This window comes from Crinia signifera, chromosome 3 (assembly GCF_055691185.1).
Source record: "Crinia signifera chromosome 3, ASM5569118v1, whole genome shotgun sequence".
NCBI lineage: Eukaryota > Metazoa > Chordata > Amphibia > Anura > Myobatrachidae > Crinia > Crinia signifera.
This window is the reverse complement of record NC_139219.1, coordinates 14972757-15030435: the sequence shown is the minus strand read 5'-3', so window position 1 is coordinate 15030435 and position 57679 is coordinate 14972757. Positions and strand designations below refer to the sequence as shown.

Sequence of the window (57679 nt, the reverse complement as noted above, 5' to 3'; positions counted from 1 at the left end):
TTCCAAGGGGACATCAAGGAGTAGAAAGTATGTCAAAGCGAACTAAACATATAGGCCCTTTTTCTGATTGAGTGGGACGGGTGAGTGTTCGGTCGGATGGCCGATGTTTTGTGTTTGCGCATGTGCAGAGGCGTTTCTGCACATGTGCGAATGCCACGCACGTCCGAATATGGCGTGAATTCCGTTAAGAAAATGATCGGTCGGAAAAATCTGAGCAGGGGGTGGAGAGGGGCGTGAAGGGTTCATTACCATATGAGTATGCCCCACGTTTCATGGGTGTTCCCATGAAACCATTGGGCGTATGTATGGTAATCCGGCCGAGACGCAAGTGTGGGGGGCGGACAGCTGACATAGCCGGATGCCAGCTCTCCGCCCATATTCCTGCTTTTGCAAGGAGAAATGTCCGAGTGGTCTGGAGCACTTAGAGCTGTCTGACCGCTCTGTCCATCATTCGATGGTCGGCGACCATCAGAGAATGGGGGAGGTTCTCACAGATGGGGGAGTTGTTCACATGAAACATCCACTTGCAGTCCGTTCGCTCGGCGTCTTACCGCATTCGGACGGTGTGAGTGATCCGTATGGTAGGCGGGGCTAAGAAAACTTGGTGGCCGTCCGATAATACGCATCCATCTGAGTCAACTAGAATAAGGGCCATAGTCCCATATAAAAATGCTGATTAAACAAGTGCATAAACATCACATAATTAAAAGGTAACATGCTTTGTTGTAAAAGTAATACTCAAAAATATAAGTACAGTAGTAACAGTATAACGTACAAAAGAAAGGAAAGGAATAGGAATGAATTCAGATAGAAGAAAGAGAAGGGTAGGGAGCATTCAAGCAGTGTCTTTTTCGGGTTATGGAACAGTCGTGGGTATGGGCGTATTGACATATGAAGCATAGTCCGAACGCTCTTTGAAATTCAACCATGGGGACCAGGTAGTGGTAAAGGCAGTGGAAGGTAATTTGGACGAAGACGTAAGATCTTCCATGAGCATGTAGCGGTCAAGTCTTAGAAACCACTGGAAGATTGGGGGGCATGTTTGGGATCTCCAAAAACAGGGTATAGTTGCTCTTGCGGCATTAGTGTCTAAGTAGGGATTTCTTGAACTTGGAGATAGGGATATCCATGTAATTGAGCAATGGCCACTTGATTTACATTTTTTTCTTTGCACGGTGTCAAGAAGCTACAAGTGGTGCACCCTAGGCATCTAAAGCAACCTTTTTTAGAAGGCCTCATCTTTCTGCTATCTGCATGCATGTTGGTAATCTCTGTCTTGACTAATTTGTCTTTTATGTTAGGACTTTTCTTGTAACTCGGCATGAGCCTCACGTCTTTGAATACTGTAAGATCTGGATCTGTAAGAAATAAAAACAATGGTGGTGGAGCGCTCACATATAATGTTTACAGAAAAATGACTGAAATGCTGATCAATTGGGTATCACATATAAAAAGTTAATTTAATTTGAAATAAAACATAATAAACATCTAATACTTGGCATATTTCAAAGCATGATATATGACAGAATTAATCAAAATCAATAATAAAAAAGATAAAAATGCACTTGATTATGGAATGATGTTGGATGAACAATATACTTAATGTGTGTCCCGCTTGTTCCTATTGTGCTCTCCTCCAATTGCTATGCCTGGTCTCCCAGATGGTAATTCATATAATAACTGGTATGGTGGGTGTCCATAAACCTGGCAGGGTGCCTTGTACCTTGATCGTAATGGTGTGAGAATGGTCCTGACTGGCAGTCAGAATTGGCAAGGGATCCAAGAAGAAAACTGATGGTGGAGAGCTGGTCCAAGTGGGGTGACAATTGAGTCCAAGACCCAACAACAGAGTGTGGTCTGACACGTTTCGTTGTCCTTGGACAACTTTTTCAAAGGTGTGGATCCATTACTGTTTATGCTCCTAACTGGAAATTCATCCATGGGACACCACCACCTGCTTACTACTTGGAGCCTATTCTGACTGCCAGTCGACAGGTAAACCATTACACCATTACGATCAAGGTACAAGGCATCCAGCCAGGTTTATGGACACGACCATACCAGTTGTCATGAACCCCGGTTCTCGCACTGCTCGCATGCGCCCCTTACCGGCACGCTGGGGTAGTGTCCTCCGTAGATCAGCTGCCGGCACAGTCGGCAATCCCTGGCGTGATGTCTTTTGTTTCCAAGTCGCCCCTGCATCACTGTAAGCTCCAGGTGTATTCCCTGATCAAGCTGCGGGTCACATGATCCAGGTAAGCTCCAACTTACTTCCTGGTCTGTGTGCTGCTGCTGCTGCAGCTAATTCCATCACCTGCGTCTGATTCCCTAATCACCTGGAGGGATAAAAGCCCAGCTCACAGTCTCCTCCTTGTCTTGAACAACTCTTCAGTTTACCTGTGAGTTCTCCAGCGTTAAGCTCCTGTCAAGACTCCCCACGTGCTCCAGAGGTCCGGTTTCCTGAGTCCGCTGTCACCTGTGTTACTCTCAGCGTCCTGGTCATTCCACTCCTGCCAGAAGTCTCCACGTGTTTCCATCTGCCGTGTGATCCTGTCTTCTTGTGCAGCCCAGGTTATTCACTCAGTGTCCGGTTAGCAGTGGGTTCCGTGCCCGTCTCCCCTCGGCTCCCAGGCCGCTCCAGCGATCCCCAGTGATCTTCAGTATCGGCTCCCTAGCCGCTCCAGCGATCCCCAGTGATCTCAAGTATCGGCTCCCTAGCCGCTCCAGTGATTCCCAGTGTCTCCAGCGTCTCCCTGTGTTACCTCCGTGTCATCCCCGGCTTCCAGGCCGCATCTCACATTCCTCAAGTACCCTCCGTGTTGCTGTATAGCATTCAGTGCCATCGATCACCATCGATGGTTTTAGTACCCCTCTAAAGACTCTTGTTATCCTAACCCTGCCAAAGCCATAGGGGAACCTGGGCAGAGGGCCGCGACCTGGTCGGCAGTTGCAGCGAAGTCCATATCCCCTTGCGGGGGTCCCTGGTGAATACCACTGTCGGCTTAGACCCCGCGCCTCTGCTTTAGGTCTCAGCCAATCCTCTGTGTCCCCGGCAGGTCATCTCCCTCCAGCCTCCGTGCATGAGCTCCAGCTACCTCAAGCCTCCTCGCTTCTAGTTCCCTGCGCCCTCCACTGGCGCACCCAGGTCAGTGCCGGGAACACAGACAGTCCAGGCCGTGACAGATTGTTCAAGACCGATGGACTCGGCACGCGACCATAGTGTGGGGCCAGCGGCTCTCCAAGATGTCACCTCGCGTATAGAAACACAAGAAGCGACGCAGCAGCAGGTGATTACATACCTCCAGGATGTGTCCACTCGTCTGGATTCCCTCCAGCAGTCTCTCCGGCCACCTCCGCCACCAGTATCTAATCAGCCTGCCACTCATGCCCCAGCATATATTCCTCGTCTTCAGCTGCCTACTCCTAATAAATATGATGGCAATCCCAAGGCCTGTAGAGGCTTTCTAAACCAATGTGACATCCAATTTGAACTTCTACCGCAGAACCTCCCGACTGCCAGAACCAAGATAGCATATATTGTCTCCTTGCTGACTGGTTCTGCCCTAGATTGGATATCACCCCTCTGGGAAAGATCTGATCCAATTCTCACCGATTATGACAGATTCGTCTCTACCTTCCGACGGATATTCGATGAGCCAGGAAGACCTGCATCAGCCTCTACAGAAATTCTCCGCCTTAAGCAGGGCTCTCGCTCCATGGGCCAATTCGTGGTTCAATTTCAGACTCTTGCCTCCGAGCTCAAATGGAACAATGAGGCGTTAACAGCCGCCTTCTGGTTGGGCGTCTCAGAACGCATCAAAGATGAACTTGCCACCCGAGATCTCCCTGAGCAGCTTGAAGAATTAATTTCCTTGTGTGTCAAAATAGACCTGCCCCTAAGAGAGCGAGGTTTAGAAAGATTAAAGAAAGTAGTTCCCCGAGTTCCGCCTCCGCCTCAGCACTGTCCTGCGACAACCGCTACAGAAGAACCTATACAAGTAGGTAGATCCAGGTTATCCACAGAGGAACGGTCCAGGAGGCAAAAGGAAAAATTATGTATTTACTGTGCCGCCCCCGGCCACTTCATTGGGTCCTGTCCCGAGCGTCCGGGAAACGCCAAGCCCTAACCTGCAGTGGGGGAGTCAGGTTAGGTTGTCTCAGTAAAACTCCTCCCATCACTGACTTGATTCTACCTGTTGCCCTTGTGTCCCCTGTGGGTACCCTGCAAGTCTCAGCCCTGGCAGACTCCGGGGCTGCAGGGAACTTTATCTCAGCCGAGCTGGTAAAAAAGTGCAAAATTCCGATTCTGCCTCTTTCCCAGCCTCACTACCTAACAGCGGTGGATGGAAGCAGGATTCCCGGAAGTGATATTGTGCATCAGACAGTTCCTGTCTCATTCCACGTAGGGGTACTTCATCAAGAATGTATGGATTTCCTAGTCATTCCTAAATCCTCCTATGACCTTGTGTTAGGGTTGCCGTGGCTACAACTCCACAACCCCCGTATCGATTGGAGATCTCTCCAAATTGTGGAATGGAGCGAATATTGCCAAAAACATTGCTTGACTGAAGTAACTCCGGTTCGATCTTCTGCAGTTAAAAGCCTTCCGGGTCTTCCCTCTGTGTATCATGAATTCAGCGATGTATTCAGTGAACAAGCCGCTGATGTGCTGCCTCCACACCGCCGATGGGATTGTCCCATCGATCTCCTCCCTGGGAAGTCCCCTCCTAAGGGGCGTACCTATCCGCTGTCAATCCCTGAGACCAAAGCGATGTCCGAGTATATTCAAGAAAATCTCCAGAAAGGTTTTATCCGACCCTCTACCTCCCCTGCTGGGGCAGGATTCTTTTTTGTAAAAAAAAAAAGATGGAGGGTTACGCCCATGCATAGACTATAGAGGTCTCAATGAGATAACCATCAAGAACAGTTATCCTCTTCCCTTGATCACTGAGTTATTTGACCGTATCAAAGGTGCAAATTTTTTTACCAAGCTTGACCTCAGGGGGGCGTACAACCTAATCAGAATTCGCAAAGGCGACGAATGGAAGACTGCCTTCAACACTAGAGATGGGCATTACGAGTATCTAGTGATGCCCTTCGGTCTCAGTAATGCACCTGCCGTCTTTCAAGAATTCGTCAATGAAATTTTCAGAGATGTCTTATATAAATATCTTGTTGTGTACCTCGACGATATTTTGATTTTTTCTTCAGATCTCCAGTCCCATCGTTCTCAAGTCAAAGAAGTGCTATCCCGTTTACGTGCTAATAAATTGTACGGTAAACTCTCTAAGTGCACATTCGAAGTTCCCCAGATACCCTTCCTAGGGTATATCGTGTCTGGCTCAGAGTTGCGAATGGATCCCGCAAAACTTGAAGCCATCAATAGTTGGTCCCAACCAACCACTCTCAAAGCAGTCCAACGTTTTATTGGCTTTGCCAACTATTACAGAAAATTTGTCAAAGGATTCTCTACCCTCATCTCTCCCATCACAGCTCTCACCCAAAAAGGTGCCAACCCAGCTGTCTGGTCCGAAGAAGCCTTGTCCGCATTCCACCTGCTAAAGCAAGCCTTCATATCTGCCCCTATCCTCCGGCAGCCAGATACAGATAAACCCTTCCTCTTGGAAGTCGATGCCTCGAATGTGGGTGTTGAAGCTGTGCTCTCTCAAGTTACAGACGATGGCAAACAGCACCCCTGTGGGTTTTTCTCTCGAAAATTTCTCCCTGCCGAGAAAAACTACTCCATTGGCGATCAAGAGTTGTTGGCAATTAAACTTGCACTGGAAGAATGGCGATATCTGTTAGAAGGGGCCAAGTTTCCCGTGTCCATCTTCACAGATCACAAGAACTTACTGTACGTCCAGACTGCCCAGTGTTTAAATTCCCGTCAAGCTCGTTGGTCCTTATTTTTCTCACGATTCAGTTTTAAAATTTTCTACCGTCCTGGGTCCCAGAATGCAAAAGCCTATGCACTATCCCGTTCTATGGAAGATGACACAGTGCTGCAAGAACAGCGTCCCATCATCAGTCCTACGGCTTTTGCCGCCACCCATGTGTCACCTATGCCACCTCGAGGAAAGATGCTGGTTCTACCAGAGCTCCAGCCCAAAATCTTATCCTGGGCTCATGCCTCGTCCTTCTCCGGTCACCCAGGCGTTCACAAAACCCTGGAGATTCTTCGCCGGTCATATTGGTGGCCTCACATGAAAAAGGATGTCCAGGATTTCGTGGCCTCATGTCCTACTTGTGCCCAGCATAAAGTCCATCGTCAATCCCCTGCCGGTGCTTTCCTTCCGTTGCCCACTCCCATGCGTCCCTGGACGCACATTTCCATGGACTTTATTTCCGAGCTCCCAAAGTCTCAAGAATGTAATACCATCTGGGTGGTGGTAGACCGGTTCTCCAAAATGGCACATTTCATCCCGTTGACTGGTCTGCCCTCTGCTCCCAAGCTCGCTCAGATCTTCATCCAACATATCTTTCGGATTCATGGACTCCCTGCAGATATTGTCTCCGATCGTGGAGTGCAATTTGTAGCCCGCTTTTGGAGAGCTCTCTGTTCTGCCCTGAAGGTGAAATTGAACTTTTCCACAGCGTACCACCCGCAGTCTAATGGGCAAACAGAGAGGGTTAACCAAGATCTGGAAGCATTTCTCCGCCTGTATGTCTCCTCGTCACAAGATAACTGGGTCAGTCTGCTGCCTTGGGCAGAATTTGCCCACAATTTCAGATACCACACAGCTACTGGCTACTCTCCTTTCTACGTAGTGTACGGTCAACACCCTCGACCACCGATCTTTGAGCCTTTACCAGCCTTGGAAGTGCCTGCTGCATCTTCCACACTCAAGCATTTCTCACAAGTTTGGAAAAATGTACATGTTTCTCTCAAGAAAGCCTCAAAAAGATATAAGTTCTTTGCTGACCGTAAAAAGAGGGCAGTTCCTCAGTTAAAACTTGGCGACAAGGTATGGCTCTCCACTCGAAATCTTCGCTTACGAGTCCTGTCCATGAAATTCGCCCCACGATTCATCGGGCAATTCCCTGTGATCCAAAGGATCAATCCTGTAGCTTATAAGCTGAAGCTACCACCATACTTGAAAATCCCAAATTCCTTCCACATATCCTTATTGCGACCTCTTGTTCTCAACCGGTTCCAAAGTGCTACTCCTGAGCTCCCCAGAGTTTATACCCATCGAGGGGTTGAATTCGAGGTTGATAAGGTGGTGGATTCTCGCAGAAGATATGGAAACATCCAATATCTCATCGATTGGAAGGGCTATGGCCCAGAAGAAAGAAGCTGGATCAATGCTGCAGATGTGCATGCTCCCCGTTTGATTGCAGCTTTTCATAAAGACAACCCGAGTAAGCCCAAAGGGTGTTCGGTGCCCACCCTAAAAGGGGGGGTACTGTCATGAACCCCGGTTCTCGCACTGCTCGCATGCGTCCCTTACCGGCACGCTGGGGTAGTGTCCTCCGTAGATCAGCTGCCGGCACAGTCGGCAATCCCTGGCGTGATGTCTTTTGTTTCCAAGTCGCCCCTGCATCACTGTAAGCTCCAGGTGTATTCCCTGATCAAGCTGCGGGTCACATGATCCAGGTAAGCTCCAACTTACTTCCTGGTCTGTGTGCTGCTGCTGCTGCAGCTAATTCCATCACCTGCGTCTGATTCCCTAATCACCTGGAGGGATAAAAGCCCAGCTCACAGTCTCCTCCTTGTCTTGAACAACTCGTCAGTTTACCTGTGAGTTCTCCAGCGTTAAGCTCCTGTCAAGACTCCCCACGTGCTCCAGAGGTCCGGTTTCCTGAGTCCGCTGTCACCTGTGTTACTCTCAGCGTCCTGGTCATTCCACTCCTGCCAGAAGTCTCCACGTGTTTCCATCTGCCGTGTGATCCTGTCTTCTTGTGCAGCCCAGGTTATTCACTCAGTGTCCGGTTAGCAGTGGGTTCCGTGCCCGTCTCCCCTCGGCTCCCAGGCTGCTCCAGCGATCCCCAGTGATCTTCAGTATCGGCTCCCTAGCCGCTCCAGCGATCCCCAGTGATCTCAAGTATCGGCTCCCTAGCCGCTCCAGTAATTCCCAGTGTCTCCAGCGTCTCCCTGTGTTACCTCCGTGTCATCCCCGGCTTCCAGGCCACATCTCACATTCCTCAAGTACCCTCCGTGTTGCTGTATAGCATTCAGTGCCATCGATCACCATCGATGGTTTTAGTACCCCTCTAAAGACTCTTGTTATCCTAACCCTGCCAAAGCCACAGGGGAACCTGGGCAGAGGGCCGCGACCTGGTCGGCAGTTGCAGCGAAGTCCATATCCCCTTGCGGGGGTCTCTGGTGAATACCACTGTCGGCTTAGACCCCACGCCTCTGCTTTAGGTCTCAGCCAATCCTCTGTGTCCCCGGCAGGTCATCTCCCTCCAGCCAACGTGCATGAGCTACAGCTACCTCAAGCCTCCTCGCTTCCAGTTCCCTGCGCCCTCCACTGGCGCACCCAGGTCAGTGCCGGGAACACAGACAGTCCAGGCCGTGACACCAGTTATTATATGAATTACCATCTGGGAGACCAGGCATAGCAATTGGAGGAGAGCACAATAGGAACAAGCGGGACACACATTAAGTATATTGTCCATCCAACATCATTCCATAATCAAGTGCATTTTTATCTTTTTTAGTATTGATTTTTATTAATTCTCTCATATATCATGCTTTGAAATATGCCAAGTATTAGATGTTTTTTATGTTTAATTTCAAATTAAATTACCTTTTATATGTGATACCCATTTGATCAGCATTTCAGTCATTTTTCTGTAACTTCATTATAGTTCAGCGCTCCACCACCATTGTTTTTATTTCTTGTATTTCCTTCTTTCTGGGGACTGACCATCCCCTGTGTGTGAGCAGCTAGCTTAACACCCCATCTCATTAGCGCCTATATCTTCACCTAGGTGAACATTCCTAAGATCTGGATCTATGTTCACGATGGTCCACCACTTTTTGGCCTTCTTAGTAGTGTAGGTACTGGAGGAAAAGAACTCATTCACCCAGGGTATGCAAGCTGTCTCCTTTTTGGGTTTGTTTTTGGTCACAAGATCTATGCAGTCTTGGGCCAATGCTTTCTCTTCAGCCCTTAGCAGGTCTTTCTTTGGGTACCCCCTCTGAATTAATTTATCAACCATGATGGATAATTGGCGTTCTGTTTCTAGGGGGCAGTCCAATATTCTACAAACCCGTAAGAACTGGGAGTATGGTAGGCCCTCCACCGTCGAACAGGGATGAAAACTGTTGTGACGTAAGACAGTGTTCCAGTCTGTTGGTTTCACAAAAAGGTTGGTATGTATTTCTTCATTGTTAAGTGATATTGAGATATCCAAAAATGGTAATTCTGACTCACTGGTGGTGAGTGTCAGCTTAATCGGATGTTCTGATTCCTTCTGATTAGTGACCAGCTCCTGTAGGGTCTGAACAGGTTCATGCCACAATATGAGGAGATCATCAATAAATCGCACATATAGATCTATGTTGGAGTTAACTGATATATTATTCAATAAAAATACTTTGTTCCACTTTCCACATGTACACGTTAGCGAAGGAGGGGGCTTCCGCTGACCCCATAACGCACCCTGTCCTCTGCAGGTAAAAGCCGCCATCAAAATAGAAAAAAATATGGGAAAGTGTGAACCCCAGTAATGAGATAAAGAAATCAATTTTGGGGGCGTGGCCTGGCAGCCATTACGAGCAGCAGCACCTTCACAGGGCTCCCACAAACCCTGACTTTATAGAGGCACTACAAGGGCCCACAAACACCAAAAAGACCCCAGAGAGACCCTTGGAGCCTCCCCACCCCTCCGGTGCTTGGTCGCGGGCGGCAGCAGAGTCAGGAAGCCTGTCTGCAGGCTTCTGCGGATTGCGGCCTACCCGCGGCTCCGGAGCCGGGGCCTCGATTTAGGGTGGCAGCCGGGAATCGAGCTCCACGGCGAGAAGACGCCGCCGGAGCCTCTGGGAACCCACCAACGACTTCCCAGCCATCCCCAGGCATCCCCCAGATGGACCCCTGAGCCGGTGGAGCTGTGGTAAGTCCTGCTTACCCACCCTGATCCCCTCTTCTGGCCCAGCTTTCACCTCAAATCTGCGGCGGCCATCTTGGTTGTGGCACTGGGGAAAAAATCGCTGCAGCCTCCAAGATCAGCCCAGCTGCTGAGACTGAGCTGCAAATAAAGGGAGCCAAAGCCCCATATTAGTGGGGCACCCTACCCCAGTACCTACTCTGCTGAAGCTGCGGTGCACTGTTACACCAGCCGAGAAAAGTGCCTCTCACTTACACCTGCCACCCTGCTCACACCACCAGCATGCCTGCAGCCAGGATGTGATTACCCCTTCCTGGTACCTCCTCAATGGGTCCCTCGGGTTCACCTACCACAAACAGCACTGATGGGAAGGAAATGTGATTATACATATTCTATCCCCCCTCTCATGCTGTCCGTATAGCATTCTACATGTCATAGAGCTATCTTCCAGCTTCCATCGCTCAAAACTCTCCTTGCTACAGTTGCCTCTGCCCTTCCTACCATGCCGTCCAAAAGAGGAGCCAAAACCCCTAAAAGGCCTGCACCTGTACGCTTCATAGAGCCTGAGGCCCAGGTCCAGAAATTTACACCCACACCTCCGAGATATGGAAATGGATCTCAACCCGCAGGCCCCGCTCACAACTCATTCTATGCTTAAAATGTTATCGGTGTTCCGTACAGACATTCTCACTGGCCTAGAGACCTCAATCCAAACACTCAGAGAGGACATGGTGGGAATAGCAGGCCGTACTGACCATTTAGAAAACAAGATGCAGGAATTGGTGACGTCCCATAACGACCTGCTGGCCTCACATTCTGAGCTACAAGATGAGGTCGCCTCAATGAGGGATAAAATGGCGGACCTGGAGGACAGGTCCAGAAGAAACAATTTAAAGATCCGCGGTGTGCCAGACTCTGTGGCCCCCTCGGAACTAAAGGAATACGCCACTTAACTGTTTCAAAAACTGCTCCCGTCAGCTACGGCACAAGATCTAGTCGTTGACCGCATCCACCGTCTGCCCAAACTCAGGGGAAAATTCACATCCACCTACCCCAGAGATGTTCTCCTTAGAATCCACTTTTACCACATTAAGGAAGAAATCCTCAAAGCAGCCAGACTGGCGGATGGGTCCGACATTCTAGGTGGCCTCCAGATATACCCCGATCTCTCGCAATTTATTTTGACAAAGAGACGCGCCTTCCACCCCATCACGTCAGCCCTCCGGGAAAATGACATCCAATACAGGTGGGGATTCCCTGTAAAACTCATCATACAATATGATTCATCCTCATTTGTGATCTCCTCCTTTGAAGCTGGAGTTAAGCTGCTGGCAGACTGGGATATTTCGATCCCCGTCCCGAAACCTGCTTCATCTGCCCAAGTGCCGGTGGACTGAAATTAATTGGAAGCCCATGATGTCCTTTATAACCAACTGAGCCGTATGGGCAGGTACTCTTGAGATAGGGATGCGAGCCCTTACTAGTCCACTCTTCCACTTCAGTGTAGTGGGCTCCATCCCCTAGAATCACTTGGACTGTTAATATTTTCCCTTATCTGTGTAGTTCCTTATACTACTTCTTAAGATCTATACTTGATAACTTGTTCATAATGTGCTACGGGAATTCACCTCCCACTATATACCAGTGATTCTCTTATCTCTGAAGTTACACACTTAATAGTTTGCATTACCTAATACCGTTGATATAGAATGCTATACATGTTTGTATCAGTTACATGTTGTTTACTGTTTAAAATGCAAGAGAGGGACCCAATTCAGGTCACTCCCCTAATGTTTTTTGATTTGTTGCCAATTTCTTTAGGCGACAAACACTCTGACCCTTGTCTTAGGGTCATTTCAGTTTTCTAGTACCCCATACCTTTCCCCTTTCCCTATGAGGTTTGTTTCTTTTTATGCCTACCCACTGTTATTTCCCCCCCTTACTTCGAGTCCGCCGGTACGCACACCACCTCACTAGATATATCTCTTCCCTTCAATCTCCCAAATGGTTACATTTTTTTCATTGAATGTGCACGGTCTGAATTCCCCGAATAAGAGGCGCCAGGCTCTGGAAACCTTCCACAAGGAAAAAGCTACAGTAGTAGGTCTGCAGGAGACACATTTCACAGCAAAGGCCCCACCTTCCCTCCATAATTCCCGCTACCCTGTAGGCTACTTTGCAAATGGCCCCTTCAAAAAGCAAGGTGTGGCTATTCTCTTCCACAATTCAGTACAGTTTGATCTGACCTCGCAAATATCTGATAAAGATGGGCGCTACTTAATCTTGGTGGGGAAACTGGAAGATAAATTAATAACCCTAGTATCACTTTATGCCCCGAATACCAATCAGATTTCCTTCTTACGCAAACTATTTACCACTATTCAAAAGGTCCAGAAAGGCCATCTGATAATTATGGGGGACTTCAATATAGTCCCAGATGAGAAACTAGACAAAGCCCCACAACCCTCAGCCACATCCAGAATGCTTCGCACACTAAGCCCCCTAGGCTGCTTGTTGATAGTGTACGATTTATATGATGTCTGGCGGACAAAATCACCATCGGTCAGAGATTATACCTTTTTCTCCCACGTACACAATTCTTACTCCCGCATAGATTTAATCCTATCAGATAAGTGGCTACTCCAACAGACCACCAAATCGTCCATAGTCCCCATAGTCTGGTCTGATCATGCGGCTGTAACTTGGTCTTGGAACATTTATGACTCCAAAATACCCCCTCGCCCCTGGAGACTCCCGGAATACCTACTACGATCCCCTGAGACACGCTCTGCAGTTTCAGAGGCTTTACACTCATACCTAGCCACAAACTCACCACTTCACACTTCCGTGCCCACCCATTGGTGTGCGCTGAAAGCTGTACTTCGAGGCACATTTATACAAATCGGAGCTAGCCTCAAAAAACGCGCTTTAAAACAACAGGAAGACTTGGAAAAACAATTGCTACAAGTAGAATCTCTAAATAGATCCCGACCATCCCGCCTCCTAAAAAAAGGAATTAGTCTCGATCCGCAATCAGCTCCAAACTTTATTTCTCGACCGCATGAAATACGCCTATACTAGACTCCAGCAGAAATACTACACGCTGGGTAATAGATCTAATGCCTTCTTGGCACATAAATTGAGAGCACGGAGAGTTCATAATAGAATAAAACTGATCCAAACCCCAGATGGGAGGAAACTCCTTAACCCATCGGATATAGCAGAGGCATTTGCCGACTATTACAAAAAACTATACAATCTACAGTCGGACTCCGATACGACTCAACCCACCCCCACGTTAATCTCTTCCTTCTTAGAGGACCTCCATTTCCAGTCTCTGTCCCCGGCTAACTTAGACTCCCTGAATTCCCATTGGACTGAAGAGGAAGTTACGACGGTTATCAAATCTGTACCCCAGGGGAAGGCTCCTGGCCCTGACGGGTATACTAATTCCTTCTACAAACAATTTGCACCAGACCTCACCCCACTTCTCACTCCATTATACCAACATGCCACAGATCACGGGTCACTGCCCGAAGAAATGCAACAAGCTCAAATCATTACTGTCCATAAACAAGGTAAAGACCCCTCCCTCTGCTCCAGTTATAGACCAATAGCCTTGCTCAACACAGACTTAAAAATTTTCTCTAAATTGATAGCGAACAGACTTGCCCCCTATATCCCCCAGATTGTTCACCCCGACCAGGCAGGATTTGTCAGGGGCAGACAATCAACAGATAACACTAGACGTGTCTTCAACCTAGCCGAATACCTTGCAAATAGCAATGAAGAGCAGAGGCGTAGGGAGGGCGGAGCCACCGGAGCTCATGCTCCAGGCGCCGATTGGTGGAATGGCGCCGCCGGCCCGCCCCCCCTACCCCCCACCGCCCACCGCAAATGATCCCTGTACACAGAGCCTAGCCAATAGCAGCGCAGCGCAGCGCAGCGCAGCGCAGCGCGACCTTATCATCCACTTAGCGCGCTGCTTACTGTGTAGAAGCGCAGGAGTAGTGAGTGTCCCACCACCACAAACTGAAAACCAGCAAGTTTCCCAGGACGGCGGTTGCGCTCCCATTAGTGAGCATATACACACAGAGCCTATTGGCTCCTTTACCTGCCCGTGTCGTGTACTGCTTCCCCAGGGCAGGTTCTACAGGCACCGGCGCTGCAGCACAGCTAGTACGCTCACTGCTGTTGATGTTGAGCCGCCAGCTCACTTGCCTCCCGCCGATGACTTCTTGCCGCCCGCACTCCGCCGCTGTCAGCCACTAGCTGGTGTTAAACAGAGGTGATCCTCCTGGCCGGGAAACGCAGCGATTAAGCGGCTAGTAGCGGCTGTATTGACCCAAGCTGACCTGCCGGGCTGTGCAAACTTCCCCCCTGTGTCTGGTGTGCATACAGGCTGGCCCTGAAGAATTATTAAGGAGATTCTCCATCCCTCAAAAGCATGGTTAGTGGCAGTCTTGCTGCATATATATATGTACATATAAAAGTTCCCTATTGCGGGCTGGGGGGGGGCGGCTAGATTTATAGTTACGCCACTGCGCAGCAGATTCCGTTAATGTCTTATATAGCGCAGCAGATTCCATTACAGCGTCCTTTATAGCGCAGCAGATTTCGTTAATGTCTTATATAACGCAGCAGATTCCATTACAGCGTCCTTTATAGCGCAGCAGATTTCGTTACAGGTTCTTATATAGCGCAGCAGATTCCGTTATAGCGTCTTATATAGCGCAGCAGATTCCGTTACAGTGTCTTATATAGAGCAGCAGATTCCGTTACAGTGTCTTATATAGCGCAGCAGATTCCGTTACAGCGTCTTATATAGCGCAGCAGGTTCCGTTACAGTGTCTTATATAGCGCAGCAGATTCCGTTACAGTGTCTTATATAGCGCAGCAGATTATGTTACAGCATCTTATATAGCGCAGCAGATTCCGTTACAGCGTCTTATATAGCGCAGCAGATTCCGTTACAGCGTCTTATATAGCGCAGCAGATTCCGTTACAGTGTCTTATATAGCGCAGCAGATTCCGTTACAGTGTCTTATATAGCGCAGCAGATTCCGTTAGTGTCTTATATAGCAGCAGATTCCGTTACAGCGTCTTATATAGCGCAGCAGATTCCGTTACAGTGTCTTATATAGTGTCTTATTTTTTAAGTTTTAGCCACGCCCCCAATTCATTAAGGGGGGGGGGGCGCGAAATTTGCCCTTGCTCCGGGCACCATAGCACCTAGCTACACCGCTGATGAAGAGGCCCTTTTTCTTTCACTTGATGCTGAGAAGGCATTCGATAGGCTGCATTGGGGCTTCCTCCGGGAAATTCTAGCGAGAAATGGATTGAAAGGCGGGATATTGTCCTCCATATTTGCCCTCTATAGCTCCCTGACTGCATTAGTATATACGAATGGCTTCTCCTCATCTCCTTTTAAAATTTCCAATGGCACGAGACAAGGATGTCCCCTCTCTCCCCTTATGTATGTATTGGCAATAGAACCCCTGGCGATAGCCTTTCGCCAATCTCTCTCCTTCCCTGGTATACAAATTGGGACGTCTCGTCATAAACTCAGTTTGTTTGCGGACGACGTCCTTCTATTTGTATCAAAACCAGTAATCTCTCTTCCCATTGCCCACAAAATCATTACACACTACACGGCGGCTTCATTCTATAAACTAAATACGTCTAAAACCGAGGCTTTACCTTTTAATTTGAAGCCACACACACTATCCCAACTTAAACAGACCTACAAATACAACTGGAAATCAGACTCTATCCTCTACCTCGGTATCCAAATATCCAACTCCCTATCCAAGACTACAGAGCTTAACTTCTCACCACTTATAACCCAAATAGAATCACTGACAAAGAGATGGGTAGACTTGGAAATATCATGGCTGGGGAGAATAGCAGCCTTTAAAATGTCAATTCTCCCAAAACTAATGTACCTGTTTCGCTCAATACCATATTTGATCCCCCAGAAAGTTATCAGCAGGATACACTCCATAATACTAAAATATATATGGAAGAAGAAGCCCCCAAGAATAGCTTATACGCGAATTACTAAATTGCGGGAAGCTGGCGGCCTGGGGGTCCCAGACCTGAAAAAATACCAACTTGCTTGCCTAGCTGCCCAAATAAGTGATTGGTCCCTGCCTCAGGGTACGAAACAATGGGTGGACTTAGAGAGACTGCTATACCCCTCTATCCCCCTAACAGACCTACTGTGGATCCCAACTCAACAGAGACCCCTCCCACGTAATACCCCTCGAGCCATCTCAGATTCACTGAAAGCATGGGATGAGCTTGTACTCTCATCTAAGTTCCTTACGCTGCCTACTCGTAAACTCTCCCTACAGGCGCTCTCACATATAATCCCAGATTTGAATTTGGCCTCCTGGCTATCCCTAGGCATTGACTCTATTACTGACATAGTAGATGGCACATCGATCACCCCTTTTACTTCACTACAATCTCAATTTAAACTCCAACCCTCTGAACTCTTTACATACACTCGAGTAGTACATTGGATAAATAGCTCCATACGGTCCGCTGGACCGATAACTCTCCCCCCTCCTAGTATTTTGGCCAAAATATCCTCTGGAAATTGCAGGGGCTCTATCAAATTCTGGTACGCTATAGTACAAACAGACCCTATGTATAGCAAATCATCCTCGCAACTGAAATGGGAAGCTGATCTGAAATGCTCTTTCACCCAGAAGCAATGGGAATCAATCTTTACCTCATCACATACCATGTCCAAATGTACTAATCACACGGAAATGCATTTCAAATTGTTACATGGTCTTTATTTCACACCGGTTAAATTGCACAAGATTTGGCCCACAATATCCAATCAATGTTGGAGGAATTGCGGCCAGCTGGGAGATATTTTCCATGTGTTTTGGTCCTGCCCGAGGATCCTTCAGCTCTGGAAAAATGTCTTCGCCCTAGCGGCGAAAGTTCTACACCACTCGATCCCACTATCCCCCGAACTAGCACTGCTCCATATATACCCGAATAATTTACCCACCGCTTCCCACTATGTCTTAGGCCATATTCTAATAGCCACCAGAGCTGCAATAGCTCAAAACTGCAAAACTCCCTCCCCTCCATCTCTCACCAAAATCATTAAGAAGATCCAGCATGCTTTTCAGATGGAAACCATAGGACTACCATACTCTCTTGGGGCCAACTCTCCCCTAACCAAATGGTCTAGCTGGCTAGACTATTCCACCTCAAGTGAGGGAGCTAACCTACTGTTAGAGATTGATTGATACTGTGCGACTTGTGTGTTAATGCTCTTATTTTAGTGTTGTTTAAGAATGTTATCTCGATGTATAATTTTTACTATAACGCTATGTACCTGGACTTTCCCTTTCCTATGCCCCCTCACCCCTCCCCATTTATCTCTGTTTTCTGTACCCCTTCCCCTTCCGTGATATCGGAACAAAATTCTTAATAAAAAACTATTGAAAGTGAAGAAATCAATTTTGGGGCCCTTATATGTAGGATTTTCTAGTAGCAGCTCCTCCACTGCCATCATCCCTTCTTGGTGGGGGATGCACGTATAGAGACTTCCCACATCTAGTGTGGCAAGAACTGTGTCATCCTTTACCATAGGTTGGGTGATAAACTTCTGTAACAGGGTGTTGGAGTCCATGAGATATGTGGGTAACTGTTGGATGCACAGTTGGTAATAATCATTCAAATATACTGCATAGGCTCACACAGCGACCCCCTGGCTGATATGATGGGCCTACCAGGGGGCCACTGTGCATCCTTGTGTATTTTGGGTATGGTGTAGAAAATGGGGGCAATGGGAAACTCTGTGGTTAATTTTTTTGTGAACCAGTTTGGAGATAATGTTATCACGTAAAGCATTGGAAAGCATGGAATCAAGTTCTTGTTCGTACATAAGCGTGGGGTCCCCTCGCAGTTTAATGTACGTATTTTGATCCTGTAACAATCTGTAGCAATCCTCTCTGTAATAGGTTAAATCCATGACAACGATGGTGCCCCCTTTGTCAGCTCCTCAAATAATTATATCAGTACTCTGACTGAGATCCTTCAGAGCTACTTGCTCTGCTTTTGTTAGGTTCGAATGTACCTGTAGAGGAGAGTGGGGGGTACTTATGTAGTATCTGGGCGCCCGATTTTCTGATTGTATGCCTTACCTTAAGGCATACAATCAGATGCGATTCAACGTGATTTTGCATAGGGTTCAATGTTAACAAGGTCCTGTTCATTTCCCCACTATCCAAGTTGGCATGGAGTTGGATATAAACCTGTGGCGAGCGTAGTGAGCCACCGAGCCCGAAGCGTGGCGAGCGAACGCTGATTTTTTAAAAAGTATTGTGTGTCCGCTCGCCAAGCTTCGGACTCGGTGGCTCGCTACGCTCGCCACAGGTTTATATCCAACTCCATGCCCACTTGGATAGTGGGGAAAGGAAAAGGACCCCTTTTTCCCATTGAATTCTATGTTAAAATGGACTCAGACCATTTTAACATTGAATCCTACGGAAAAACCGGGACCATCGCATCGCATACGATTTGGTCGCATGCGATGCGCCCGATCCTACCCGATTTCTAAATCGGGCGCCCAGATACTACATAAGTACCGAGTGGGGTAAAGCCAAGTTCAGAAGGAGATAGAAAGTCTTGATGGCTGCATTAGTCGTCGGGGGATCAAATCTGGAGCCCGGCCCCAGTTTCATTATCGTGGGTGGTAATGCTTCATTCTGTTGGGGAGTGGTTTGTTTAGAAAATAATTCTTTCAGTGAACGTTGGAACTTATATGTATCAACTTTCCATCAAAATTTGTCAGGGCCACGGGTGGGGATGAAGGAAAGTCCTTTGCTCAGGACACTCATTTCTGTTTCGGTCAACTAAGCTGAGGAAATATTGAAGATTAGGTCCTTTTTCCTTTTGGGGGCTTCTGCTTTGTTTTGGTGCCTATTTTGACCGCCTTGCCTTGTTGGTCTTTTTGTCCTTGTTTCCCCCCTGTGCGGGTGCTTATTCCTAAGGGATAGGACCGCGGCTAGTTGAAGGACCACTCCTCTGTGTGTTGTCCGTCTCATCTCCCGATGTGCTGGAGTAATTGTAGCATTGCCGGGGTAGACGTCGACCACTGGGTTTATTACGTGGTATTTGTCTCGTGGAGCTCCCCAGCCACGGGTATACCGCGTGTTGTTCGTAATCTAACTGGACTTTTTTCAACTCTTCCTTTTTAAATGATAATGATGATAGATTGGTGGTCTCGAATGCCATAATTTAGTCTCTGGTAAGTTTATGTTCTTTGGTGGACTCCTCAATAACGAGTTGTCTGAAACATCTGTTTGTCTGACAAGGTTCGACCGTGATACAAAAAGTCCAGTTCACGGGTTTTTTTTTTTCATTTATATCAGTCCCAGTAAATCTCTTCATTGGTGTTTAACACTCTCTCGTCAAATGCTGAATTTTTAAGAAGAATTTCTTCTGCCTCTGCCGCTGAATAGCTGAACAAATCAGCGTTATCACATCGTAGGAAATATGCCGCAGCTGCCGATATTTCGGGTTAAGCACAAGACATAATCTGTATTGCTCTCAGCAAGCTCTGACAGGATCAATCACTGTCAGAGAATAGCACCCCATATTTTTTTTCACACGGTGCTGAAGATAGATGGTATTGTAGATAGACAGGGCCAGTGCAAGGGGAGGGGGGGTGCGTCACCGCTCACCTGGCTCCACAGCGGAAGGGGGGGTGCGGAAGTCCCACCGCTCACCCGCCGCCGACCTGCTCCAAGTCGAGGGGGGTGCCGCTCACCAGGCTTCACTGAGGGGGGGGTGGCTGTTCCCAAGCGCGCCCTCAAGTGGCCCTGTAGGTAGAACGTTAGTGAGCCTGGTGCTGCCATGATCACTAAATGTCTCTGGTGCCACCAATCATGTATAATGGGCCTCACAATGTGTGGCATAATGTGTAATGGGCATCATGGTGTGCCGCATTTTGGGGGAGGGTTAAAAAAATCCCGCTCAGGGTGCTAGTATGAGTCTGAGTCACCTGACCACTCTGGATTCAGTGACCTCACACACTCCAGTCAGCTAAGGGTCATGGCCCAATCACCTTTCAGCCAGGAATATAAGTCTGACCCCCAGCACTAAAGAATCTATCCTGCTCCTGGATGTCCAAAGAACTCATGTGCTGACTCCACAGCTATCCTGAGTAGCTGCACTACACTGCTGTTGCTCATCGGTCAGTCCCGCTCCCTGCACCTGCTGTTATCTGCTTATCCGGTTCAATTCCAGTAACCTGCACGACTGGCTGCACTTTGGTCAATCTCAGTCCCTGTGGTGAAATTTAATAGGAGATTCAGAAAGTGAAAGGTTTGGTAAGAAATCTCCAGGTTTTTTTAAAGTGGCAATCATTTACACTGCAAAATCAAACTGGTTTTGAAGGGTAAATGATTGCCGCTTTAAAAAAAAAAAAGCTGGAGATTTCTCTCACTTTCTGTATCTCTCATCCTATTAAATTTCACCCAATGTGCCTGCTGTGATCTGCTCAGTTTAATCCCGGTTACTGCTGCGCTCTGCTCATCGGTATATCTTGGTAAACTTCACTGCAGTCGGCACTTCGGTTCAATCCCGGTACCTGCACCTGCTGCGCTCTGCTCATCGGAACATCTTGGTAACCTGCACTGCTGTCGGCACTTCGGTTCAATCCCGGTAACTGCACCTGCTGCGCTCTGCTCATCGGAACATCTTGGTAACTACCTTGCAGCAACCATCTTTGACCGCATACTCTCCTGCTGGTAAAGGCTCATCTCTATCAGCCCATGGTAGTACACTGATTTCTCCCTCGCTACTTACATCTAAGCTGCAGTGTGTATTGAACTGTGCTGCTCTTTGTTAAGGCCCCCATACACTTGTCTGACTTGCCCTAAGGACAAGTCAGACCCAATTTCCCCTGAGCTCCCCGGGAGGCTCACATACGATCTGGCAATTCATGTGCCATTTTCTTATACAATAAATCGCATGTAATTTATCGCATGTCTTCAAAATTCAAATAAACACATTGAAAAGAATGGATGGCCGCTGATCAGCAGCCACCCAGTCTTTTGAATGTTTTTTCCTTTTTAATTCTACTGCCGCCCCCCGCCAGCTACAAAGCAGGGAGAGCGCCTTATAGGCACGGTGCTTCCTCGTTCAGGGATCGTATGCGATACATTGTGGGTGCTAAAAAGCACCCGCGATGTGCCGCTGACGGCTGCACCTACAATTTATCTTATGTGCAGCCCGTCCGATCCAATGCGCACGGGACCGCGCATAAGATTGAAAGTCAGATACATCGGATTTGGGCCCAATCTCAGCTGGATTTATTTGAATCGGGTGAAATCAGGCCCACATCGGACAAGGGTATGGGCACCTTTACCTGTACTAATGTTTTTGTTATTTATTTATTGTTAAGTTCTGTCTCCCTGTAATGTTCTATTGTATGCCCTTTGTACGGCAATGCAAAACTCCTGTGGTGCTATATAAATAAAATGTAATAATCATCACAAATATCCCCACCCCTCCCCTAGTGGAGCCCAGAAACACTGCAGACATTGTTACACCCCCATGTAGCACCCACTCCTGTCCCTTTAATAGATGTCACAATCCATATAGATGGACTGCCATGAGTATGTGCAGTGTTGGGTACTCTGATCTGTGAAAGTTGTGAGACAGAAGGGGAATGGGCCCATTACTCTAGACAGGGCAACAAAGTAAGTGGTTGATAGGTGGCCTTGCAGGTGCATCGTCCTCCCTGGAATCTTTCCTGTAAGGTCTATGGCCAATTTCAGCAACCATTTTTTTTTATTGTTCACATACCCGCAGTAATCAGAGGCGGAACTATCATTGGTGCAGCAGGTGAGGACTAAGGGGCTCGCTGCTGTCACTTCCAGCCTCTTCCTGTCACCCACTGTTTTTCCCCTGTCACACTTTACCTCCCCCTGCCTCTCAATGTCACCCTACCTTGTTGCATATTGTGAACTTGGGTTAGGGTGGAGGAGGGGGCCCAAAAAATATTACCCAGATGTTCGGCCACTGATGGTAATACAAAAATGGGAGCAAGATTTTTAACCTTACTTCCATTTGAATTCCACTCATTGTGGTCCATCTTCAAGTGCAAATATTTGATGTCATCCAAAAATCCATAAATTTTTAGGATGCCACCATTTCCAATCCATCCGTTCTACTGGCACCCTTGGATCTGCACAATGGCATAACTAAAAAATGTGACACACAGAAAATGGCTGCCCCCATACTGCAGACAGTTTTTGAGGATGCTAGAGGAGGCGGAGGCTTCCTCTAGCATCCTTAAATACGGTCTGCTGTATGGGGGCAGCCATTTTCTGAGTGACACATTTTTTATGGCAGCAGGAGCCGGGAGATCCGGGAGAGCCAGAGCGCAGACTGATTTGCCGGCGGTATGTCCCAGGGCAGACGCAGCAGCACTATGTGGAGGGGTGAGGGGGTTGGGTGGTCGGGGTCGGGGTCGAGGTGGGGGGGCGCATAAGATTTGTGGCAGGGGGGAGAATTTTTCATAGTTACGCCTCTGGATCTGCAGTCTTCCCTTGCTTTTGATAAGTAGTGTAACCTATACCCTCCCCCTTACCTTCCCCTCCTGCAACCTAACCTTAACCTCCCACAGCTTAACTCTAAACATCCTCTCCCACAGCATCTCCTCAAATTTCTGTGTATTATCCATCATTGCAAGTGAGCAAAGCCACATCCACAAGGACAATTTGGAGTGAGGATTCATTTTTTTTTAGTCCTGCTGGCTTTTAATTGGGAAGAAAGACTATTGGTTCAGACCTTGACATTGTTTTTAGGGGATTCAGCACTTTAAAATACCCAACCATTTGTTTCAAACCTCTTTTCTCGCATTTATGGAGTCGCCGTCAATTTGAAACTTGATTTGTAAACGTCTTATTTCCATATAAAGAAAAGCAATGCATTGGTTAGAACAGTAGGAGGCCTTTAACCCCTTCATGACAGAGCCAGTTTGTGCCTTCATGACAGAGCCCTTTTTTTCAAATCTGACATGTCTCACTTAAGTGGGGATAACTTTTTTTTGCTTTTACTTATCCCAGTGATTTTGAGATTGTTTTCTCGTGACACATTGTACTTCAAGTTAGTGGTAAATTTGGGTCGATACAGTCTGTGTTTTTTTGTGAAAAATACCAAAATATCGTGAAAAAATGGAAAATTTAGCAATTTGCAAAATGTTAAATTTTCTGCTTGTGAGACAAATAATCATACCACTCAAAATAGTTAATAACTAACATAGACCATATGTCTACTTTATGTTTCCATCATTATTTCAACTTCCTTTTAATTTTTTTGGACACTAGGAGGCTTCAGATATGACTAGCAAATTCTCAAATTTTCAAGAAAATTTCAAACACTGATTTTTTTAGGGATCAGTTCAGTTCTGATGTGACTTTGAGGGACTTGTATGTGAGACACCCCCATAAATGATGCCATTTCAAAAACTGCACCCCTCACAGTATTCAAAACAGCATTTTGGAAGTTTGTTAACCCTTTAGGTGTTTCACAGGAATTAAAACAAAGTGTAGGTGAAATTTCAAAATTTCTTTTTTTTTGCAGAGTTTCAATTTTAATACATTTTTCTAACGAATACAGTAGATTTTACTAGAGAAATGTGACTAAAAATTGATTCCCCCAATTCTTTTGTTTTCAAAAATATCCTATATGTGGCCCTAGTGTGCACTTTGACCAAACCACAGGCTTCATAATAGAAGGAGCACCTACTTGATTTTGGAGCCTCCTTTTTATGAGATTTTTTTTTAGGCACCATGTAGGTTTCTAGGCACCATAAGTGCTAAAAGTTAGGAACCTCCCCCACAAGTCACCCCATTTTGCAATCTACACCCCTCAGGGAATTCATCTAGGGGTAGAGTGTACATTTCAAACCCCCAGGGGTTTCACCAATTTTGGTACAACTGGGATGTGAAAATGGAAAATTACATTTTTTTACACAAACATGCAGTTCTGGCTCAAAATTTTTCATTTTCACAAGGTATGAAAAAGAAAAAGCACCCCAAAATCTGTGCCCCAATTTCTCCCGAGTACGGCAATGCCTCACATGTGACCAAAAAATACCAGTTGGGTGCATGGCAGGACTCAGAAGGGAAGGAGTGTTTTTTGGATTTTGCAGCACAGATTTTGGTGGAATGAATGGTGGGTGCTATGTTGCACCAATACAGTGGAACCCCCCCACAAGTCACCCCATTTAGCAAAGTACACCCCTCAGGGAATTCATCTAGGGGTATAGTGTACATTTCAAACCCCCAGGGGTTTCACCAATTTTGGTACAACTGGGCTGTGAAAATGAAAAATTACATTTTTTTACACAAACATGCACTTCTGGCTCAAGATTTTTCATTTTCACAAGGAATGAAGGAGACAAAGCACCCCAAAGTCTGTGCCCCAATTTCTCCCGAGTATGGCAATGCCTCACATGTGACCAAAAAATACCAGTTGGGCGCATGGCAGGAGTCAGAAGGGAAGGAGTGATTTTTGGATTTTGCAGCTCAGATTCTGGTGGAATTTTGGTGGGTGCTATGTCGCATTAGCAAGACCCCCCAAGCACCAATACAGTGGAACCCCCCCACAAGTCACCCCATTTTGCAAAGTACACCCCTCAGGGAATTCATCTAGGGGTATAGTGTACATTTCAAACCCCCAGGGGTTTCACCAATTTTGGTACAACTGGGCTGTGAAAATGAAAAATTACATTTTTTTACACAAAAATGCAGTTCTGGCTCAAAATTTTTCATTTTCAGAAGGTATGAAGGAGAAAAAGCACCCCAAAATCTGTGCCCCAATTTCTCCCGAGTACGGCAATGCCTCACATGTGACCAAAAAATACCAGTTGGGTGCATGGCAGGACTCAGAAGGGAAGGAGTGTTTTTTGGATTTTGCAGCACAGATTTTGGTGGAATGAATGGTGGGTGCTATGTCGCATTAGCAAGACCCCCCAAGCACCAATACAGTGGAACCCCCCCACAAGTCACCCCATTTTGCAAAGTACACCCCTCAGGGAATTCATCTAGGGGTATAGTGTACATTTCAAACCCCCAGGGGTTTCACCAATTTTGATACAAGTGGGCAGTGAAAATGAAAAATTACATTTTTTTACACAAAAATGCAGTTCTGGCTCAAAATTTTTCATTTTCAGAAGGTATGAAGGAGAAAAAGCACCCCAAAATCTGTGCCCCAATTTCTCCCGAGTACGGCAATGCCTCACATGTGACCAAAAAATACCAGTTGGGTGCATGGCAGGACTCAGAAGGGAAGGAGTGATTTTTGGATTTTGCAGCTCAGATTCTGGTGGAATTTTGGTGGGTGCTATGTCGCATTAGCAAGACCCCCCAAGCACCAATACAGTGGAACCCCCCCACAAGTCACCCTATTTTGCAAAGTACACCCCTCAGGGAATTCATCTAGGGGTATAGTGTACATTTCAAACCCCCAGGGGTTTCACCAATTTTGATACAAGTGGGCAGTGAAAATGAAAAATTACATTTTTTTACACAAAAATGCAGTTCTGGCTCAAAATTTTTCATTTTCAGAAGGTATGAAGGAGAAAAAGCACCCCAAAATCTGTGCCCCAATTTCTCCCGAGTACGGCAATGCCTCACATGTGACCAAAAAATACCAGTTGGGTGCATGGCAGGACTCAGAAGGGAAGGAGTGTTTTTTGGATTTTGCAGCACAGATTTTGGTGGAATGAATGGTGGGTGCTATGTTGCACCAATACAGTGGAACCCCCCCACAAGTCACCCCATTTAGCAAAGTACACCCCTCAGGGAATTCATCTAGGGGTATAGTGTACATTTCAAACCCCCAGGGGTTTCACCAATTTTGGTACAACTGGGCTGTGAAAATGAAAAATTACATTTTTTTACACAAAAATGTACTTCTGGCTCAAAATTTTTCATTTTCACAAGGAATGAAGGAGACAAAGCACCCCAAAATCTGTGCCCCAATTTCTCCCGAGTACGGCAATGCCTCACATGTGACCAAAAAATACCAGTTGGGTGCATGGCAGGACTCAGAAGGGAAGGAGTGTTTTTTGGATTTTGCAGCACAGATTTTGGTGGAATGAATGGTGGGTGCTATGTCGCATTAGCAAGACCCCCCAAGCACCAATACAGTGGAACCCCCCCACAAGTCACCCCATTTTGCAAAGTACACCCCTCAGGGAATTCATCTAGGGGTATAGTGTACATTTCAAACCCCCAGGGGTTTCACCAATTTTGATACAAGTGGGCAGTGAAAATGAAAAATTACATTTTTTTACACAAAAATGCAGTTCTGGCTCAAAATTTTTCATTTTCAGAAGGTATGAAGGAGAAAAAGCACCCCAAAATCTGTGCCCCAATTTCTCCCGAGGACGGCAATGCCTCACATGTGACCAAAAAATACCAGTTGGGTGCATGGCAGGACTCAGAAGGGAAGGAGTGATTTTTGGATTTTGCAGCTCAGATTCTGGTGGAATTTTGGTGGGTGCTATGTCGCATTAGCAAGACCCCCCAAGCACCAATACAGTGGAACCCCCCCACAAGTCACCCCATTTTGCAAAGTACACCCCTCAGGGAATTCATCTAGGGGTATAGTGTACATTTCAAACCCCCAGGGGTTTCACCAATTTTGATACAAGTGGGCAGTGAAAATGAAAAATTACATTTTTTTACACAAAAATGCAGTTCTGGCTCAAAATTTTTCATTTTCACAAGGAATGAAGGAGACAAAGCACCCCAAAGTCTGTGCCCCAATTTCTCCCGAGTACGGCAATGCCTCACATGTGACCAAAAAATACCAGTTGGGCGCATGGCAGGACTCAGAAGGGAAGGAGTGATTTTTGGATTTGGCAGCACAGATTTTGGTGGAATGAATGGTGGGTGCTATGTTGCATTACCAATACAGTGGAACCCCCCCACAAGTCACCCCATTTTGCAAACTACACCCCTCAGGGAATTCATCTAGGGGTATAGTGTACATTTCAAACCCCCAGGGGTTTCACCAATTTTGATACAAGTGGGCAGTGAAAATGAAAAATTACATTTTTTTACACAAAAATGCAGTTCTGGCTCAAAATTTTTCATTTTCACAAGGAATGAAGGAGACAAAGCACCCCAAAATATGTGCCCCAATTTCTCCCGAGGACGGCAATGCCTCACATGTGACCAAAAAATACCAGTTGGGCGCATGGCAGGACTCAGAAGGGAAGGAGTGATTTTTGGATTTGGCAGCACAGATTTTGGTGGAATGAATGGTGGGTGCTATGTTGCATTACCAATACAGTGGAACCCCCCCACAAGTCACCCCATTTTGCAAACTACACCCCTCAGGGAATTCATCTAGGGGTATAGTGTACATTTCAAACCCCCAGGGGTTTCACCAATTTTGGTACAACTGGGCTGTGAAAATGAAAAATTACATTTTTTTACACAAAAATGTACTTCTGGCTCAAAATTTTTCATTTTCACAAGGAATGAAGGAGACAAAGCACCCCAAAATCTGTGCCCCCATTTCTCCAGAGTACGGCAATGCCTCACATGTGACCAAAAAATACCAGTTGGGTGCATGGCAGGACTCAGAAGGGAAGGAGTGATTTTTGGATTTTGCAGCTCAGATTCTGGTGGAATGAATGGTGGGTGCTATGTGGCATTAGCAAGACCCCCGATGCACGGTGAAATGATGAACCTAATAATCCATCGATGTGTGGTATATTTTGAAACACTCCTTTATACATAGGCCGGGTTTGTCGGGGCAAGTTTCACAGTGGAAAATAGTTTCCTTTCTTATTCCCTTTTTATAGCAAACTTTGCACCTTTTTTGTGTCCTGCCCTTTCTTGCAGTGGAGGGGATTTCGTTGGGAAAATGCTGCCCTGGTACAATACGGGGCCCAGTACTAGAAGTACTGGGGCCCTCTGCCTGCTGGTTCCCAAATATTAGGCCCTTTATGACTTCCTCTTGAAAGTGCATAAATGTCCCCCTCTGGCCGGTAGAACGGAATAGCACGTAAGCGTTATACAGTGCCATCTGGATGATATACACGGCCAGCTTCTTGTACCAGATATTTGTTTTCCGCAGGGCACTGTACGGCTTCAGTACCTGATCTGAAAGATCCACTCCGCCCATGTACTTATTGTAATCTAGGATACAATTTGGTTTTGAGGTGTGGGTACTGGTACCTCGTACAGGGATGGAGGTGGTACTGTCTCCATGAATTGTTGTCAGTATAAGGACATCCCTCTTGTCCTTATATTTGACCAACAACATATTTTCGGTGCATATTCCCCTGCTTTCACCCCTTCTCATTACTTGGGCAATGTGCGTTTTGGGGAGGCCTCTTTGGTTCTTGCGCACAGTACCGCAAGCTGCTGTACCTCTTGAACCAAGGGCCTTAAACAGGGGGATGCTGGTGTAAAAGTTATCCACATAGAGGTGATAACCCTTATCCAGGAAGGGGTGCATTAAATCCCAGACAATTTTGCCACTAACACCTACGAGGGAGGGGGGGCATTCTGGCGGTTCAATTCTTGAATCCTTCCCTTCATATACCCTAAACTTGTGGGTGTACCCTGTGGTGCTTTCACACAGCTTATACATTTTTATGCCATACCTTGCCCTCTTACTGGGAAGGTACTGGCGGAATTTAACCCTTCCTTTAAAATGTATAAGGGACTCGTCAATACAAATAAATTTTTCAGGGATGTATAGCTCTGCAAATTTGGCACTGAAATGATCAATGACCGGCCTGACTTTGAATAGCCGGTCAAAGGTGGGATCATCTCTGGGTGGGCACTGTGCATTATCGGTGTAATGTATAAATTTATGGATTGCCTCAAAACGAGTCCGAGTCATGGCCATACGGTAAAATGGGGTGCTGTACAGAACATCTGTACTCCAATATTGCCTAATTTGTGGCTTTTTTACTATGCCCATATGAAACACCAGACCCCAAAACGTCATCATCTCTACTGCATCTACAGGGGTCCACCTAGCAAATGATGACGTGGGGTTTTGAGCAATAAACTGCTGGGCATATAAATTAGTTTGGTCCACCATTAAATTTATAAAATCATCAGAGAAAAATAATTTGAAAAAGTCAATTTCTCTGAGACCTGTGGAATCAAATTGGATTCCTGGCATGGCCAAAAACTCAGGAACCTGGGGCTCAAAATTGTCTGGTGGTGGGGTCCATACGAGATCAATTATTGGGGGGGGGGTCTCAGCTGCTCTACGGGGGCGTCTTTGAGGGGGTCCCTCATCACCAGAGGAGGAAGAGGAGCTTAAGACGAATCCTTCAAATTCCCCGCTTGCCTCACTGGCTGTGTCAGAATCAGAGGCAAGCATGGCATATGCCTCCTCCACTGAATACATTCTTCTGGATGACTGGGATGACATTTGGGAGGACATTTGGGAGGACATTTGGGATGCCATTTTTATTTTTGTGTTACTGGTAGTGAAATGTTTCAACACGTGTATAGTGTAGGGGGGGGTACAAACTTTATTTCAACCCGGGGGGTATGTAGTGTGTATGTAGTGCAGAACAAAAACAATACTTTATACAAAAAAAAAAAATGAAGGGGTTAAAAAAAAAAAAAATTGAAGGGGTTAAAAAAAAAAAAAAATGAAGGGGTTAAAAAAAAAAAAAAGGTCCTGCACCAAAAATTGAGCACAGATGTTGGTCAGTAACGTCTGTCACTGAACAGCGCTCAAAGGCAACAGGAATCTGATCAAAAAAAAAAAAAAAAATTGATCAACCCTGTGCCGAAAAAGCTGATCAGTGATGTACGTCACTGATCGGCGCACAGTGGCCACAGGACACCCACAAAATCAGTGTGTGTAAAAAAAAAATTAAAAAAAGACCCCACAGCACTCACGAAAAAAAAAAAAAGGTGATCAGTGATGCGACACTGATTACCAGTGAGGGACAGCAGGTGCACAACCTTTGGTGCAACTGACAGTGCAACTGGCAGCAACTGACAGGTATATATATAAAAAAAAAACCTCTGCGCCCCCAAAAAGTTGCTGATCAGCACAGATATACTGATCAGCACAAAAGGGGGGGTAGCAGACACAAAATATACACTCTCTATCACTCTCTGTCACTATCTCTCTCTATCTATCTCTCACTATCTCTCACTATCTATCACTCTAGGACACTGCAGCAGCAGCACTGACAGTTATATGTATAAAAAAAAACTGCACCCCCAAAAAGGGGGGGTAGCAGACACAAAATATACACTCTCTATCACTCTCTGTCACTATCTCTCTCTATCTCTCTATCTCTCACTATCTATCACTATCTATCACTCTATGACACTGCAGCAGCAGCACTGACAGTTATATATATAAAATAAAACCCCTGCACCCCCAAAAAGGGGGGGTAGCAGACACAAATCTCTCTATCTCTCACTATCTATTACTATCTATCACTATCTCTCACTATCTATCACTATCTATCACTATGACACTGCAGCAGCAGCGACAGTTATTTATATATAAAAAACCCCTGCACCCCCAAAAAGGGGGGGTAGCAGACACAAAATATAGCTCTCTCTGTCACTATCTCTCTATCTCTCTCTATCTCTCTCTCTATCTCTCTATCTCTCTATCACACTGCAGCAGCAGCAGGAAGTCTCAGGAAGTCAGATCCAGGAAGCGTCCAGCACGCTACAAGCAGTGAGCAGGTGATCAGGTAAGGTATTTGCAAGGATCAGGTAAGTATTAGCAAGGATCAGGTCGGTATTCACGGCAGACAGGCACGGTGACCGTTCTGCACGCTATTCCAGACCGGAATGGCGTCTGCAGCGCAGTCACCGTTAGTTTAAATGTCGCGCCTTGGCTGTGATTGGTCCGTGGGTCCCACGGACCAATCACAGCCTTGGGGGCAGGTGGGGTGAGGGTGGGGTGAGGTGTCATCGTCACCGATGACCCCCTCATGCCCCCTGACGCCCGGCGGTGATTGACACCTGTGTTACCAAGCGTCTGATTCGCTGGTAACACAGGAAAACGCTGTGAATGGCTGTTCACACTGAACAGCCAATCACAGCGATCGCCGACGGGGGGGCGACATCGCAGCCCCCCCTGGGCATGCAGGGACATGTCTGCTGTCAGGGACAGCAGACATCGTCCCTCTGTCACTGCGTCTCGAGACGCAGTGACAGTTTAAAGTCATGACGTATATATACGTCATGTGTCGGGAAGTACTTCCCGGCCATGACGTATATATACGTCAAATGTCGTGAAGGGGTTAAAAAGAATTGCTGCTTTAAATCCTCAAGCAAAATCTCCCCAAAATCTGCACTTTTGCCAAAGCAGAACCCGTAGGAATATTTAGCAGTTCTATTTGATCTAGGCAATGTCCCAACTATTTTCCAACATATTTGGAATAACATTTTTAACGGACTATTTTTAGGTTGTAGTTTGCTTAGAAGATCTGTTGTACTCACTCATTTAATCACTCATTACTTGTCAATGCTGTGTTTTAGCATGTTCTTAAAACTGGCTTATCCTCTGTATTTAATAAGTGTGTTTTTCAAAAGTCCTGGACTTTAAGTGTAGCATGGTTCTTTTTAATACCTCCCATGCCATGCCTCTCAGGAAACTAAAGCTGGGCACACACGAGATGATATGTCGTCCGATCCTGTGCCACTGTGCCAATAATACCACTAACCATGCAAGCTCCCACGTGTCATCGCTACCGAGGGCCATGCTGAGGAATGCCGCAACATCCTTGTGGTGAGAAATCACTTCATCGGATATTTTTAGGCCTAACCCATACAAAACCGTCTGTGAGCAGAACAATTCAGTTGGTCTCTCCTCAATATGTGGGGCACCCTGAGCTCCAGTATGTCACGAGCCAAGTTATTAAAAACACATTTTACCGCCAAGATGCTTATCCAGGCTTGCTGGGTGGTCTGTCTTCAGAAGTCATCTGCGATGTTTCCAGATATCGCGTAGTCCGAGCATCCGTCTGGTGCTTCCCGCAGGAATCCATCTTCTACACACCTCTCTTTTACAACCAGCAGCCTCTAGTTACATCGCTCCACAGTACCAGGTTTCTCCCCAAGATCCAAACATGAATGTTGGATGTGATCACATGATTCTCCACAGCCAATTCTGCAATAGCAGTCTTGTCATCTGTTTGCTGCAGCCTATCAGGTCTCACTGGTTGCTATAAGTATGTGGGGAAACCACTCCCAACTGGTCAGTGCAATGATGTCCTCAGTAAAGCTGCATCCTGAGGACATCCTGTTCACAAAAACCTGGTGCTAATTTCCATCCAGCAGCATCGCCTGGCTCCCTTCAGTTCCACCTGATTCACATTCCTTTGGTTTCAGCCAAGTGTACCATCCATTACCATCGATCACCATCATTTACTATCATCACAACTGAGGTACCTACAATTTCACTGCTCATCTCCCGTGTACCATTTGCTTTAACCATCGATTCCAGCCACCAAGGGTGTCCGCATCAATAACTGCTATCATCGGTTCTCTCCATCAAGTGCTTAAGTTAGTGATATAGAGGCTGATTTAGACCCCTTTGTACGGGTCCGAATTTGGCCCTGTTATCGATGGCGGTGAGTCTGCTCATGCGCATATATGCACATGTGCATACCCCCTGTGCGAATGCCTTCGGTCAGTATCAGGCAGGGGAGGAAAGGCAGGGAGTGGCATCAGGGAACGCCCACCGTTTTATTGGCATCCCCATGAAAATGCTGGGAATGCAGGCGTGGCTTTGGCAGCCCAGGGCCGGTGGCTTATGTCACATGACGTCAGCACCCGCCACATATTCGGGTCGTCAGCGGCGGAAATAAGACAGACTGTTGACATGTGTGTATTCATGTGTTTGATGTGTTTATACAATATTTATATATGCAAAATCATTGAAATATAAAAATATTCAGAAATGCTGAATAGTCCGTTATCCAAATTGCTTCTGGTCCCGAGCATTTTGGATAAGGGCTACTCAACCTGTACTTACCCTCCAGCAGCGGTAGTGGGACTGCTGCTGAAATCCCAGTAAAAAATGTCTCAGACTGTGCTCAGGCTTCACACCCGCCACCACAGGTCCCCTACTCCCACCTCCGCCGCCAGTCTCCGACTCTCATCTCCACCACCGGTCTGATTCACCTACTACCGCTAGTTTCCTGCACCCACTGCCGCAGGTCTCCGGCTCCGCCGCTGGTCTCCTGCACCCGCCGATGCAGGTCTTCGGCTCCCATCTCCGCCGCTGGTCTCCTGCACTCGCCACCGGTCTCCTGCTACTGCTGAATTTGCAGGGGACAACAGTGCCGTGCAGCACTAGTTAAAAAAAAAATATGCTAAGAAAAATCTAAATGCTGCAACCCCATAACAGGTGCCGCCCCTAAGCCCGTGCCTCAAGGGCCTAATGACAAATCCAGCCCTGGGCGGAGCTACCTGGGTCAGGACCTTCAGTGTGTCAGGGAGAGGAGAACCGACCATCCAGCCTTTGTTGGGTGAGTGAGAGAAAGTACAGGGACAGTGAATGAGTGAAAGTGTGTGTGTGCGTGGTATTGTGTGTGTGTGCGTGGTATAAAGTGGAACTGATACTGTGGGCATTATTTATAAGGGCCCTCATTCAGGCTGGTTTGCAAAGCACATTAAGGGGGTTATTCTGATTCACTCACAATAATGCGAGTTTGGCCCTGTCCCGATGTATTGGGGACTGAGCATGCGCAGGGTCTATTAAGCGCATGTCCAGCTCCCCTTTGCTAATGGCTTTGGCAACTTAATCATTAATGGTTTATTAATGATGTAGAACACTATTGCCATTTTTTTCCCATGGTGTAGGGACACTCCCAGGTTCTGATTGGCCCATTTCCCAGTTAGTCAAAGAATATTGCTGGTCATCCATTAACAATACATAGCATGCTGCCATTGATGGCCACTTGCATTTCCATCCCTAAAGGTACCCACCCACTCGGGTAGTCGTGCGTTCGGGTATTCGCACGCTCGGGTGTTCGCACGGTTGGGTATTTAGGAGTTGGTGCTCTCAGATGTTCGGGCGCGTTTGTGCACTTGGGCGAGTTTGCCTGCTCATGGATCCGGGTGTTCAGGCACGTTTGTACGCTTGAGTGCTCAGGGATTTTGGTGTGTTCGGGCACGTTTGCACGCTTGGGTGCTCATGCACACTCTAGTGTTCGAGAGCGTTCGCCTGCTCGGTAGAGTTAGGGCGCTTAGGCGCAGTCGGATATTTTGGGACTTCGGGCGCTCAGAAGAGTTTGGTCGCGATTGCACACTCGGGTGAGTTTGGGCGCGCTTGGGTGTTCGGGCGAGTTCGAGAGCTCAAGTATACGGGTGTTTTATTGTGTTCGGGCGCGTTGGAATGCTCGGGTATTCGGATGCGTTCGTGTGCTCAGATGTTCGGGCGCGCTTTGCTGTTCGGGCATTCAGGCGTGTTCGGGAGCCGAGTGTTTTAGTGTTTGGGCTTTCAGGCGATCAACAGGGAGTTCAAGGGAAATCTCCCTCACAGACCTTTGCAGTGATTGCTAACCTTGACACTCCAGCTGTTGTTGAACTACACATCCCAGCATGCCCTGCATCAGTTTTAACATGGCCAAATAGTAAAACTGTAGCAGGGCATGCTGGAATGTGTAGTTCAACAACAACTGGAGTGTCAAGGTCAGCTATCACTGTTCTAGTGTGTGGGCACCTTAAGGTCACTGAAAGAGAACCTAATTTTTTTTTTTTTTGTAGGGGCAGTTGGAGACACGTGATCGGCCACTGGGGGACGGGTCAAATGGTGAGACACGTGACCGTCGGCCGGGGGAGGAGCTAATTTACAGCGATAATAATGATGATGATATCAAGGTGTTCGCTCATTTCACTGAGTGACGTTCCCAGCCCACATGTGTCCACCCCGCCTCCCTTCCCCAGCCGACCAATCATCCCTTTGCTTTCTTCCGAGCTCCCACCAATCAGCGCAGCGCGCGGTGACTCACCATATATGGACAGGCTTTGCCATAAAAGGAAACATTGCCTCGCTTTATATGGGAGAAAATAGTCCGCGGGTGAGTCGCAGTATTCGTGCGCGCCGGGGGCCCGTACACATCTTGCACGGGAAGTAGTCCCGCCGCTGGTGGAAGGATCTGCTGTCAGTGACGAGTGTGCGCTGTGATTGGCTGCGGCGCGGTGTGCGCGGGGAAGCCGGGAGAGCAGGGGGAGGAGGGAGCAGGAGATCCCCGCTCGGTGTGTACAGGGAGCGAAGCCCGGCGGCCGCAGCAGCAGCTCGGTGTACGGCGGCCGTGGATGGGCCTCTCCCGCTGGTAATATGCTGCCGAGCCAGGCCGGGGCTTCCCCGGGAAACGGATCGTCTCTGGGCCGGAGCTCCGGGCTATCGCTGCAGCGTAGGGCCGGCAATGGGAGCTCTCCGGGCCGGGGCAGGCCGCAGGGGGTCCCCCGATATGAGGTGATACCGGGCAGCGGCCAAGTCTACAGCGGCAGCGAGGTCACCTCGGACTCCGGAGAGGAGGACGAGTCTCCTGCCGCCTCCCGGGGGGTCAAGCGAGGGCTGACGGAGCTGGAGCTCGGCGTGCCGGAGCAGGGAGGGCCCGGTGTGGCCGGCGGCGGTTACCCGGGCACCGGGGTGTCTGTCTCCGGGGCAAAACCCGGCAAGAAGACCCGGGGCCGAGTGAAGATCAAGATGGAGTTCATCGACAACAAGCTGCGGAGGTACACCACGTTCAGCAAGAGGAAGACCGGCATTATGAAGAAGGTGAGCGCTGCCCCGGGGTGACGGGTAGGGGGTGCTGGCCCGATTGGGGGGAGGGGGTGTAGTCGGCATGGGTCGGTCATACTGTAGTTGGGATGCCTCATGTATGGGGGAGGGGTGCTAATGTGTTGGGGCACCTGATGGATGACTGGGGGGCAGGTAACAGGGTTAGGTAGGTCTATGGTGGCAAAGAGTGTTCTTGGTGGGATATTATTGGGGTCAGATTGTTGAGGACCTGTTCTTGGAGATGTATTGGATGGTCATCAAACGTGGTGGACTCGGTTTAGTGGATCATGGTGGCTGTTGGTTTAGATGATGGGTGGATATCCAGTTAGTTGGTGGTCAATGTCCGGAACTCGGTTGGTTATCTTATTGATGATGGGGTTAGGGTAGTGCCAACTGGGGTTGCAGTGGAAGTCCCAGTGCAGAGGTGTAATTCTGGAAGGCAATAGCGTCATCTGCCACTGGGCTCCTGCTCCCGAGGGGGCACCTATCCTCCCCGATCAGTTAATTGAAAGCCGTCCTATAGCTTCTGTGGCTGAATCCCTCTCCTAGCAGGACCATAGATGTCGCACGGAGAGCCTCTTGGCCAGTGCTGGGGCTCGCCAGAGCGCCCCCACTGACGAGCCGGCGCTCCATCTGACTCCAGTTTCCTGGCGGCGGGGGACGCGAACCCTACCCGTCTCAGTTTCAGGTAGACTGGCAGGGTTAGGGGGGTGGCGGGGAGCTCTGTAGGAAGGGGACGCACATGCGTCTCTTTCCTGGGGACTGGCGAATATAGCGCCAGCCCCTGCAAGAATGAAGGGCGCTCCATCTGTACATAATTTTTGCAAGTGTACCCCTGTATTAGACATACATATATTTTATATAAGGTGGTTTGGGGGCAACTGGGACAAACTTACACCACTGTCCTAGTGGCAAGGTCGGTGAATGGCAGCTTACATTCTGGTTGTGGATGGTAGCTCATGTGGTTGTCATGGTGGATGGAGGTTGGCTTGTGGTGTGGTTTCGGTTTGCTTCGGTGGATGTGCGACAAAAGGTGCAACGTATCAGAATCGCGCTAGTGCTCTTTGACAGATGGTGCAAAGTACAGTATGCAGTCATGGTGGGTGGCAGAGAGCTGCTGGTGGCTTAGGGGTGGTGTGTGTGTGGGCAGACAGTGAATAGTGGTGGTAGATTTCAGGTGGTGACTGACCGGTGTCTGGCTCAGGCACAGGGTTGTAGTGACAGACAGCTTGGCCTCAGGTTGAAGGTGTGGGTGTTGATTTCATGCAGTGATTTGTCAATCTTGGTGCCTGCAGGTTTATGAAACCTGTGACTGTGGTTTTTTTTTTTTTTTTTTTTTTTTTTTTTTTTTGTTCTAGGAAATTTAAGTTTGTAGGGAATGTAGGACATCTGGTATGTTCTGCCGGGTGTTTGCTATCAATGCCAATGTAAATATGTTACCTACTGGATAGTACCACGATTACATCTTGTTATGTGTTGTGCACTGTTCGTAACTTGCTCCCAGCTCTCTTCTGGCAGCAGTTCCATTCCAGTGCTAGATTATACCTGGTGGGGGGGTGTATGTGACAGCGGTGTAGTGCGGTCACATCCCCTAGAAGCCAGGGACACTTGTATGGCCACTTCTGTTACTGGATCTGCAGGACAGTGCCATTCCTGGCTGTCTTCCGGACATACCGGCTCATATATACATGCTGATACTGTATACCCTCTAGTAACCCAAAGTGCTAATCTGTGGGGGCTGGGGAGACCCCCTCCAACATTGAGATAAGGAACAGATGTGTTTGAGCCTTATGGTGATAACAGCTTTAGGGGGGATGGAGTCCTACAAACAGACCACCAAATGAGGTGTGACCTTTTCCCAGCTGTCTCCTCACCTTTCCCACAAGTAACCACAACAAGCTATGGTTTAGGGCAGGCATGTACAAACTACGGCCCTCCAGCTGTTGTGAAACTACAAGTCCCATCATGCCTTGCCACAGTTTTGCTATTAGGGAATGCTGAAACTATGACAAGGCATGCTGGGATATGTAGTTTCACAACAGCTGGAGGGCCACAGTTTGGACATGCCTGGTTTAGGGGGTTTCCTGTGCAAGTACATGACATTATGGTGTCCACAATCATTGTGACCATAGACTGCTCTGAGTATATGTGCCGTCCCCCAATGGTTGCCGGAGCTTGCAACCGGTTCCTGCCGCTGCCTCTTAAGAGGGAGTTTGTTTGCCTACCATGTAACTGAGCTTTGCTGTTTGTTTTTATTGGTTACTGTTTAGCTTCAGTACTTGTTTCCTAGCACGGCCACACCGATTTCCATCGGGGTGGTCGTGTTGGAAAAATCGCGTCAGTCGCATCGCATGCAATGCGATTGACGCAAATTTTTAATTGAAGCAAATGTGAATAGGGTCCCTGGGACCTGATTTTACATTTGATTCAATGTAAAATATTCCCTACACCCCCAATTTGACACCCTCAATGCCACCCCACGATTGACGCCAACCCGAAGCGTGGCGAGCGGCGGCGGTGCGCGTCCTCCGACCTTTTCATTCCCCTACTATCCACATCGGCGTGGAGTTGAGAATATAAAGTGTGGCGAGCGGACGCGTATTACTTCACAGGTATACGCGTCCCCTCGCCGGGCTCATCACGCTTAACATTCTCAACTCCACGCCGACGTGGATAGTAGGGGAGTGAAAAGGACGCGCACCACCACCCCTCGTGGGCTCGCTGCGCTCGCCACGCTTCGGGTTTGCGTCAATCGTGGGGTGACGACTGGGCCATATACAATGTGAAATGGGTCATATTGGCCCATTTCACATTGTTTCCTATGTGAGATGGAGTTAATCAAGTCCATCTCATGCCATTATAATCGCACAAGACCGACGCGATGCTCCCGATTTCAATGTTAAAAAAATATTTTAACATTGAAGCCTATGGCTAAATCGCGGGGGTCGCGTCGGGGCGAATGTTAATGGCCGCGACCGACGCGATGCCCGTGATTTTGCCTTTGCCGGCAAAATGGACCTGATTTCAAAGGAAATCGGGTCCATCGCGGTCATCGTGTACCTTAACTTTAAGGTACACGATGCCCGCGATTGTGGCCGTACTAAGAAACAAGTACCTTAGCTTCTACTACAACCTACTGTTATACTTCTCCTCTGTAATGCTCCTCGTCTGAGACCATTCTCACATAAATTCATTGTCCAAACTAACAATCTACTGTAAACTGAAAGTCTGGTAGACTCCGCTACAGTTCCAGTGTGTTTAATGCACCTCAACTGCTACAGGGATTATAGAAAATAACGTCCATTTACGTGAACTGTGACCATTGGGCACAACATAGGATGGCTGCAGGGAACGTTCTTGTGTGTACAAAACTTATATACTAATGGTTAGGACAGCGATTCTCAAACTTTTTTTTTTTTTTTTTTAATCCTGGCACCTTAGAGCAGGCAAACTATGGATCCAGCTTTTGTGAAACTACAAGTCCCATCATGCCTTGCCACAGTTTTGTTATTAGGCAATGGTAAAACTATGGCAAGGCATGCTGGGATGTGTAGTTTCACAACAGCTGGAGGGCCACAGTTTGTCCACACCTGCTCTAGAGCATCAAAATGTTTTCAAGGTACCCCTAGGCCAAATGTTTCTTATTGAGGAATTCAGAAAACAAAATTAAGTACAATACATTGGGCAGTATTCAATGCGGGTGTGAGGGGGTTAAACATCGGATCGCAGAAAACAGTGATCCTCGCGGTTTAACCCCCACACTGGCCACTCTCCATATTCAGTGTTCCAGGAGAATCCTCGCTGTCCTGTGACAGGCTCGCTGCTTCTGCGGCAAAATACGCAGAGCAAGGGGGATCGGCTTATGTGGGGGTCAGTTGAATACTGACAGGGCGAGCGGTGAAAGCGAGCAGTGAGTCGCCCCCGGCACCTAATTGTGTTTATATGTTAGTTATGTGGTGACGGACAGGATTTGCTTTTGTTTGTACCCCTAGTTTGAGTGGCAGCCACCAGCACTGATTTTGCCTATGATGGCCCATACACACTGAGCAGCTTTCATGTGGAAGCCGCTGAGTTGTCTCATCGTACTCCACCAACCCTGGGCACCCCACGGTGCTTAGGCACACAGTTAGAAAACCACTAGGTTAGGACTAGTTAACTATAACTTGCTATACTTTGTTCTTTCTCCATATAGGATTTCTGTTAATGGAACCACATTGTCTGAATTGAAATGTTTTTGTTTTACTTTAACACCTATAGTTAGCCATACACTTACACGATATGACCCTTTTTCACAATTTCATCCCATAAAGCATGTGAAAAGTGCCATTTAGTATGTTTTACTTCCGGACCCGATGCGCGGTCTTGATCGCATCGGATGCGGGTATCGCCGTGGTTGCCACAAGGATTGATGGATCCCATGGCATTGCATACAATACATTGTGCGCAAAAGGAGTGCATACGATATATATCACATGCGGTCCAGCCACTGGGACGCCAGGCAGTGTCCGAGGTATCGCATGGGGTGCGTAAGGTCTTTTTGGAGTCATTATAAAGGCGCAGGGCACTTCCCAAGCAAGATGCAAAAAAAAAATCTACTACTAGACCAAAATTACAATTTTTAAATAAATGTAGATCGGCATTAAAAACCGACGTGCTGCCTCTAAATAGGGGTCACTTTACCCCAATACTTAAAACAGAAACACCATATCTAAAAGTTTTTAAGATACACCAAATACTGCCTTAACGGGTGTTATTGCACCAATGCAGGGGTTCCAGTCCTAGACCAACATAATGGCCAAGAGACTAGTAAAGTAGATCCAATGTTTTGGTTTCTTAACCCCTTATCAGGGAGTTTTAGATCGGTTGTACATTGACGTTGCATCAATTCCGTGCACTGTGTATAGCGCTGGGGGAGTTCCCAGAGCGGTTCTAATCGGCTCCCTGCTAAGTCAGAGCAGTGGATTTCTCTTTGCGCCTCTCCTGGACGGCACTTTAGTTGAAAATGCTTTATCTCACGACTAAACACCCACACTCATGAGTACCGTCATTCCCCGCCATAACGGGGTGTTAAGTCGGATATCTCTGGAAGCTCTCACCCAGCGCTATTCACAACGTGCTTGGTAAATACAACCCCAGGGTGGCATTAGACCATGGGCTGTATTGGTCAGGATCTGTAATACTAGAGTGTTGGCCGTTATACAGGGTGACTCAGAAGTCGCGGTACAACTCTTTGTTTCAAAAACTCTGCAGGAAATGGGCAAACTGAATGCTCCAGTAGGTATCTACAGTAGATAGCCCAGCTGTGTGCGCGATTACCAACTTGTAAGACCAATTTTTGGTATGTTTGCTGGCGTCTGTCCAGTCCTAACTCCACTTCTGCATGGATCCTTGTTACAGAACCTACACAAGGTGATATTTATACACCTGTGAAAGACGAGACTGCTCCTCGTAAGGGGCTAAAAATCACAGTTCATATGTATTGACTAGCTAGTAATGTATAGGTCACATCGGCGTCTGGTGGTAATGTCTATGGCTACAAGCAATGTAGAAAACAACTAGAGGATGTGCAGGTCCGGATCTCAAAACGGGATATTATTGGCTATCGGCTGTCACATGTTTTGACTCAAACATATGACAGCCAGCTAGCCAATAAGATCCTGTTGAGATCCAGGTAAATACGGACCTGCACATCTTCTAAAAAGAAACCACCACTAGGTAAAAGAATCACAGGAATGATATCCGCAGCGTCTATGGTCTAAGCTGTAAAGTATACTGTAAAAGCATAATGTTTATGGTTATGATATAGGGAGTCGACACCTAAAAATGGTTGACATTGACAGAAGGTCAACACAAGCATAAGATGGACATGGTCGAGACACAAGGTCAACAAGTTGTTGTTTTTGTCTATTTCGTCGTGGTTATTTCTAGTCTCACACTTTGCCCACTTGAATAGTAAAGTTTTGCCCACTTGAATAGTAAAGTATAAACTATGTCAGTCTAAATGAATACAAAACAAAACAAAAAACATGAGGGATCTTATGCTTGTGTCAACCTTCTGACATTGTTGCCATAAGGTATGTCGACCTTTCTCAGGTGGAGACCCAGGGACCCGATACCAATGTTGACATGGCGTAAACAGTTGTGCCTTTATTTTTGTTTGTATGTTCCCCGTCCCATACAAGCCGAGCACTGTGGTTACTCCTGCGATGTGCCAGGCTGGTGCAGAGATACCAGTGGTGTTGCAATGTCGGGCTACAAGGAGCCTCCCATAGACATCCGTTAAATGTGGCTAAAGAATTTGTCCTTCCTCTCTTCCAGTGGTTCCCTAATTTTCTTGAATCGTGGCGCCCTAGAGTATCAAGCTTCATAGTACCTCATAGCACACCTAGGCTAAGTTTATTGATGTTTTGGGGTAAAAATATTACATTAAGTAAATTGTGACCACCTTTTATGTGGTGGTGCACTGGGGTACTTCAGATTGCCCACATGCTCTGATTCGCAGCCAGTAACACAGATTTTACGTATTACCTTGACCATCATCCCTATGTACCCATGCCAGTGTCTTATGGCACCCCAGGGTGACTAGGCACACACTTTAAGAACCACTGCTTTATTCCCATTGGCTGTTTCCAGATCACACTGGTGGTAATGTTTTGTGATTTGGAACCTGTATGGGCAGTCTAGAACCTGTTATGTAAGTCTGAGAACTGTCGCCTCACTCTTCTCTTCTCTCCCCAGGCATATGAACTGTCTACATTGACTGGGACACAGGTCCTGCTGCTGGTAGCCAGTGAAACTGGTCACGTGTACACATTTGCCACCCGAAAACTTCAACCAATGATAACCAGTGAGACGGGGAAGGCGTTAATACAGACTTGTTTAAATTCTCCTGACTCGCCTCCACGCTCTGACCCCTCCACTGACCAGCGGATGAGCGCCACCGGATTTGAGGAGACTGACCTCACCTACCAAGTGTCGGAGTCTGACAGTAGTGGGGAGACCAAGGTGAGCAGATTGTCCACACACCTCGTATACGTCTTATGTTGGGCAATCGAGTTTATCCCAGAGCCCAATACCAGAATGGAATCGGTCCCCTTCCTGCACAGCCTCAGTCATTGGGTTTTACCACGCACCTCTTCCCTCATGTGTTCTCTCCTAACGTGGTACCCATCCCATCTCTCGCTTTCCTTTTTTTTTTTTTTTTTTTGAAGTGGGTAAAATAATTACATTTTAATAAACAACACAATTACATAAAAATAATACACAAAATAAAAAAAATCTATCAGTTGATATTATTTATATTAAAAATGGTGCTTCAAATTGTCGCATACTGAGGTGCAGTAATTTAGGCAGTATAGTCACCCGTCACTGGTGGTTTGGATAAAGTCCAGTCTGTCACATGGGACCAAAGTGTCCAGATTATTATCCGGATAGATGTCTCTCTCTCTGCACTTGGAGGTTGTAAGGAGTCATTTGTGGATTTGGATGTCAAGGTGGCTTTCCTTTAGTGAGACGGCAGTGGGCTGTGTGGGGTCAGCAGGCTGGATATGCCGGTCTCCTCCAATGCCAATGTTCCATAGGTGTACTCCGATTTTTAGCAAATAAAGTGCAAGGTCCTGGGACAGGTGACGTGGTGACCAAAAACAGTGGCTGCTTGCACCCTTCCACCGATGCATTTCGCTGTGATGTACATGGCATTTTCAAAAAATAAAAAAAAGCGCAGGAAAACACTACTTTTCTCTGTTTTTATGTATTTTTGGGAGACTGACACTTTCCTTTAATTGCTGCAGCTTGCGTGAAGCACCCCATTCAATAAGCGCCCCTTAAGGATAACTTGTTATCTTTTACCCACTCCTGATCTGCGCATTAACTAATACTGTTAAAGGAGTTCTCTGTTCACCCCTATGTCCGGCATTGCAGACAGTTTGTTTTGTCTTACAAATAAAAACCTACCCATTTAGCTAGAAGCCTGGAATGTGATGGCAGATAAGAACCATCCAGTTGCCTTAACTGTTACCTCAAACCCTGTTTGATCCTTATTTCTTTGTAAGGGTATCCTTATCTGTCCCAAGCATATTTAAATTGTTCTGCATTCTCAGCCTCTACCACCTCTGATGGGCGGCTATTCCACTTGTCCCCTTTCTATGAAGTCATTTTTCTTCCAATTTCCCTGGAACCTCTTGTTGCTCTTCAGTCCATGTCCTTGCGTTCTACTACTTCCCTTTGTCTGAAGAATACTTCCCTACTGGACCTTGGTAAAACCTAGCTATATATGTAAGTTTCTATCATGTCTCCTCTTTCCCTTCTCTGCTCCAAACTACAGGTTAAGACTTTTTTTTTTTTTTTTGGTCTTTCTGGGTAAGTTTTGTGATGTCGGCCATGTACAATTTTAGTTGCCCTTGTTTTGTACATGTCCCACAGGACGACGCCAACTTGTGAATATCTTGCAGTGTAAAGTCTGTTGCTTATTTGTCCCCCTTCCCAAACAAAACCGCTTTATACGTTGTCTTTGCTATGAAATGTTAAGTAGATCCTCACAAAGACCCTGGTGCGTAACAGAAAGGACACGGTTTGTCAGTATCTAGCTGTGAAGAATACCAGTTTGTAAGACGCTGTTAGAAAACTCTGTTATGGCAAATAAGTTCTTTAAAATGCACTGATTTATCTACTGTGACTGAGCATAGACGAGAACACACAGTGATGGCTCTATGCACGTCTGAGACAAGTGGGTGACTTGTCCACCATGTGACGACGGGACAGACAAGGGACAGGTGTCCGGCAGCCCCCCTCCTCCTGTCATGACACAGCTGTGCTCGGTCTCTCTCACTTCTCATTGATAAAATTGTGATTCAGCCTCCGTGGCCTTATAAGGAGAGATTTCCCTTCAGTTCTCTGCTGGCAGGGCCTCCTGCATTCCTTATAAGCTGCAGCTGTCTCTTTCTATGGGTGGGGGGAGTGTCTGAAAATGGATCAGTAAATACACACACAGCCATATGTACAAGGTCCCTGTGCTTCCTGCGCCTCTCACCAGCCAGGTGCCCCTGTGGGCTCGGATACTCAGCTCTGAGGCTAAGCAGTCCTTTTGCTTTAGGCTACGTAGACCAGTCCATAAAGCTGCCACAGATTTGTAGTAGAAGATGTTACGTTTGTGACCTGTCCTACTTGGTACACAAACTTTATATTAAAGGGAATGTCCTTGTATTGCTTAGGGAAAAGCCAAAGCTCAATAAAACATTTCATACATCGGTAGATTACATAGTTACGTGTTACAATTACCCCCCCCCCCCTGTATTCCGGTCTGTATTCAATCCTGGTGTAATAGCCACACGTCCCTTCATTTAAATGATGAATGATGCTGCGCAGGAGCTTCGCTGTCCCTGGAAACAAAGCTCACGTTTAAACCATGCGACCGGTCATACTGGATGCATTAAATGTTCTCTATTCCTTGGGCCATGTGTGTCCATGGTGGGGTCAATTTCCGAATACCACTTTTACAGCAAAGTCGTCGGGTCGCGCCCAGGTTTTTGGACCTGGGTGCGACCCAACGGTTGACCTCCTTTTACACTGCGTCCCCACCCGGAAAAATGCCAGGCAGGTGACACCGGTGGAGGCGGGTCCTGAGTTGGCGCTTAGAGATGTCATAATCTTTAAGCGCCAGAAAAACTGCCACCAGAGACCCCCTCAACGCCATACAGTTGGGGGCAAGCCCAACTTCTGGGAAAGCTGCAGGGCTGCCCCTGTCCATGATATGAATGGATTCTGCATCCATTCACCACCTCACCGGCTCTGCTGCTGTGTGCATAGTACAGAAGACCACAGCGGTGGCTGTATGCGCCCCCTACCCAACCATCCGTACTGACCACAGGATGCTGCAGTTAGGAGCATTTGGGGGGGGGGGGGGAACCTCGCTCTCACACGTGTTCAATCCAGAAAACTCCCGTGGTTTGAATTGCTGGGTAACCAGACCCAAGACCATTTACACCAAGCAATGATCTGGTTGACTCTGCAACATCCCGGGATATAAGATGGGAGTTCTATTGAAGATGGGATGTAACCCATAGCAACTAATTAGAGACTATCTTCTAGAAGGTGCTAAATAAACAATAGGCAACATGAATACACCCAGAAGTATAACGGGCTAACGTCTACAGTCTTCCGCTATGGAAAGTCCTTTGTGGTATAGTGGAGGTAATGCCGGGGAAAGCTGCAATATTTCAGTCCATTTGAAAACCTGGATTGTTGCGGCTGCCAAGGGACCTTCAGATTTAGGAAGGGGTATTGCGACTTTGGTGCAGAATGGACCCTCTAGAAACCCCTCTGCTTGTGTACTGGGGGGGGGGGGGGGGGGGTGGTGGTGGTGGTGGTGGTGTCTCCCACATGGCATCTAGAACAATTCATATGGCATCCGCATTGTGCTGTGTGCCAGGCACCGTGCAGGGTTAATCTGCCACTTATGCAGCATGTGGTTGGCATGTGATGAATGTATTTTTAGTAACTAAAAGGGGGTCTTGTACTCTATGGAGACATGTGTTCTGTGACCGGAAATAACAGTCTCTGCCCTTCCCTTACACCTTGTGAGGTCACGTGTTGGTAACTAGCTGAGTACTTGGCAGTCTGTCTCTTCTGCATTCACTCGCTGGTATGTTAGGGTGGCATCTGCCATCTTCTGGATGAGCAGCCCATGTTAATCGCACTGCTGAGATAAATCTTTGGAGTTGATTATAATTCACTGTCATATTCCGCAGCGCTGTACAGAGTATAGTTAAACAATCACATCAGTCGTGTATATATAACAAATGGTGGGGATAGAACCCCTGACCTTAGCGCTGTGAGGCAGTAATGCTAACCATTACACCATCCGTACTGCCCCGTATATATAACACATGGTGGGGATAGAACTATCCGTACTGCCCCGTATATATAACACATGGAGGGGATAGAACCCATGACCTCAGCGCTGTGAGGCAGTAATGCTATAACCATTACACCATCCGTACTGCCCTGTATATATATAACACATGTGGGGATAGAACCCATGACCTCAGCGCTGTGAGGCAGTAATGCTATAACCATTACACCATCCGTACTGCCCCGTATATATAACACATAGTGGGAATAGAACCCATGACCTCAGCGCTGTGAGGCAGTAATGCTAACCATTACACCATCCGTACTGCCCCGTATATATAACACATGGTGGGGATAGAACCCATGACCTCAGTGCTGTGAGGCAGTAATGCTAACCATTACACCATCCGTACTGCCCCGTATATATAACACATGGTGGGGATAGAACTATCCGTACTGCCCCGTATATATAACACATGGAGGGGATAGAACCCATGACCTCAGCGCTGTGAGGCAGTAATATAACCATTACACCATCCGTACTGCCCTGTATATATAACACATGGTGGGGATAGAACCCATGACCTCAGTGCTGTGAGGCAGTAATGCTAACCATTACACCATCCGTACTGCCCCGTATATATAACACATGGTGGGGATAGAACTATCCGTACTGCCCCATATATATAACACATGGTGGGGATAGAACCCATGACCTCAGCGCTGTGAGGCAGTAATATAACCATTACACCATCCGTACTGCCCTGTATATATAACACATGGTGGGGATAGAACCCATGACCTCAGCGCTGTGAGGCAGTAATATAACCATTACACCATCCGTACTGCCCTGTATATATAACACATGGTGGGTATAGAACCCATGACCTCAGTGCTGTGAGGCAGTAATGCTAACCATTTACTGCACCAGGCACTTATGATTCTGGTGGGATCTCAACTCCAGTCTTCATGTACCTACAATATAGATTTCTTTTATTGTACACAAGCGGCTTTTTCAATAATTATCCGCTTTCACAAATCCTCAATACATGACTCGTAAGGGGGTACCTGAGGGTTGGAGTTGGCACCCATTTGATAATTTTGGGGGTCCTAAGTATTAATTACGATACTACCTGTGTCATGACAGGTATTTTCCTATCTTGACTGAAGATACCCTCTATATGTACTAAAGCTAACTCCTAGAAACCGTGGTGGCGGTAATACATTTGTTAGATGATTTGGGAAATCTGCCCAGATTTGGGAGGCATCGTAAGAGGTTAAGTGGTTTAAATCAATAGTTCTCAAACTCTCACCCTCATCAGTGCACATTTCCAGGTCACCTGACATGTGCACAGGTGGAGCTAATTAATTCACCTGTGATTCTGTGTGGAGACCTGGAAAACGTGCACTGTTGGGGGTCCTTGCGGACCGAGGTTGAGAACCACTGGTTCACATTATCAAACTAAATAAGGGTCCCTCAGACTCCGAAAAATGAAGCTGTACTGTGGCGCACACAGATGTGTCCTCATATAGCCTCCATATGCTGTGGAGCATGAGATGCCTGCCTTGAGTCGGCTCGCTGTTCCATGTCATTCCATTGGCATCAATTAAAAAAAAAAAGGTACTTGTGTAGTTTCACGGCGCCACCGCGCGCACAGTCTGTTACAGAAACTTGGCAGCCTGCCAGAGGCTCGCGTGCCGCTCTAGCTATAATGTAACGTAGCTCTGCGCGTGCCACTCTAGCTATGTCATGAAATGTACCGTGTAAACAGGACACAAACGGGGCTTCTAAATCGTGTCCCCAATGTAGACGCTAACATTTTATATGCTTTGAGACGCATTTAGCGTCTCAATTCCAGCCTGCTGCTTAGCCCCGCGCGGACAGCGTAACGTAGTCAGAGCGCTATGCAGTTAGCTCAGTCAGTAGTAGCCCTGTGTGAGAGACGGAGGTGCATGATGGCAGTGGCGAACCTGACTATGGCGATGGAGCGTCTGACGCTGTTTAATCTGCCGCAGACTGAGGAGGAGGCGGTGGCTTTCCTGCAGGCCCCATATATATATTCCTGCCGCAGACCCAGACCTGCCCCAATGGCCACCCCATGAGGCTCAGCATGAAAGAGCGCATGTGGCACTGCCACATACGCAGCTGCCGCAAGAAGGTGAGCGTGAGGTCTGCACAGTGGTTTCGGGGGTCTCACCTCAGCTTTGTGACCCTCATCCGCTTCCTGTATTGCTGGGCAGAAGAGCTGACCAGCATTAAATTCTGCGACAGACAACTGAACATCTCGCAGAAAACAGCCGTGCAGTATAATAATCTGATGAGGGAGGCCTGCACGGTGGACCTGCTGGTACAGCCTAAGCGGCGAATCGGAGGCCCGGGTCATGTCGTCGAGGTCGACGAGAGCCTCTATGTAAAGAGGAAAAGCAATGTTGGACGGCACCTGCCCCAGCAGTGGGTGTTCGGGGGCATATCCAGGGAGACCAGGCAGTGCTTCATGACTGCGGTGGAGCGGCGGGATGCGGCCACCCTGATGGCTGCCATCGAGGCCCATGTTGAGCCCGGCACCACTGTCTACACGGACTGTTGGAGGGCCTACAACACCCAGCAGCTCCAGCAGGCCGGTTACGTCCACGGAAAGGTCAATCACAAGTTCAACTTCGTTGACCCGGACACTGGGGTGCACACCCAGAATATAGAGCGCCTTTGGGGCAGCTGCAAGTGGCGGAATAAGCGCCAAAGGGGGACCGCGCGCCATCACCTGGACTCCTACCTCCAGGAGTTTATGTGGAGGCAGAGTTTAGGTGCCCAGGACCCCTTCCTACGCATGTTCTGACCCTGCTCCCCCTGGTTGAGAAGGAGGATGAGAGCGCCGAGCCGGCTGACTCCTCTGCAAGTGCTGGCGGTGACGTCGACACAGCAGATCCTTCCTGTTCTACCAACCAATCATGACTTTTTAATTAATGTTGGACTTTTTTGTTACGCTGATTACATGTTATTCGAATCATTTATATTCTCCAGTTATCTGGAGAATATAAATGAGCCCGAGCGGGGCTCGCTGTGCTCGCCACACTTTCTATTCTCAACTCCACGCCGACGTGGATAGTGGGCGTAGGACGCGTACCGCCGCCCCTCGCGGGGCTCGCCACGCTTCGGGTGGGTAGTGGGATTTACAAGGTCGACAGCTTTGCGTCGACTAGTGGCACTGTGGGTGGGTTTTAATAGTGTACCCCTAGACCCAGCTAAATCTTTAGATGCTTTTGCGTCTAAATTTAGATGGGGCATTTGCCCCAACACCTTAGCGGCTTGCAGGGAGCCTAGATTCAGACGCTTAAGCGTCTAAATCCAGACTCCCCGGCTTCTTAGCGGCTTGCAGGTAAGGCTGGATTCAGACGCTTTTGCGTCTGAATCTAGCGTGTACATGGGGGACACAGCGGTGTGTAGTTTAGAAGGCACGTCAGCGTTGTGCCCGGGGTGTCTCCACTTGCCCCCGTTGTCAGCGCTGCCTATTTCACTGTGGAACTACAAGTACCACAGTGACCTGTCAGCGCCTGGGCAGCGCGCTGCCCGGCCGCTACGCTGTTAACGTAGCTGTCAATACGTAGCTTACAGCTAGAGCGGCATGCGCACAGTTAAACAGAGCCTCTGGCAGGCTGCCAAGTTTCTGTTACAGACTGTGCGCGCGGCGGCGCCGTGAAACTACACAACTACCCATAAAAATTGAAATTTACTATATATATTTATTTATTTATTTTGAATGCTGCTTCCTTGTAACATAATGTGACTATGAAACACTAGGAGAATCTTCTGATTAACTTGATGTGACACGTGTGTGTGTGTGTGTGTGTGGACAGTGGAGTCTGAATGAGGCACAATGGAAGTTGTATTGGGGGGGCCATTGCGGCTGCGTCATAGTACTTATCAGCATAGTCTCCTGGTGTGCAGTAGCCACACCACATTGTTACCAAGAAACAATTTCTTCAAAATAATATTCAATAAAGACATCGGAGGCCAGCATGCTCTCAAGACCTAATGTGCCAAGAAAGCCTTTGACGTGACTGCAATGCCGGAACAACTCTAGGGGTCAGACCATAGTCATCACTTATCACATTAAAAACAACCGCCCCCAATCTAGCGTTGGGCAGGTGCGCTGGTGACATCACCCGCGCAATGCGTCATCTGGACCAGGGATGCCTCTGAACCTGGATGCCAGGGACTCCTGTGTACCATATCTGGATATTCCTAAATACAGAATAAGACCTTATCCAATATGCTCCTGGTCCTGAGCGTTTCATGTAAGGGACACTCAACCTGCACTACAAAGCAAAACTACTTTTAGAGGCTTTGGTTGGCCATTAAAAAAAAAAAAAAAAAATGTGGGGAAGTGTCAATAATTGTATATTGTAACTTCAATCCTTACACAAATGTTAGATTTCCCAGCCTTTCTTGAAGGTTCTATAGATGCTACTAATACTATTATACTGTTACTGTTTGAGGCTGTTCTGAGTGTGTGTATGGCAGAAAGCCTACTTTTTTCAGTGTCTTTGCATCTCTCTGACCCTTCTAGTGCTGGACACCTGTTCATGAAACTGCTTTTTATTTAACTAGATCCGTCTTCTCCTCCTATAACCAGATCCCTCTTCTCCTCCTATAACGAGATCCCCTCTTCTCCTATCTAGGACTCTCTAAAACCGGCATTCACGGTCTCCAACCTTCCCGGCACCTGCAGCATACAGACTGCTCCCACCACGTCCACCTCAATGCAAGTAACCAGTGGGCACTCCTTCCCCATCACCAACTACCTGGCACCCGTCACCAGTGCCAACGGAACAGTTCTCAAGACCGAGGGCAGCGCCATGAGTTCTGGCCTAATGCAGCTCCCCACTGGCTTCACCTTGATGTCTGGTAAGTGGCCAAATAAAGCGATGGCCCCCTCTTGTGCCGTCAGGCTGGTGCTCTCCTCTATCCATGGTGGATGGGAGTCCCTAATAACTACAGTAACTGCTGGTGCTTTGGGTAAAACCCAGGGACATTCTAGAACTTCTCTAATTATATAGTCTATAAGTCCATCATTCTACCCATTGAGTAACTGGAGACAGATGGCATTTCCCCTGTACGTTAACATTGCCTTGTTTGCCAGCAGGTCAACAAGTTCCTGTCCAGACTATCCAAGTTCACCCAGCTACCCAGACATCCCCGTCCAGTGATAGCAGCTCAGAGCTGACCCAGACGTCCTCTAGTGGGACAGGTAGGTGCAGCTCAGGAGAAGGCTCTTGCTGCGCGCTAATGCCATTTATTTAATGTCCTGTCACTTTCTTCCATCAGTGACTCTCCCCGCTGCTATCATGACCTCCTCTGTGCCCACAACAGTGAGCGGACACATGATGTATTCCAGCCCGCATGCCGTCATGTATGCTCCCACTCAGGGTTTGACAGATGGAAGCCTGGCGGTACTCAATGCCTTTTCCTCGGGTACCCCGATGCAGGTGTCCCACTCCCAGGAACAGGGTGAGTGTCACGTGATGGATACAGTGGCATACAGACTAAGTGCAGTGTAACGAATACCGCACAATATCCGACAAACCACAGCTTAGAACATGAAGGCTTAAAAACTGCTACGGTTTCACTGCTCTAAAAAAATTAATAATTTTGACATTTTGGGGGCTTTAGATTCTGACATTCAATGAATTTTTTTTTAGGTTCTGTAGAAATTAAATGTTGTACATGAAAGGAAACCGAGTAAAGGGAAGGATTAAAATAGGTTAAAACCTAAAGGTCCCCATACACTAGTGAGATTTGACCCGATTCCGAGGTTCGGGAAGATAAATCGGACCAAATATCTTTATTTGACAGACTGTCCGACCCGATGCGCGGTCCCGTGCACATCGTATCTAGTCGGGAGGTTGCACATAAGATTTGACTTTTATGCGCAGCTTGTGCCATGTGGGGGGACACAGAGCAGCTGGGGGATTCTGCGGGACTCCACCCCCTCCCCTTTTGTGGCTCCTGGGAGTTGAAGGGATATTGATGATTGTTAAGTTGCATACACGTTATGTGCCAAAGGCAGCCAAGTTGCCTACGATATTTGGGCGGCGGTTTAAAGTCTTTAGAACTTTTTGTAGCATCCATTGCAGGATGGAGGCCTAGAGGTCACTTTCTTGAAGTCTTCACTGGAGCAGGGTCTACTCTCACTGTGGGTGCGCTCATGCTGGGCGTTACAGCCACCTGCATGTTCCAATGTGCTTTGAAACCTTTTCAATGTTAGAAATATTTAAGTTTACATTTTAATGATCACACTTGTAAATATTGTTACCAGTGACAGGAATCTGACCTAGTGATGAGAGATTTTGCATCCTGAGCCATGAAATCCCATCTAATGCCTCTTACTTCCTCTAGGTGGCGTGCAGCAAGTTTTCCTTACAGCACCACCTGGCACTGTCCAAATCCCAGTGTCTGCAGTGCAGCTCCATCAGGTAACGTAATGCCTGTCCTTCCTTGTATCTGCTATAAATCGCACAACATGGGGAGTCCCCTTCAATAATTCTATGGTCAGTCATCCGGATACCTGCCCATTGCAGCCTGGAAGTCCTTTTATACCAGGCATGGGGAACCTTTGGCTCTCCAGATGTTGTTATACTACACATCTCAGCAATCCCTGCAACCGTTTTAGCATGGCCAGATATCACAACTGTATCAGGGCATGCTGGGATGTGTAGTTTAACAGCTTGGGGGCCGAAGGTTTTATACTAGGCCCGATGGTGCTCTTGTTTCAGAGTAGCCCTCAGCACTGTTAGTCTGCTTCATGTGAGTTATAGTTTCCATATAAACTGGTATTTATTATTCATTCAGAGACCAGGAGGCAGCCATGATGGTTGTTGTAGAATCTGTGTGTGTGTGTGTGTGTGTGTGTGTGTGTGTGTGGAAAATCCCTATGCAGTGGCTCAGATTGGAGAGAGTGATTAGAAACAGGGACATGTATACAGTCGTAACCACTCACAGCTATAAACCTGACCCCAGACTTGGCTTAGGCAGGGGATTCTGGGGGAAATATCTGATGCTGTCAGTGCTAGGGCACATCCTGCATCACTGCTTGTCTCGGTCCTGTGGGATATCCTAACCCTGCGACATCTGCTAGAGCAGTTCTCTTCCATTTTCCTCCTTTACTCCAGTCCTCAGCTGTTCTTGTACCCCAGCAAGGAATATGTAGGTGAAATAACCATGTACTGTACTACCCTCTTCTACAGGCTGCCAGCCAGAAGTCCTTTTATGTGAGGAAAATCCCTTTATTCCAAAGCCTAAGGCACTTGCTTGTCTCTGAATGTATGTGATATTGGTGTATTAATCACACCATGAGTATTGGGGGCAATGGAAATGCTATGTCAGCTTTTGATGTTGCAAGTATTGATCAGAGCTCACAATGGTCAATTGCAAACCTTTTTTCTGCTTTCGGTAACTAGCGAACACGCTACAGGCACAGCCAGACAGGATGACTTTCTTATGGAACAGTTTAGAATTTCTTGTAATAGAAGGGGCTGCAGAGTCACAACAAGGAGAAGCTCTGCCGTCGGCACGTTCCGAACACGGCTGTTAAGGAATAATTAAGTTGTGAAAGGTTTGCCACCATTGCCGGCTAGGGTGGTGGCTATATTCTATTCTCAGGTGCTGTTGGAGGCATATTCAATTTCTGTGCACGCTGCTCTCTGAATACTGAGAAACCATAAATGAGCCTATATTCCTAGTAAGGGTCATGTCTCCACTTGTATCTGCTTTCCTATCTCACTGTACTGTCCTTTCTCCACCAGATGGCAGTCATCGGACAACAGTCCAGCAGCAGTAACTTGACAGAACTACAAGTTGTTAACCTGGACACATCGCACAACAGCAAGAACGACTGACTGTTTTATGTCGGGGGCCCGAAATGAGGTTCCTGGGAGTGACACATTATAGACTGCACCACTTATTTATTGATGCCTTTTTCACATATTTTTTCCCCCCACCTTTTATGGTGTCTGACTTCCATGGATACTAGAATCCACAAGGGGATACAGTATGTACTCATGACTCCGAGCCTAGCTTCTGTGGTCTCTCCATGTTGGCACTGGGATCCCACTCTTTGTTCCGCACTGAATGTGACGGTGGGCATGCCCGTGGCAGGTGTTGAGCGTGACACGAGTATCTCGGTGACAGTTGTGATTCCGGCTAGATCTGCTATGGTTTGCGTCGCTGAGAGAAATTTTAAGGGAATGAAGAGGAAGGAACTAAAATCCTTTTATTTTTCTATGTGAGGATTCTCAGTATTTATGTAAAGGAGCAGGTTCTGCCAAGACTCCTGCTTTGGGGAGGGGGGAGGGGCAGGGGTGATATTTTTATCTGCTTTTTATAAAAAAAAAAAAGTCTGATCAAGGATCATTTAACCCTTCCCTGCCAGTCCATACGCTGGCTCATTCTGCCTGGCTGTTTAGTCTGCCAGTGAAGGGTTAATTGTATTTGCTTCACTGAGATTATGGCACTACAGGAGTTGCGTTTTAGCACCCGTCAGTATTTCAAAGCCTTTCTGATCACGTGTACTGTAATCATAGGACGTTTGTTTAATCAGGGCACAGTTACTTACTGTCTTTATGCCTCGGCTCTTCTATAGGTGGCTGGCGCCCTCTGGCCCCAGCAGGATCCACATCAGTCGCTTATTCATCGCTTATCTGGCATATAATACGGTACCCAAAACCCTGGGTATTGCTTGCTGAAGACTATCAGTACATAATATGTGTACACACTTTACTTCCCTGTAATTCTGCATCGGTCAAACTCGCATGCAGGCTGGTCATGTTTTCTAGACCAATGAGTACCCGTCCGAAACACCAAACCAAATTGGTGATGATTTGCTCTTAAAATGATAGTTTACCGATCCGCTGCTTGATTTTCTTTTCGGCTTAAAATTCTCTTTAAAGTTAAATAGAATAGCTCCTAAAATTCATGGTAATGAAGGGTCTTGAATGGTATCAAGGACTTAAATTCCTGCAATCAGGTTTGAGATTTAGATAGGCCTTTCTAAGCACTCTCCAAAATCGAAAGCTTCCCAGTGGTCAGTGGCGGCATATGTTAAGGTTTCTTCTTGGCTGAGAACCTTCTCTTTCAGGAATGGTCACTTAATGGCAGCAATTGGGGTGATGCCCTGTGCTCAAGGGGACTTCTGTGCCAACTGTTAGCAGGGAGCCATTGAGGAAAGCAGGGAGCCATTGAGGAAAAGTATCTGGCCAGTGCTTCTGTATTGGATCTAGAAACGCATTCTTAAGCTGGGTATGCTCTAATAGAGCTGCGGATGTATCTACAGAATAATCGGCCAGCGTGTTCTCCAAACGCTCTGCCCGATCTGTCGCGACTGACGTCTCAAATGGGCCCGTGTATGGGCGAATCGCCTGTACACCCAGCACAATGCGCCGATATATAGTATGTGTTGCACAGTTGAAACGATATATCTGAACGATGTATCACTGGTACATGCTAGCCAACAGTCCAGCAATCCATATCAATCGAACGGGTGATATACCGTTCCCAGATGTACCCAGCATTACTCTGGAGGTGACTGGGCAGGAGTGTGCTCACCTGTGTTTGTGTAGTATGTATCTGGAATGAAGTTTCCTGCAGGCCTCGCGTAGCTGAATGCTCTCTGCATGTTCCATACAACGTAAAGGAATCGCTCAATCTAAAAGTACAAGTTGCATATAGAAAAGCTACAGGTAACATTCACAAATGAATGAGACTGGCGATACAATGCTGGGGATTGGTACTTGAGATGTAGTTTGTACGTCCAAACTATTTGTTTCCTCAGGAAAGAGGCTGCTTGCGGGAAGTGTCCATCCGGTAAACGTTTCTATGTGACTGTTGTGGCTCTAATATAAAGTAACTGTAGAGTTGTTAATGTACAGTTGGTTTATCGATACGTCAGAGTCCAACCTGTTCTCAATAGCTGCTGCGCCGACCTTTTATCGGCATGTTGTCGCTGAAGGGATCCTCACTGCTGCCACGGTGACTGTTCCGATGGAGGTGATCGCTGCTTGTGGGTGAAGCTGACGTGGAGCCTTGGTCTTCTTATCGACTGTTTTTGTTTTGTTTTTTTCTCCCCTAGGTTTCTTCAATTTAAGATAAGGGGGTTCATCCTGGGCACCTCACTTTGCCAGGGTAGGATGCGGAATGTTGCCGCATCTGGCTCCTGAGTGATTTGGTAGGAATAGAGGTGTTACAGGGGCATAAGCACCACACGTCACTCCGATCTGGGGGCTAGAGAGTTGCCAGTTGCAACTTATAAAGGGATTGAGTGGTAGGTTACTATAAGCACATGCGGCCTACATATGAACTCCGCCTAACCCCAGAGGGGAGCAGCCCCTGACCCCCCGGCTAAGATGGGATGTGTAGGGTCTTGTTATTGCTGCTGCAAGTTTTCTATGAAGCTCGTCTCTGCAGGGAGATGTGATTTTTGTGAGGTGGCGTCACCTATTTCTTCAGCTTTTCAGTTACTCTGATTTGATCTTTTATTTCTTTTGTTGTGCTTGTGTGCATTTTTTATTTTTATTGAAAATTTTCCAGGGTGTTTTCCTCTGGAGAAGTTGTGGAAGTAAAACACAGTACTGTGTACATAATCCTTTTTTTGTATAAAATTAAAAACCAAAAAGAAAAAAAAAATCTTTCAATAAATGTATCATTTTGTGCACACTTTTCTTGTCGTTGTCCAGTTCTTAAAGCTTTAGGATGTGTACGAAGGCTGTTTTATTACTTGGCAGTTGACTACAGATCATGCTGTTTTGCCATCACTTGAAAAATACAGGTACAACATCGATGGTCATGTAAGAGTTCCGGTTGGGTTTAGATGGTGCGGAAACTGCTGGGGTTCCATTATATATACAGGAGCACTGATAATCCGGCACGGTGTGGAAACCAAGGGGGCTGGAAAATTGGTGGTGTACCTGTAGATGATGCATG

The 57679-nt window shown here is 47.3% G+C and overlaps 1 protein-coding gene and 1 non-coding gene across 4 annotated transcripts; both read left to right on the top strand.

The window, feature by feature from the left end:
- The first annotated feature begins 35135 nt into the window (after positions 1-35135).
- On the top strand, positions 35136-57412 carry SRF (serum response factor). 3 transcript variants are annotated; one of them, XM_083175330.1, is made up of 7 exons: positions 35138-35856; positions 42598-42864; positions 51385-51610; positions 51849-51953; positions 52031-52213; positions 53102-53178; positions 54508-57412. In XM_083175330.1, exons 1-7 carry the CDS (start codon positions 35413-35415, stop codon positions 54598-54600), a joined length of 1395 nt encoding a protein of 464 aa, XP_083031456.1. In that variant the 5' UTR covers positions 35138-35412; the 3' UTR covers positions 54601-57412. The 3 variants fall into 3 exon arrangements, with proteins under 3 accessions (XP_083031457.1, XP_083031456.1, XP_083031454.1); XM_083175328.1 differs by having other exon boundaries at positions 35139-35856; positions 51846-51953; XM_083175331.1 differs by lacking the exons at positions 51849-51953; positions 52031-52213 and having other exon boundaries at positions 35136-35856.
- LOC146065999 (small nucleolar RNA SNORA54) lies at positions 37338-37469 on the top strand. The gene has a single exon (XR_014472802.1). It is a non-coding gene; the product is annotated as a small nucleolar RNA SNORA54 (small nucleolar RNA).
- Positions 57413-57679: the final 267 nt, after the last annotated feature.

Bases quoted from the DNA above. Each gene is read 5' to 3' on its own strand.
- SRF (XM_083175328.1), top strand. From the start codon at position 35,413: ATGCTGCCGAGCCAGGCCGGGGCTTCCCCGGGAAACGGATCGTCTCTG. The intron at 42,865-51,384 runs GTGAGCAGATTG...TCTCCTATCTAG, and splicing joins ACAGTAGTGGGGAGACCAAG to GACTCTCTAAAACCGGCATT. The intron at 51,611-51,845 runs GTAAGTGGCCAA...CTTGTTTGCCAG, and splicing joins TGGCTTCACCTTGATGTCTG to CAGGTCAACAAGTTCCTGTC.